The 61,840-nt window shown below is 41.2% G+C and overlaps 1 protein-coding gene and 1 non-coding gene across 2 annotated transcripts; both read right to left on the reverse strand.

The window, feature by feature from the left end:
• Positions 1-5,016: 5,016 nt before the first annotated feature.
• Positions 5,017-60,441, reverse strand: KPNA4 (karyopherin subunit alpha 4). The gene is made up of 17 exons (XM_069083497.1): positions 60,283-60,441; positions 35,773-35,817; positions 34,422-34,511; positions 34,298-34,327; positions 34,160-34,212; positions 32,734-32,829; positions 31,980-32,065; positions 29,074-29,160; positions 20,753-20,922; positions 20,625-20,669; positions 16,372-16,503; positions 14,307-14,435; positions 11,681-11,785; positions 10,861-10,932; positions 9,235-9,397; positions 8,580-8,674; positions 5,017-7,015 (listed from the first exon to the last, which is right to left on the reverse strand). Exons 1-17 carry the CDS (start codon positions 60,349-60,351, stop codon positions 6,917-6,919), a joined length of 1,566 nt encoding a protein of 521 aa, XP_068939598.1. The 5' UTR covers positions 60,352-60,441; the 3' UTR covers positions 5,017-6,916.
• LOC138157918 (small Cajal body-specific RNA 7) lies at positions 12,606-12,928 on the reverse strand. The gene has a single exon (XR_011167501.1). It is a non-coding gene; the product is annotated as a small Cajal body-specific RNA 7 (non-coding RNA).
• Positions 60,442-61,840: the final 1,399 nt, after the last annotated feature.

The raw sequence follows: 61,840 nt of genomic DNA on the forward strand, positions 1-61,840 counted from the left end.
TGCATCTGTGGAGCTGGAAGGAATTCTGGAGACTCGTTTTGCAGTAAAGAACCTGTTGCCTAGAGATTTATCAAAGGCATTAAATACAAGCCAGAATTTTAACTCAGGTCTTCAGATACCAAACTGAGCCCACTCTGCACTGAACCACATCCAGATCCAAATCTTCAATTGTGCCTTAAAACACATTCCATCAGGCAATTCAGGCTAAACAGATGTTCGGCATCAGGTACTAGGCTGGTCCGTGAGGCTTTGAGGATGAAAAGGAGACTGTGTACTCAGGGGGCTTCCACATACTGAGAGAACCAAATGAGCAGGTAATTTAAGGAGAGGAAACTACAGGGGTGGAGAATAACCAAGGGGAGACTTCATGGAAGCTACAGCCCCTGAACTGAACCTTGAAGACAAGGGTATAGGATGGAAAGGTAGGCAGAGTGTACAGGGCTGTTAGCAGTACTGGGGAGGGCCTTAAAAGCCAAGCTGAGGAGGGCTTTCTCCTAGGTTTTAGGGGACCACTAAAGGCTTCTGAGCAGAGGAAGAGTAATGACACGGAGACTGGGTTATAGATGGGAGATCCTAGAAGGGTGGCCAGTAAAGACCTCAGTTGTCCAAACCAGAGAAAGTAGGCAATGAAAACCTGAGTGGGGTGTCTGATGAAAAGGAACTGGACTGGAAAGATGGCCTGAGGTTAAACGGACAGGACTTGATAACTGGTGAGACTCTGAGTTTATGAAACTGAGTAGAGTGGACAGTTTGCCCTCAACTGAAATAAGAGATCTATAAATGGTGGGGAGAGGATCGTTCTGTTTTGTACATGTGTCAAATTTCTTCAGGAAAAGAGGACTCCCAAGGTCAGCTGGGTACAGCAGAACACTAGACTTGTTGCTGTGGTCCCAAGGTTCAAACACACGTCTATGACTCTCGGTCAAGTCCTTCAACCTTCAGGGGCATCACCTATGGCTGCTTCCAGGTCTAAATTTATCATTCTCTTTGGAACAAGAGTTAAGGAGAGCCATTAGGGCCACAGAGATTGTCAGCAGTTAAAGGAACAAAGAAGCCCAATCGATCGTTAGGTTAAGCCAGAGGTCCTCCGAGTCTAGTTAAACTTTACACTTGGATCCAATGGGAACCACTGGAGGATTGGAGGCAGAGTCTGTGATGACAAATGTTCAGAACTCCAATGGTAGGTTAAGTCCATCAAGGAGGCGATCCCAAGACATTTTAGGAGGCTAGCTTTGAATTCGCCACAGTTGGTTAGCACAGACATATTAAAGGGATGACCTGAGATGAAACATGGAGGCCACTACCTGGCAGAGTCATCACCAATAACTTGTTTTCAGAGTTCACACAGAGAATCGGGAAGGGATGGGGGACTGCAGAAATCCCCAGGGAATATCTTAAAAGAATGAAGGCAGCACCTGAAATACCAAAAAGTTGTTAGGACAGGGAGCTTGGTAGACAACAGAAGCCATGGTAGTCAAAAGCAACTATAGATGGGAGAACTTTCCTCAAGCTGTTGGAAAAGCAAACTCTAGTGAGGGTTGCTTCAGAATAGTTGACTTAAGTCTTTCCATACAGCCCTGTGCAGGACACAGTGCCAGCATCCCATTCTAGATGAAGAAAGTGAGGCTTAGAGAAACGGTCACGTTAGTCTATAGCTGAGCTGGGATTTTAACCTAGTTCTCAGGAGGCTGGCTACAAGGTAACTGGTGCTGGCCTTGGAGTCAGGAAAACCAGGGTTCAAATTTCTTGCCAATTATTGGCTACATTACCAAGTCCCAGCTTCTGTATCTCAGTTTGCCCATCTGTAAAAAGGGCTAATGAATGCTTGCAAACCTTCATGGGCTGCTCGAAGTTCAAATGAGCTAATGGATAAAGGGGCTTTGCAAACCTCAAAGCAATGTTATCAGCCTGGTGCTCAAAGTCAAGTGTGAGACAAAGTGGCCTTTGGTAATGAACTGTAAGTAGCAACTATAATGGTTCACTTGAGAAATGGAGATTGAGCAGGTCACAGGGAAACCAGGAAGCATTGGCTGGTGAGGGGAATTCAGGGGTCTTTTGGAAAGACCCCAGGTAATGAGAGCATACTGAAAAGTACAGAAGAAAAAAAAAGACCCAGGAAGCAAAGGTGAATAAGGAGATGGAGAGGCCAGGACTGCAGGCCAGAATTCACATAAGGCAGAAGAGGCAGGACCCCTAGGAAGTTTGGAGTCACAAAAAACGGGGAGCTTGCAGAACCCCTCCCCAACGCGACCCATTCTTTTTGTTCCAAGAATTGCAAAGGCAGCCAGTGAAACCATAAGGGGGAAATGAGGAACTAAGTAGTTTCAACCAATCATGTTGACCATCCAAAGAGAGCTCTCTGGACATAAGGGGCTCAGATTAGAGGAGCTCTGTAGCAGCCTGGGCTGGCCTCCATTTTTTGTGTTCCCTCAAGCAAAAAAAAAAAAAAGGCCTTATGCAGACATGCTGATTTGAACCCAACATCATCTCTTCATGACATCAGCAACAATCCCAATTGTAACTTGTGGGGATGTGACATTCTTTAGTGTCTAAATCCAAAAACTTTTTAACAGAGGATACAGGATACTCCTACTCACATATGAAGCACCCTGAGCTTTGAAAATCTTGGTGAAGACACAACCTAGATCTGTCTGTTCACCTCCAACTTTGCTTGGGCAGAGGCCACGGGGCCTTATTACTTGGTTGAAAGGTGTTCCTGTAACACTGAATAGCTAGCTATCTCTACAATGTAGCAACAGCTTTCTATCCTATATTTAAAATGAGTCAAAACACTAAGAAATAACACACACATTACCAGTGGGGTCACATTTCAAGAACTTTATTGTTCTTAAGAGAAAAATAGATCCCTCACATTTTAAGATTTTCAATGAAATTCTTGAGGTCATGACTTCTAGGCTAATCCAGTGTCTCGGAATTATTGGCTTAATTGGGGATCATACATCATCACCATGGTTTGCTAAGGGGAGAAACCAATCCTTCTTTCCAGGAATTGTCCTGACTGCTATGGGTGCAGGATAGATTAAAAAGGCAAGGTTGCTTGCCCCAGGCCCCCAATATACTTGGCCATTGTGGTCTTGCCCAAATTCTTGACCTCCTACATAGAGGACAGGCCACAGCTCCATTCTTCAGCTGAGCAAATGAAGCATCAGCTCTAACCAGGGCCCAAACCATGACAATTCAGAAGGAATATTCCCTTTATTTGTACAGGATGCCAGCCTGAAGTATTGGCCCTACCATCATTTAGACTGTCTTCCATTACCAAGGAAAGATAAGGAGATTTTAAGTCACAACACTAAAGAAAATGAGATTGTAGTTCAAGGGGTCTATTTGTAACACCCTTCCAAAGATGGTGCCATAAAAAGGAAGTCTAAAAAAGGAAGCATCCCTTATATTAATATCCCAAAAGTAAATACATTTCTGCTAAGCTGAGGTTAGCATGAAATCTTTCATGTTTGAAGGGACTAGAAAAGTCAGAGGAGACATTTCTGAATTCCTCTGGGATGGCATGATCCAAACTAGCAGTCTAGACCCAATTCTGCCATTAATTAGTGGTCACTCCTCTCAAGCTAGTTTCTTCATTCACAAACTCAGCTTTTTCCAGGCTAAAATGGATGCCTGACTTTCCCAGACACTTACAATCAAAGTGTATCATTTCTCTTCTGTGTCCTGCCCCTCTCACCTCCCCCAAAGGATCCCTCTTCCCCCTCCCCCCATGGAGAAGATAGCAGGACAGGCAGGCTAAGGGGAGATCATCAGATATTACTCAGAAGTTCCAAGAACCCTAGCCTAATTACATTACTGTTTTAATGCAAATTCATGCCTATAACTAAGATGTTAACTGGAGTCATAACTGTACTTTCTCTAGTTTTAAGAAAAACCCAAGTGGTAGTACCCAGTTTCCTTTAACCTAAAGCTACTAACAAATGGAAACAAATGGAGTCTTTAATCCCTGGTTTCTTTCTGGGCTGGGCGAAATGTATTCATTCTAACATGGTACCCAAGGGAGAGTCAGTAGCATTGTCTTAAAAATGTAGCTACAAACCAGGCATTTATTTTTCACCTCTCCAACCCCTCCTTGTCTGTCCCCCCAAGAAGGTCAATCCTAATCTAGGGTTATGCACATGACTCCAATTTAGCATTTTTACTGGGGATGGGGATGGAGGGAGAAAAGAAAATTGGTCTTTGCTTATCCATTTTTCCTTCACTGAGAAATAATGAAGTCCTATTTTGGATGAGCCAACTTCCTGGACTACTGGCTAACAGTTAAGTATATAACTGTGTTTAAATACACTATCAGTTAACTATTAACAGATGTTGAGAGAAAATAAACTTGAAAGAGAACAGAGACATTGATCTATTAGGAGTGGGGGGAAAGGGTTCGAAGTCATGAGTTGAAGGGGAAATATGTTTGAAGTATGAAATAGCCCTTACATTTAATGAGATGTTGCATGCTTCAATAACAAAATTTAAGCAATAAGCTCGCTAGTTTTATCTTTGAGTCATATTTACCAAAGGAAGAAAAAACAATGGGGGAAAAAGGGCTTATGGCTTGATGAAATTATTTAAGGCATTTAGCCCATTTCTATGTAAACATCCATTACCAAATCTCATGTAAAAATTCTATTTTTTACAAAACCCATCAGTCAATGACAGACATACCAATGCTGTCAGGGCATGGTTCTAAATAGAGTTAAAGCCATTCTTAAGATCATTCTCATGGAAAGGCTATTTGAAAGGGAGGAGAGTACATATGTTTTCATGTGCAAATTAAATGGCTAATAATATTGTCACATCATGAGGAAATTGTACAACTAAGCTGCTCAAAAGTCAATCTCCTATATTCTTTTGGTTTTGAGGCAGGTCAAATGCCTAGGAGGTAAAAAGGTGAGAGAACCTTAATAAGCTGAATTGTTATGTTGTCATGTCTTATTAATAGAAAGCTCTTCTCCCCGCGCAGGCATACACACACACACATACCACACCCCGTGAAAAACATTGCTTTAAGTTTTAATGTTTATTTCCCCAAGACAGCCTAGCCTGCACTCTACTTGGATAAATTTTACAAGCTAGTTTTCTGCTGCTTCTAGTTTTAAACTTTAACCATGTTCTGATGACAAGGAATGCTGCAAAAATACTCTAGTCCAACAAAGAGTTATGATCACAAAATAATCTTTATCCATTCTACAGTGTTTCAGAATTACCAGTTGATTTTTAAACACAAAGTAGATAACGATGCTAATGGTGGCTAATCTGGTATGTTTCTTATAGCAAACCGCTGTTCATGCAACACGTGTGCTCGAAGGGGAAGGCACAGGGTTTCCTACAATGAGCCACCTTATAAAGAGTTCTTTTTGTACAAATTTATTTGTGTCACATTTAATTTAGTGTGCAGAACCTCAAAACTGAGGTATTATTCCAATTTATAAAAACCACTTGCATGCCTTTTATGCAAGTTTTAGAAATACAAAGTTTTCTCCCTAAAGTGGCTCAAAATAGATTGTTCATGGCTGCCTACATCTAAGATAAAAAGATTCTAAAACAATTGAACAGATTAGGCATATTATTAAAGGTGTTCAAACCATTACTTGATTTGTACATCTATTCACACCTCATCATCGGTCTTTATTTCGGCAGTACATATGCACCAAATTCCATTTTAGAAGTTTCCATATCATTTTCATAGAAAACAAAGTTTGAAAGCAAGTAACATTTAAACACAGCACGGGATTCTACCACAACTGAAAACTTTTTCCTTTTTCTTCTTTACAGGACTCAACAAAATCTAAAACTGAACTAGGCTGTAGATTATTACCACATGCAAAGAGCTTCATGTTATCTTTGAAAATGAAAAGGATGGCTTTAGAAAGCACATTTTACTGTTTCTTACTATTATGGCAACTTGTGTACTGCAACACAGTCTATTTGGAGGGAAATTCTGATTTTTCATGCAAAAGTCTACACAAATTAGTTTTGATGATATGGAAAGCTTTTCATAACATCAAACATTCATCTGGTGCAAATGCACAGGGACTCCTTCCTGAAGTTATCTGACTTGACAAGCAACTAATAAAGCCATACTAGATAAAGTAATTAGGGGAAAAAAAAAGAATGAAAAGAAAAAGAAAAAGAACAAACAGAAAGGAAAGAAAAAAAAAAGGTCCAAGAGAAAGGGAAAGGAAACCCAGGCTGCAGAAGTAAACCAAAGTCTGCTGCTAAACCGGTCTTTTATTTCCATGTCCAGTGTACGCCAACACTTAGGGTCTCCCCCTGATGATTCCCAGGTTTGTCCCCAGCCCCTGAAGGCGAATCAAGCTCGCACGCATCCCCATACAGCACCACAACCACACTCTCGCACACGCGCCCCTCCATAACCGGGGTCTGCTCCCCGAGGGAGGAGCCCTGGGGCTGAAAGATGAGCCGGGCTCCCCACCACGGAGGCCAGAGCCCGCTCAATGTCTTCCATTCACACAGGGCTGCAGTCACAGCAAGACCGGGGCTCTCTCTCCTCGGGCTCGGACGGGCACCCTGTTCTCATTAATGCTTACAAGGCTGGAAGATGGTGATTCTGCACCCCCTGTTGCTCTAGCTCTAGCCCATGTTCCTTCTCAGGCCCAGCACACAGTGACCTGAGCCCTTTTCCTTTGAACGACCTAAATAAGCATCCGTGTGAAGTTTTTCATTACATTTTGCCACTCACTCTCACTCGCACCCACTCGCCACCTTGACTTCATTTGGGCTTTCTGTGATTCCAAATGAAATCTTCACGTTCTCTTTCCCCGATTTAATGCAGCAGCAGATCCCATGAGCCAAGCTTGATGGATCAAACCTTTTTTTTATATATATATATGTATATATATCAGTGCTGCATTGTACCCAACACTTCCACAACATCTCTCTAAAACTGGAACCCTTCCGTCGGTACGTTGGCAGAGGAATTGAAACCAAATGTTCCCCCCTGTATCGCCTCTGGAACAAGGCTAGGGTCTTCATCAATCTAGAAAGGTGGGGGACAGAGAGGAGAGAAAAGGAAAAAAGGTTAAGGCTAGACATTTAAAAGCAAATCTTACAGAGTTTCAGAAAATTTTACATCAAACGAATCCCCTTTAAAGATAATCTATGACACTTGAAGAAGGCAGATAATCTAGCTCAGTGGCTGGTGAATAACCATGAGCTAAGAATGGTTTTTACATAAAAAAAAAAATAAAACTTTGCTTGAAAATGCAAAAACCATTCTTAATTCACTGGGCATTGCCACAACAGGGCCTGGTAGAGTTAGTTTGTCGAACCCTGATCTATCACGACCCAGTTGTCACAACTTTTAATGTTTCTTCCCACTATTGTTGTAGTTTCTTTTATAAATCAAATATTAGTTTGAATCTATTTTTGGGATGCATTCCTCTGATCAAAATCTCTATTTTTAAATGAATACTATCTTTAAACTATTTAATTTTAAAAAGCTGATCCTTCACATTTTGTTGATATAACAGGAATCTGAATATTTCTTTCTGCTAATGCAATGTATTGCAGTGATCCATTTACTCCTCCTTACAGTCTTTTCTGGACTTTTGGAGAAAAGTCAAACTCATGCTATGATTTCATTTAGGATTTCCGTGTTTGTGTTCCTAAGTAACACAGAGCTGTGCTTCTGGTATTTTATTTCTCTTATTTGCCTCATAACATTTCTCAATCTGTTTGAAGCCTGCACACTCTACATGGAATGCTTTGTGCTCTACTCTTGATACTACGGAAGGACAACACTTAGGTCAGATCTATAGCCGTGTATAGTTCTGAGGTAATCTCACTTATCGAGTTCTCTTCTAATTAGAACTCTGTGAATAAAGGTGATTAAGGGATTTCTGTCCAGATCAGCGATTTTTTTGGTGTTGGGAATGGAGTCCCAAGTGAGATAACCCACCTCTCCTAATGCCAAGCCCCAACAAACTGTGGTCTTTGGCACTTAGCAAGTTGGTGTTGTGGGTGCTTAGTGACTTGGCAAAGGTCACAGGTCACCTGAACTAAGGCCAGACTTCACCCACGTCTTCCTCACCTGAAGCTGCCTCTTTATGGCAGCTATAAATATGGATTCTGGCATCCAAGTTATTTTTGAAGGAGACTGTCACAGACTCAAGGGTATAACTGTGGCAAAATGGTTCCTCTTAATTACAGATGAAATGACAGTTCTACAAGCCATCTGATACTTTACAGTTTGCTTGCAGATTTCATGTATGAAGATTACAAGACTAGAGCCATGAGGAAAAACATCTGACATGAGTGCCTGAATCTTTGACTTTGGCAAGTGTTTATACCATTCACTTACAAGTAATATCTTTTTGAAAGGATTTTTAAGAAGTTAAAACATTTGCCTGCTAAGGGTAATTTCAGAATAAAAATGGCCTTATTTTTTGGGATAATCAGTCCTTCAACAACCTCGAGTAAATAGCCAAGTAGCTGGTATTCTGCTTTGCTCTTTTGTTCCATCCAAACAAAACAAAAAAAGCCCCTCAAATTCCTACTCTCGGCTTCCCTCTTCAAAAAAGAAATGAACTTAAAGTTAATACATCATCTGATGAGAAGAACTGATCAATGATCTCATAGGCCAGCTTGTAGATGTCTTCATTTTCGTGATTTTGAAGCTGTTCAATCTTTTCAAGGCCTGCAAAAAACATTTTATTAAGTAAAAGAAACTACAGTAATATTCAAAAGTAATGATTATCAAAGCAATAATTGTATCTACTTTGAAATCCCATGTTTAATTCAGACAAAGGTCCCCCCCAAATTTCATTCTGGTCACAGTTCTACATGTAACTATATTACTTGAAAACTGAATCAAAGAAAAGGAGGTATTTGCCTTCAAATGCTAATCAGCCTATTAATCTTCATTATTTGGACAAAGAAAGCAAAACCACGTATGTTTCCTCCAAAAGACCATTAATTTACTTTTAATATCCACTCTGAGAATATATAATTAGTCCATGATTTCCAACATGTTATTATCTTTAAAGTAATTTCAATTTTGTAACTGCAATCTTATATGTTACCTTATGCAACACAAGACATTAACAAAATTACTTTGTTATTTAATGTTTACAGTGGCAGCGCACACACACGAAGCTTAGATACAGTGTTAAGTTATTTAGACATTCCTCAAGGCAGTAAACTGAAAAATGTTGAAAATGTTACTTAGTGAAATGTTTACCAAAACACTGAACTTACCCCCACACTCTTCTATTAGGTTGGCTATGGTTTCGGCCTCGTCTTCAGCCATTTTTAATATATTACTTAGCCCATCAAGTACCACCTGTACCACCTGAGCATCTTTCACAGTCAGCAAGTTGCAGAAAGGCGGGATAACATTCTGCTGGATAAGGTAGGCCACCTGAGGAAAGAGAGCACAAGGACCACAGAGGCTCAGTGCTGGAGGGGCTTCGCTTCACAGAGGAGGACGGCCGAGGCCACAGAAGGCTCCAGGGAGTCAGCACAGCCTCCCCAGCAGCATCAGGAGTCAGCTCCTCTCTCTCTCCTCCCACTGCACAACAAGGCCTATGTGTGTGACAATGTGACTTTATGCTAAAATATGTCTGGTTTTTAAACTTACACAATTCAATGCAAACCAGTATCTAGCTGGATCAGCAAATTAGAATACGCAGTGATCTAAACTTTAATAAAATACACCAGAGTTCCTATTAATCTCTTTGAAGATATGATGATGAAAAGTAAACTAATACAATTGGAGGACACAAGGATTCCTATAGAAACATGATGAGTGCTTGAAGAAAAAGTACACTAAGAGTAAGATGCAAATAAATCCCAAAATATTTACAGGAGCCTTCATAGCAGCAAAAAACTGGAAACTAAATAGCTGCATGTTAATTAGGCAATGAATGAACAAACTGGGGAATGTGAGGGCTGTTGTATCAAAGAAAACAGGAGCGGGACGGCTTGGAAGAAACGCTTCCCCTAACAGACGGAGCCGAGCACCCAGCACCAAAGCCATACAGTGACCGTGAGGGCTGTTGTATCAGAGAAAACAGGAGCGGGAAGGATTGGAAGAAACGCTTCCCCTAACAGATGGAGCCGAGTACATAGCACCAAAGCCATACAGTGACCATGAGGGCTGTTGTATCAGAGAAAACAGGAGAGGGAAGGATTGGAAGAAATGCTTCCCCTAACAGATGGAGCCGAGCACACAGCACCAAAGCCATGCAATGACGGTAACGCAGCCCTACAGATGACTGACTTCACTCGTCTGCAACGACAAGCACTGGCTTTCTGACCTCCTGCTCCCACTGGTGAGGCAGCTGGCTGTGCGTTGTGGTGAGGCCAACACCGTGAAAAATAGTCCATGTTCTGGGTTTCTTTTTGTTTTTGGCTTAAATGTAACATTTTTTTTTTTTAAAGCATACAAAGCATGAGAATTAAATGAAGGCCCAATTATATAGCAATACATACATTCTCTTCTTTTCTAGGAAAGCTGGTAAAGCTCTGCACAGAATGTCAGTCAGGGTCAAGTATTATACTCCATGTGATAAAAACCAAGTCGAATTCACTGGTGATAAATGTCACTAACCCAACAAAAAATGAAATTCTGACAGAAAAAAATGGCCAGAGGGAAGTGCTGCCTGAGAAAGAAACTTCTTTGAACAACTTAAATAAAGTCTGACACTGGCCTGTTAGAAGCAACAAGCTGAAGCTTCCAAAGGAGGACTGGGTATAAACACTCTGAAACATCTCCTTTCTCTATTCTCTAAGGCGTGTGTGCCTCTCATCCTGGGGTTCTCCTGAGCCCTCCCCGACAGAGGACCAATAATGGGTATGAAAAGCACAGGATGCCCTCCTTACCTGGTCTTTTCTTCCACTGATTGTTAAGTTACTTATGGCCCAAGCAGCTTCTTTCTGAGTTCCAAAATCGCCCTGAAAAAAAGAAGACACTCTGAGACTTTTCAAAACAAATCAGTCCTAGAGGGTCTGCTCTCGTCTGCTTCAAGGAATGACAACTGGCAACAACCTATCATCTCTCTCATTCCAAAAAGTCTAGTGACCTAATGACAGAAGACCAAATTCTGAGCAGGGTGACTGGTTTCCCTCTCTAGGTCCACCAAGTCATCAAAACTGTTGACTTCACCAACTGTGGCATAAAGAAGGAAGGTAAGCATCACAGAGCTCCATACCGGGTGAAAGACTCTCACTAGTGCAAAAATCACCATGTCATTCTGTCACGTATGTTCTTGTGGGCTGCCCCACCACAGCACAAACAATGCATTCAAGAAGGACAAAGACAGAGGATAAAGTATTATGCTCAGAAAATTCAGCATCACAGAGAGAAGAATGCTTTGTTTTTAAAATAGGACAAAAATGCCTACAGGAGCCAGTGAAGCTCAGAAGGAATTTGATAACTCCAACACTCCCAGTGGCATGCACGGTCCTTGAGGGCAGATAAGGTTACGTATAACAAAGTCTATCAGATTTCACTACTACTACATTATTAGTTTCATAGTATATAAACTCAAACCAATTCAGTTACTAAACATGAGGACAGATCCAACAATCACCCCCACAGAATGCTGCCTTGTCTAAAACACGCATGGATCATGATCATGAGGCTGGTGCAATCTATAAATACTATGAAGACAGCACTCTACCCCCCAGAATACTCCCTTACCTTGTCTAACAGGTGTATGATCATGGGCACAAGGCTGGCATCAATCACTGCCTGAACCTGTTGCTGATTTCCCGCAGTGATATTTGAGAGGAACCACACTGCCTCCTAGAAAAAAAAAATCCCTTCAATAACAGATAGGATTAATTTTAAAATATTTAATTATTAACAAAATTAATAACCTTTACAATACTGTCAAAATAACTAAGATAAAATACTCCTATCGTCAATGATGTATAACACTATCTGTGATGGCTTCACAATTGCTTAAAATTTTAACAGATCCTGTCAAAACTGGCCGATAAAAACCAAAACAAAAGATTCAGAACGAAAAGTCAAAACAAACCAAAATCCCACAAGAACTGCAGTGAATGTGTGAGAATTTTAAAAAGTAATTTAAATGATTTAATATAATCACAGTTTTGATTTTAGAGGAACAAAACTTTACATGCTTTTTCAAGATAACTCTCAGTATTAGCCAACAAGTTATTTGGTCCCATTATGCCTCCCAGTCCTGGCTGACAAAGATCTATTTTAAAAGGCCTCATGCCTTCTCTCCTCAGGAACCAGGACCAGGACCAAGACCAGCAGGAACAATAAAAGGGAAGAAAGAAGGAACTTCCTGCTTTACTGTTTTCTCTGACTGGCTATTTTGTTCCTGTTTGTGATTCTTTTTATCATTATCACTCCTACCAAATGGTTTGTATTTTTGACTAAAAATACTAAAAACTAAAACAAACAAATGAATAAAAATACTAAACCATTTAACCCCCCCCCCCAAAAACCACTGCTACTAAAAGCAGAGGGGAAATGTATATACATGTGTGTGTGGGCGCCAGGTCTATTCATTTAACTGATGGCGGTAGGGGGTGAGAAGGGCGAGAACATTTACACAAAATGACGTACATTAATCAAACACTTAGCTCTTATGGATCAGATCACAGGTCCACATTTATGAACCTGTTAGAGACTCTAGGGTGCCAGGCAGGTAAGTGAGCTGCTCCTGAGTTATAATCACTGGCAAAGCTGTAATAAACACTCATGTTTTTCACAGTAGCCTCAGATGCACTCCGATATCTTCATTGTCAGTCAGGGCTCACTTTCCTTAGCCTTTTCACTTACATCCACAAACACACATAGACCTTCCCTCCCCCCCAATTTTAATGTTTACTTAATTTTATAATAAATTTAATAACGCTCAAATCACACACCATTCAAACGCACCCAGTTATCTCTGTTTCATCATTTCCAAGAGAGCTAGTTTTTAAAAATCATTTTATAACTGCTTTTATGTATTTACTTGGCAAATTATTCCTTTAAAAAAAAAAACTCACAGTGGCTAGGTGGCACAGTAAATAGAGCACTGGCCCTGGAGTCAGGAGAACCTGAATTCAAATCTGGCCTCAGACACTTGACACAATTACTATCTGTGTGACTTTGGGCAAGTCACTTAACCCCAATAGCTCTCCAAAAACAAAAACAAAAAATCCCCAAACCCCAAAACCTATGCTATGAGACACCATGACATTTTACCTTCATCTGAAACCTAAACAACTTAAATCAACCTGAATTTCTCCTTACAAAGAATTTGCAAACCTACTCACACTGAGGAGCTTTTCAAGTCTCATTTTGAAAACACATTTCCAATTAAAAGCAAAATTAAACAGTAGATGCCTATATTAAACCAAAATATCTTGATGCAATGATTTATGCTAAAGTTTTTCAACCCCATTGAGAAGTCACAGGTACATGGCTAATTCTTTAACACAACATGTAATCCTCTTAGACTTAACTCAAAGGTTGCCTTTTGAGGAAAAAGGGCCATTAATTATCTGGTCCTTGATAACCCACTGCAAGATGGGGTCATTAATATACATCTGAATAGTAAATTTAGACCACTCTCTGTATAGTTCTGAGGACAATGAACTTAAGAGTCTTATTAATTATAACCAGGATGAATTTCCAACTTGTTTTCTTTTAACGATCAGGAAGTTTTTATTCCCAAACTGAAGCAATTCATGGAACTGTAAAATAAAGATGAGTCCTATCTTCTGCCTAGTTTGAGTTACTAGAAACAAGTCAGAAATCAGGAACCACTAAGGACGATGTCCCACACATTCTAGCATTTCTGACAGTTACTGACTGATTTTACAATTTGCATCCTAGGATATTAGGGTCTGAATCACCTGTAAAACCTTTATGAAATACTTACCCTGGAAAATCAATAAGATTCTCAGATTCAATTTGTCAGTATTTGAGGAAATTATTAAACTTAAACCTCTCTTTAATAAGAAGACATCTTCAGCAACTCTTACCTAAAACTCAGTGGGCTCAGCTAAACTGGCAGTTTTCTTTTAAAGGAGAAAACAAATAAAGGCCTAATTATCCCAAATAGTTGTCATTCAATCTGACAACTGACTTCTATTTTATTCAGTCATAATACCCGAACTGCTTTAGCGTCACAGACTATAGGAGACAAATACCTATGAATGGAGGTGAAGTAAGCCTCGCTGGAAGCAGCAGCAGGAAGGCCATAAGCTACCTGAGGTATGGGAGCTTTATGTCCTGAGGAAGCCCCCTCCCCTCCCCTCCACAGGTCAGAGCCCTGAGACACTCATTATGGACCCACCTTATTGATTTTTTCTTTGGGATGTGTCAGAAGTGCAGGGAAGTGTGAAAGAGCATCACAGTTCAGCACAACCTGCGTCTGTTCATCAGTACCGGTGACGATGTTGCCGACAGCTCGGAGTGCAGCCGTCTGAAAGACACAAACACTCCCTGAATTCTCATGCAAGTAAATATGATCAAATGTGAACAGCTTTCAAAGGTAAAGTGACTGACTGTACACATGGAAAAGATTCCAGATATGATCTCATGCCTAGGAAGGATGGACGAGATCTTGAGAAATCAATCGATAAGCATGTGTCATGTGCCTGCGACGGACCTGGCACTGTGGAGGCTGTGCACGCATTCAGGAGGGGATACAAAGGAAACCACCATTCCTGCCCTCAAGGAGCACAAAGTCCAACAAAAAAGGGGTGCCCACAAGATGTGACAGCGAGCAGAAAGTAACCTTGGAGAAGATTCTGAAAGCTCGGAATCCAGTCTCACTTTTCCTTCACTTTCTAGTCCGATGTATTTCATGTTACAAGGATCTATTGGAATGACAGAGAATCTCAATCTCTCCTTGTCTCAAGTTTTCCTGGTTCCCTATGACTAACCAAAATGTTTAGAGAAGGTATTCTGTCTCCTAATTTCTTATTTAAAAGATTTCAAAATCTGTCATCAAAATTTTTTCTGAAATGTATTTCTAAAATTTAATCCTCCCAGCTTTTATACAGTACACAGAACATATAAAAGGCCTAAGAGAATCAATTCAACTGATTTCCAAAATGCCCCTTCAAGTCTTCATAGAATTCATAAATTCTTTCACACCAAAGCAGAAATACTTTAGGGAGCTCCTAGCTAATTCAGGAATCCAGTCACTCAGTATGCAACACTCACTCAACTGGCTGACTGACATAAAGGAAATCTTATTGCATAGTCCAGTCTATAAGGTTTCAAGACAAAGTACACGCCATACTTCATCACTTAACTTCTCCTGAAACACTCCAGGTCTCCCAAACTCAAAGAACGCTTTACTCTCATCTTAGAAAGGAGAAGTGTGTGAACTATGCTCTGAAAACTGTTCTATTTCTGTCTTCCCTGTTTATTGTTTTAGTCAATCCTTTCCTGTCTACATTTGGATAAAAAAACAAAACAACCCCCCCCCCCCAACACACTTCCAAAACATTGAGAACAGATGTCACTTGTACATCATAATCTTTAGGTGATGCAATAACGTGTCTATCTATATTCCTAGTAACACTGCTTTCTAATCAACTGATTACTAATCCTCCCTCTCTAGGCCACTCTCCACACACTGCTGCCAAAGCGATTCTCCATTGAGAGCAGATATATCCAACGAACTCCAGTGGCTCCCTCATGTCCCCAGCATAAAATACTGACTCCTGTTTAACCTTGAAATCCCTTCACACACTGGTTGCTACGATACTTCCCAGCCTCCCTGGACATTGTTCCCAACCCATGCCACCCCCCAGCCAAACTCTCTTTGTTCCTCACATACACGATGCTCCTTTGCTTATCTCCGTCTTTGCACTGGTCATTCCATATGCCTGAGATGAACACTCCTTGATTCAGCCTGACTCCCTCTCATCCACCTTCTCTGTCCTGACTGGGGCATGTGTCTGTACACAACTTCATCCCCCTCAACTCATATCCCACCCCCCTACTTTGAATGAGCAAGGACTGTTGTCCCCTAGGCATTCCTAGCAGACAGTTCAGAACCAAGGGGCCGGGAGATGGGAACCCCAGCCTCCCCCAAAGATCCCTATCGAGGTAGGGCACAGATGAATACCCTTGTGTACTCTTGGACACAGCTACTCAGAAAGGAACGGGTGGCCAAAGGAAGGCCTGAGGGTTAACATCCAGTAGCACAAGGTCTTCCCTCATTCCTGTCAACAGGTGCAATGAGCAGCAGGGGCCAAGGTGCAAGTGCACTAGGGAGCAAGAGGCCCTGGGCTTTGGCCTATCAGGAAAAGACGGAGCTCCTCTGGAGTTGGGGCTGGGGGTTGGGGTGCTGACCACGAGATGCTACGTGATCCCACCAAGATAGCCCATACTCAGGTCCTTACCTGCACCTTCACTTCCTGGTGGCTGAGCAGAGGGACTAAATGAGGGACAATGCCTGAGTCGATGACCATCTGGATCTGCTCGTTGCCAGCATCAGTCAGGTAGGAGAGGGCCCAGACAGTGTCTACCAGTATCTAGAACAAAAACATCAGGTGCATCAACGACCTGGGAATGTCATATAAGTCCAGAATAAGCCTCCCTTTATTTCACTTCTTACTTCTTTCTCCCCTAAAGCCATATGAGAGGCTTCTTGGTGGAGCAGCGGTGACCCCTAAGTCAATGCCAGCAGAGCAGCCCTAGCTCTGGCAGGGCTGACCCCCCTGGAAAGGCTTCCTGGGGCCAGGGAAGGGTGGTGTCTATCCTGGGAGGACCAGCCTAGCCCTACTGGCTCAGACTTTTCCAGAAGGGGAGATGCAAGGAGGGAAGGGACTGTTTTTGGCCTCAACATCTCAAAAGACATCTAGTAAGGTCTGGAGGGAACTTAATTTGAGCTGGTGAGGAGCCCAGACTGTCAAGTACTTAAAAGAATCCTGGCACGCCACCCAGGTTTCTTTGAATGACAAGATCTCCAGACTTTTGTTTGTTTACAGCTCCTGTGCCCACAGAAGCATTTGGTCTGTCCTGCCTCCATAGCCCCCTCTACCCATTCTTCCTATCCTTATAAGTCACTGGGAATCTTCCTCTCAACCTCACCTTTATAATAAACATCATGAAGTCATGCTTCACTGTGCCTCCTAAAGACCACACTTCCCACACCACACAGCAGTAAGCAGGGAGGTAGGAAACGTCAACACTCCCCACCGCTCAGCAAGGCACTGGGCACACGGGAGGGGCAATATAAATCCGAATTCCCTTGTCAATGCTCAGGGGTAGCAGTAGGTCCCAAGGATGTCTGGGTAAGTGGACGTAAAGACTGTCCTAACAATGGCAGTGGTCCTAGTCATCAGAGGTACAGTCATGGTCTGAGCAAAGCAGTGATGCGTGTTTGCACGGTCAACTTGAGCCGACACTTTCAAGAGATGATGTCCATTGTTAAGAAGGCTTTCCCCAACATCAGAGTTTCCTTCTGAAGGAACCCTCCCTTGCATGACAATGAAAATCTTCCAAACTAGAGATCAAGGCAACATGAGGATCCATCAACCTGCAAGTGTTATTAATGGATAGTTCTTGCACACCAATTACAGGTCCCTTTAAATAGTCTCACTCTAGAAATGAATCATGATGAACATTCTGCATGTTTTTATCTGCACGTCATCTGTAGCCTTAATAACTCCCAAATGGATAAGGCAGCCCAGGGAAAAAAAATTGAGTTGAATGAAAAAAAAAAAAAGAGGGAAGTTACTTGACATAATTCCTCTGGAAATTTTCCAAAGTGAAAAGCATCTAACACGAGAGGAAAGATACTGGCATCAAATGTTAACATTCACGGGCATGTCTGTGTCACAAATACATGCAGGACTGTACTGACATGTATGTATCTACTTCAACTTGCAAAGGACCGAAGATCTTCTCACCTTACACCAACACACGCCCCAAGAGTTCACACAGGGCAAACACCTGCGCAGAGCCAAATCACAAAAATACTATGTAGTTAAAATTTTAGTTACATTTTCCTGTTTATTCTTCAATGTATCTTAACATTCCCAGGCTGAGATAATAAGGAAAGAGGAGCACAGCATACATTTCTGTATATCACTAAATAAGATGAAAATTTTCAAATTGTCGCCTTTTAAGTACTTAGGATTAAAGATTTCTGTAGATGTCAAACTTAAAGAAGCTGAGATTTACTTTTTTAAAAGCACAGCATGAAAAAGCCAGAGAAGCCATGTTCATTTCCACTAAGTTTCAATTTTCCTCATTATTGAAATACCAGATTCTAACTCTCCATGACATCTGACAATACGTGTGGTCTCTTCTCCCTTGGCTTCTCATACAGTGTACTCCCGTTCCCCTATTCCTCAAGGTTCTTTTCTTCTTAGGTGATCTTGTTCACTCCCAAATTCACATTCCATCTTTTTCTCTGTATTCTGGGTCTTTTCTTTGGACCCCACAGCTGATGAGCTTGCAGCCACTGTCCATTCTCTCTTTGTGGCCTCTCATCTACTTTTGCTTAGGCCTTGGGCCTCGTCACTCAGACTCCTGTCTGATCTTCCTGCCATCAACTCGGACAGACTGCAATCCGTTGTTCCACAATGCTGCTTCTATAATAATTTGGAAGCAGGAGGCAGGGTAGTGTATTGGAAAGACTCTGGCCTTGGAGTCAAGAAAACCTGGGTTCAAGCTCTGCTTCTGACTCATTGCTGTGATTACTGGATGAATGACCCAGGGCAAGTTTGCCCCAGCAAACTCTCCAAGACTTCAAGTGGCAGAGCAGGCACCAATCTTTACTGACAGAATTGCCTGAGGGCTTCCTCTACTAACCCAATCACAGTGTAAATTCTAAAAACAAACTACTCTGACCATGCTATTCTTTTTTTTTTTAAAGCAAGTGGGGTTAAGTAACTTGCTCAAGGTCACACAGACAGTTTTTTCGTGTGGGTGTTAAGTATCTGAGGCTGGAACCGATCCTGGGTCCTCCCGACTCCAGGGCTGGTGCTCTTACTCACTGCGCCACCTAGCTGCCCCTGATCATGCTACTCTTATGAATAATCCTTCAATGGTCCCCATCTACCAAAGTAGTAACTCCTGGATTCTGGATTTGAAGGCCCTCTACAATCTGGCTCAAACTTAGCCCACTCCCCAGTATCTCACTGGTCTTTTGAACCAATTGGAACAATATTGGTGTCCTGTCTTCATGTGTACTCTTCCATTTTCAGGCTTTTGCTCACATTACTCCTCCCACTTCAGATGGTCCAATGGAGGGGACCCCTCCTTCCATTCTCAAGCTCCTCACAGCCCTCTAACAGGCCTTATCACACTGACCACTGCATCACAGCTTTGTGCACAGAACAAGGTATGTGTCCTATCAATCTTTGTATGTCTTGAATATAACAGTGACAAGCTGAATGTCCTAAGACATTAAAAACAGTCTCTCTCCTCAAGTGCACTTTACAGTGTTGTTTGAAATAGTTTGCCTAGAAGGGCTTCAGAGATATTTAATTTCTTGATGCAGCCTAATTCTAATACTATGCTCCATATTCCACAGAAACATCATGAATGAGAACGTCACACTAGAACCTTTGGAAGAATGATTTTTAGAAACCAACAGTTCATGTAAACAGAATTGTCACTTGTTACTTCCATGCCTTCGGCCAAGTCCACAACACTTTTCGGGCCTTCAGTTTCCTCATCTGTGACCACATATCTCTTCCATCTGTTCTGAGGAGACAGATACTGTAGTCGACGCCTCCCGCTGTGGAGACTCCAGGTGACCTCTGCTCCCCTCCTCCTCTCCTGCTTCTAGCTCCTGCTTAAGGACTGATTCCAGACTTTTCTCTTCATTTGCCACTTGGTGAGTGCATAAGGGCAGAATGGTCTCTTTTTAAAGGAGTTATATGAGAAGGGCCTAGGTTCCATTCCTGATATATCTCTGCACAAAACTTTATTTTAAGGCTCCAGAGGAAAAAAATTTTTTCTCTATTCCTTAGTATACAATTCAATGCCTTGCTCATAAAAGCTAGTTAATAAATGTTTGCGTTAAACTGAATCTTTAAAAAGTAGGATCAACTCTAGAAAAATAATAATGTGATGTGGATGAGAGAAAAAAAGTGAAATTTCTGCATACACCCATCAAGGAGACATTCCAAATTTATAAAATGTTGAATAATTTTTAAACCATTATTAAAAAAATATTTAAACCATTATTAAAATAATTTTTAATTTAAATTAAATGTGGACACCCTGGATATTTTAAGGACTAATGCCTTAGAAAGACCTATCTTTGAAAGAAAACATATTCACCTACTAAGAAGAAACATGAAATACAAACCTTGCTCAGGTTTTACATAAGACAGACTTAAGAAAAAAAAAGAAACACTTCCACATTCAGACCCAATGCAAAGTATTTTGTTTTTGGCCAAGTTATCACTACTTTGAGCCATGTTATAGGCAGTCCTAATGCATTCATCATGAAGGTAGGTAGAACTGGGGTAAATACTTAATAATACTCCCCACTTATCTGAGAATTGACAAATGGACAATGTACACACTACAAGCTTTGCTTTATAAAAAAAAAGTTTTTGGAACCACTAACAGGCATGTGTACCTGTATGTGATCTGAACAGTCCTGGATAGACACAGTAAAACTTTTACTCACATTCACATCTGTGTGATGAATTAAAACGCAGAGGGCTGGAAGAATCTGAGGAAAGAAATAAAAATTGTAAATGAATATGTATTCAACTGTTTCTAGTTTATTTTTTAAAAGGGGAGGAAAATGTTTACCTCCTGAATGGTTTCCATGGGTGGTGGTGGGTCTTTGTGGCGACATAAGTTGACCATAACCCAAGTAACATTCCTCAAGAATGTTATGGGGATAGATGGACTGATGAAGGAGAGTAAAGGCTTCACAACCCCAAGACTTATGACATAGTCTCTACACTGAGGCCCATCACCTGTGAGATCAATTTTTTACAAAAGATTAATAAAATTTCTATAAAAAGAAATACACAAGAGCAAGTTTCACACTCATGTCATTGGGTTTTCTTCTTTCTTGAGATTTCTTAGAGATTTCTCAAACAAATCAGGTAATGACAGAAAAATGGAAATAGGATTATTTCTTAGAGTAAATAGGATTATTTCTTCACGCAGATCTATGTGAAGACTATACTTCCCCAGATATTCAATAGTTCTGTTTATGAAATCCTTTTCACCAAAACATGAAAAAATGTGTATTTTACTTTGAACAAGAATAAACACCAGTTTCTTTTGCTCTATCAATGAATGACTTTCATTAGCATAGGAAAGGAATTCATGAAAAGTGGAGAAAATAGGGGCGGCTAGGTGGCACAGTGAATAGAGCACCAGCCCTGGAATCAGGAGGACCTGAGCTCAAATCCAACCTCAGACACGTAACACAAAAAAACTAGCCATGTGACCTTGGGCAAGTCACTTAACCCCAATTGCCCTCCAAAAAGCAAAAAAAAAAAAAAAAAAAAAGTGGGGAAAATATGCTAAAATCCTGCTAAAGTACCTCAAACATTTCATGGACACACGTGACCTACTATTAATGGCCTCTAGAAAACGTCTTACAATAATCTTGAACATTTCAATCATGAATTTGTACCCAGAATCTCTAGGTACTAAACAGACCAAATACAATATTTATGCAGAATGGCTGAATTTCCAAGTTTACTCCATATTTTTGTTTTCAGTTCTAGGTGATTCTGGCTATGGATTTCATTCACTGTTTCCAATTTCAGTCTATTCCAACTGTCTCAATGATGAAGGTACTCCCTTCAATAGCTAAGATCAAAATCCATCTGTAACTTCTCATTTGGTACAGTACGTGTCCAAGTCCTTTCATAATCCTTTGCAGAGGCTGATCCAATGAAGTGAAGGTCTTCCCCTTTACAGGCAACAGAGGAATTAAGTGACCCATCCCTTTGTTACGCCCTGTGTGTGCCTCACCTCCTGTCATGATCACACATATTTCTTGCATGCACTTCATCTTTAGGGCCATGCTGGTGGCCTACCTGTACCCCCTGTGTGTCTCCACGTCACACTCTAGGTCACCACAAGGGTGAGTTTTCAGATGTTGTGGCATCGTGTTGCATGAGACGAAGCCACACTGTGTCCCTGGATGAATACTGGTGCTATGAGACTGAGGTTTCAGTAAACAGCATAATCTTGTAATTGTTGAAAGTGCTGTACATTTTCCTAAACATGACTCAGACCGCTATATTCCTTCCTTTAAATTTTGGGCCCAATTTCAGTGCCTGTTCAAGACACATTCCTCCAGCAAAAACAAACAAAAGATGCTTCAACAGTTGCAGTATGTCAGTCAATGAGCATCCATTAGTAAGTACTGAGATAACACTTGATCTAAAGACAGGATATCCTTTTGGGGTTCTATAGCTTTAAGTGGATACTATGGATGACTTAAGGAACTCAGGGTATATATATATACAAGGCATTATACTTTCTCTACTGTATCTCTTAAGGAAAGAACAAATTAGTGAATTCTAAATTTTTTTGGTGAACTCTCATCAGTAAAAAACAGTATACACTAAGCAACACATAGCTGTCTACATAAATCACCTATCTATATATTATATGCATGCATGTTTCACAAAAGTGAATGTGAAGGCATAAAGATGGAATTTAAATAACATTTGTTAAGGACACAAAACTATTATTATAATACAATCTAATAATGGTTTTAATGATACTTTTAGTGAAGGAAATGTGACTGGATATGCTTCATTATTATAAAAAAATTTCTCTCATTCTGGGTGACATTCAGGGCAGGCTTATAAATAGTAGCTTGTTAGTAATCAGTGAATTCAGTTAATTTGATCAACATAGCCAAGCAGATGAATTCCTCTTTTTCAAAGACACTTTTTATGTAAAGATATACAACTGAGGAATGAAATATTATTTCATAATAATAAACACAACAGCTTTTCAAGAGGAGTCATGGCTTCTCTGCCCATAGACAGTTATAATACAGAAAACAAGAGGGGCAGCTAGGTGGCGCAGTGAGTAAAGCACTGGCCCCGGAGTCAGGACCCAAGTTCGGTTGCTGCCTCAGACACTTGACACCCACACAAAAAAACTAGCCGTTTAACCTTGGGCAAGTTACTTAACCCCAACTACCCTCCAAAAAACAAAAAAGAAAAAAAAAAAGGTCAAACTTTGACTCCCTTGGAGGGTATGACCAGTACTGGAATCATAGGCAAGCACAAAGCGGGAGAGAGGATCATATTTAGAACTTTTAAGATTATCTACTCAAACCTCCCTTGTTTTATAGACAAGAAAACGAGGCTCCAAAAGGTCAAGTTACCCGTCCAAGATCCCAATTGGGAGGACAATCCAGGCATTCTAACTACAATCCTGTGCTCTCCTCACTAAATCAGAGGTTAGAAATTACACAGCACATTCACCACTACATAAACCTAAGAAAACATACTTTCTATTTTTTATCTAGTTAATAATAAAAGTAGAAAAACTTAGATGAGTCAGGAGTCATAAAGTGTTTCTGAAACAACATGGAAAACACCTGTCACAGCAATTTGTGAGAAATAACACAGAAGTACAATTATTTTAAATCCATTTACTATTCCAGGGAACTGATGAACCCCTCTGATGTACTCCCTTCAGTAACACACTGAAACTTGCCCAATTCAGTGCAACATCAGTCCAGATCACCCCAAAGCTCCTCAATCCACTCAGGACCTTCCAGCAGATCTCTCAACATAACAGGACAACAATGGAACATGTGGGTTTGTCCACTGGTTCTCTTGTTGTCAGCCCATCTTTCTTCAGATGACATTTTTTAAACTTCTTTGCGTTTCCTTGCTTAGAATGTGTTGTGGTCATTCACTCCCCTATTCCTTGGGCGACCCCTCAACTTTTATTCTTTGGAGCCAGGAGTATGTTCTGTGATTCAGATTTATATGACACTGAAAGAATACTGTAATTAAAAAGTGTGCCTTTGTTTCAAGGAGAAGCTTGGGATTGTTAAACAAAACTGGACTTTTCCAAAGGCAATTTCTGCTTTCCTCTCCTTCAATTCTGGGCCTAATTGTCTACTTGCAATGTCAGAAAACATTCTCCTTTTACTTGTTTTTTTCCTGTGTGAATAGTCTGGGCTAAATTTGTGATTGATTATGGATCTTGTCTGGGGTTCTGCAATGTTCAAGAAATCGATATAATCAGTGCAATGTCACTCACAACAGAATTCTTCTCGAGGATCTCACCATCTATTAAGAACCAGCTCTTCAACTTATACTTTGACTCAGATCTGCTTTGTGAACATCTCTGGCAAGCATGTCTTTCTATTTTATTTCTCACTTGATATTAAGGATCAATGGGTCAAACAAAATTATAATTTTGATATATCTAGAAGTTACACCTCATTCTCTAGAAGTCTATTAAAAATGATGTTTTGTTGGCTCAGTGGATAGTATACAAGATTGGAGTCAGAAAGACCTCAGTTCACCCCTGCCTCAGAAACTTACTCCCTGTGTGACTTTGGGCACATCATTCAAATGCTTTGGGTCTCAGTTTCTTCACCTGTAAAACGACATTTAACTCCTTCTGGTTCTAAATCTATTATTTTCCTTGCCAAAAAAAAAAAAAATAAGAAACACAAATATTGTATTATCTTATAATCTCTGCACTGTTACAAAACGTGCTGGGCAGAGATGTGGCCTCCTGTGGAACATCACCTGTGAAAGTCTATTAGGAGATTCCCCCCCGACTTTTTGCTTTTTGGAGGGGGGAAGGCATGACAATTGGGGTTAAGTGAACTTGTCCAAGGTCATAGAGTTCGTGTTAAGTGTCTGAGTATGGATTTGAACTTGGGTCCTCCTGACTTCAGGGTCGGTGGTCTATTCACTGTGCCACCTAGCAACCTCAGGAGATCCCTTTTAATGCCTCAGCAAGGTTGCTCTCCATACATGTATAGATTATTCTTAAAAAATTTATGTAAGTAGGGAAAAAAGACATCTGTCAAGTTTTGACAAACTGGTAAAGTCTAATTTATACCTCTCTCCAGTATTTTTCTTTTTCAGATACCTTTAAAAATTGATCACCAGTACTTTTCCAGCATAGTCTTTCTCCTCTTTGTATATATCTGAACTAGGACAGGTTTTCCCCCCAATCTTTGTTTTCTTTGGTGATATTTCTACTTAAACAAGAAACAAACAAGACACTTTGACACAGAGTCCAAATGTTTATAGTAAGTTTCAAATGTATAAGAATAAAAGTCATTCCCCAAAAGATAAATGGTCAAAGGATATGAACAGGCAGTTTTCAGAAGAAATCAAAGCTATCTCTAGTCATATGAAAAAATACACTAAGTCACTACTGATTAGAGAAACATAAATAAAAACAACTCTGAGATACCACTTCACACCTATCAGATTGGTTAAATGATAGGAAAGAAAAATGATAAATGTCGGAGGGGATGAAGAAAAATTAGGACACTAAAATTCACTTTTGGGTGAAGTTGTGAACTGGCATGGTCATTCTGGAGAACAATCTAGAACTATGCTTAAATGGCTCTACCCTTTGACCCAGCAATACCACTCTTAGGTCTGTATCCCAAAGAGATGAAAGAAAAAGGAAAAGGATGTATTTGTACAAAAATATTTATAGCAGCTCTTTCTGTGGTGGCAAATGGCAAAGAATTGGAAACTGAGGAGATGCCTATCATTCAAGGAATGGCTGAACAAGTCATGGTATATTATTGTGATGGAGTACTACCGTGTTTCCCCGATAATAAGACACTGTCTTATTATTTTTTTTTGGACAGAAAAACACCAGAGGGCTTATTTTCAGGGGAGGGTTTATTTTCATGAACATTGACAGCAATTTTAATAAACAGGTAAATGTGAACAAAAAAATGTACCTTTTTCAATAAGCAAATCACTAGGGAAGAACAGGATGACGCGCTCACTGCTGCAGCTCTGATTGGATGCAGCTCGTAGTGCGGCGTGCGTTTCACGGGGGGGGGGGGGGGGGGGGGACGGTGCATATAGGGGGTACCGTAATGTAGCATGTGTAGGGCTTATTTTTGGGATAGGTCTTATTATCGGGGAAACATGGTATTTTGCTGTAAAAAATGATGAGCAGGATGGTTTCAGAAAAACCTGGGAAGACTTCTATGAACCGACACAAAGTGAAGTGCGCAAAACTAGAAGAACATTATACACAGTAACAGCAAGCAACATTATATGAGATCAACTGTGAATAACTTAGTTACTCTGATAAATACAAGATCCAAGACAATTCAGAAAGACTCGAAGAAAAATGCTCTCCACCTCCAGAAAGAAAACTTAACAATTCTCAATGTAGACTGAAGCATAATTTTTTTCACTTTATTTTTCTTGCTTTTTTTTTGGCGACATGGCTAATAGGAAAATCTGTTTTGCATGATTTCATATGTATAACTGATATAATACTGCTTGCCTTCTCAATGGGTGGGAAAGGGAGGGAGAATTCAGAATGCAGATTTTTTTTTTAAATTAATGCTAAAAATATGTAATAAATTAACTTCTGCTTAGTTGAGTATCTTACCCAGTCTTCTTTAAAATAGTTTTTCCTTCCACTGTTCCTTGCTTAATGAGGCAATAATATTCACAACATTTCACCATCCTTCTCAGTAATATCTTACAAATGAGTTTATATTATAAAACAGTATATCTCTTAGCTATTCTCTCCTTCATTTGACCAGATAATCAAGTTTTGACCTGACTGTACCATTACTCATAACCAATGCCTTTCCTCCATTTCCCTTTTCCATCTTTTTTCTCATTTTTAGTCTCTCATCTAGCACCACAGATCTAAAGCTGCCAGAGACATCGAAGTCCACCTCCCTCAAACCCCTTGTTTCAGATTTTACACAGCAGGCAATGTCCCAAGTCCCAGAACAGTCCAGTGAGTTCTGAGCCTATACCCCTAAGGACTCCAGAGCTGCTTCTTTATTGGCTGTATAACCTTGTTTCTGTTTTTTTTTTCTATAATTGGTGGTCTCCCAGCACACGAACAGCTGACTCAAGAATGACGGATTCAGTTCATCACCAATGAGTCATTTCCTGTCTTTGAAAAATAATTGATTTCATTTTCCCTAAGAAAATCTTTCTCAGGATTCACTACATCCATGCTTCCCAATTATTTTCTTGAAGAATTTATTCTAAGTACAGAGGTGTGAGGCTTCTAGGGGGCTCAGACTTTGGCCTGTCTTCATTTTTTTTTTTAAATAAAGAAGCATTTATTAGTCACCTGTGCCATGTACTTTGTACAATTTCTAATCTTTTTCTTTCTCTGTGACTGAGGGAGAATGGAGAAGGCATAAGGTTCATATTTTTGTGGCAGTTGTTTTGCAAAAATGTATCAGCACTTAGTAAGATTCCCAAATGCCCCTTAAATGATGTTTCCTGCTGCCTTTGAGGCAGCTAGGGGGCGCCACAGTGCACAAGGTGCTGGTCCTGAAGCCAAAAAGACATGAATATCCCGAATACAAAGCCAGCCTCAGTCTCAACTATAAAATGGGGATGATAGCACCTACTTTCTGGGTTGTAGTGTCAATCAAATGACATCATATTTGTAAAGCGCTTCATAGCCCAATGCCTGGCACAGAATAGGTGCTCTATGAACACTTGTTCTCTTCCCTTTCCCCTTTGGGTGAACGACAAAATCAATGCGTAACTTTTACTGTCTCACAAGAGAGACTTATGAGCTGTCAACCAATGGTTCCAACTCCAAAAGACTTGAGTAGTAATTTACTTTAGTCTCAGAGAAAGCAGAGAGAGACACACATGCTGGGTCCCTCTTGTATCCTTCCACCTAGCTTCGACTTTCTTCTGTGGTATGGCTGTTTCCAGAATAATGCTAAGACTGACAGGATTCAGTTCCTCCAATCCTCAATCAATGGCTGGGGATCTTTCATTGAGAGTATAAACGCTGTCTGATTACAGATTTAAAACTCTGTCCCTCTGTTGTCACAGCCAAGAATTTACCCCTAAGTGGCTGGCCTCTTGGAGACGGGGCTCTCTGAACTCACCTCAGCTGGTCCTCAGAGAGCAGACAGTCGACATGTCGACAGAAATAGACATCAGATTCTAAAATTACCTAAGTCCTCTGGGTATTTGGAAGGGTCATCAGGAATGGAACTGAATACAATCCACTGTTTACGAAGGACCATACAGAGCAAGTGACTTGCCCAAAATCAGACAGCTAGTCAAGGACAGAGCTGCAAACATGCTGCCGTCTGAAATCAACTCTGTATTAGAGGAACTAAGAAACTGCTGTTTGCTTACTTGTGGGAAAAAGGTCAGTTACATATAGCTGAAAACTAAAGAACTTAGTTGTTTTTTTTTTTTTAGAGCAATCAGGGTTAAGTAACTTGCTCAAGGTTACATGGCCAGTTATTTCTGGGTGTGGTGCCGAGTATCTGAGCCCGGATTTGATCCTGGTCATCCCGACACTGGAGCCAGTGCTCTTACTCACTGAGCCACCTGGCCGCCCCTAAGCAATTGAGGTTAAGTAACTTGCTCAAGGTTACATGGCCAGGTGTTGCTGGGTGGGTGCCAAGTGTCTGAGCCCAGGACTCGATCTCCAGGTCTTCTCAACACTGGAGCCGGTGCTCTTACTCGCTGTGCTACCTGGCCGCCCCTCATGTAGTCTTTTAAGAGAGCTACTAATGAGGAAAAACTCTTAAATGACTCAGGTTTACACCCTCTGTTCTTAAACACTCTCTATGGCAGCAGGAACTAATGAACAATTAGTCACAAGGAATAAAAGACAAATGGAGAAGGGATCTGGATTATGCACATACTTAGCTGTATATATAGAAGTACATGGATAATATTTTAAAAATAATTTTCATCTTATTTGCATCCACCAGCTATTTCAAATCAATTTTCATAAGCTAACCCAAAAGCTATTTTTGGTGATATTAGGATATGCAAACTTTTATGCGACAAACCAGCAGAATGCTGTTTTCTCTTCCTTTTGACATGTCTAATAGCATTCAATTTTACTTATATTATAACTAAACTGACAGCTTTTTGGTTGTTAATAAGAAGCTTAATACAGACCTATGATATTTCCCAATGCCCAGACAGCTTGTTCACACACATTTTGATGAGTTGAATGGAGAAGCCTCAGAAAAAGTGGCACAGCATCTAGGAGAGAAAAAAAGCCGTAAGAACTAAAGCTATGAGTGGTTTCTGCATCCCAGTCCAACAAGTTAATCTCTTTCTTCTCCTAGTAACTCAATTCCCAGAAAATAAAATCAATTTTATTTAGTATATACAACTGGAAACATTTCTATTCTGTGACAAATTTTCATTTACAAATTTTATTGTGCAAAATTAAGAGCAAATTATTCAACCTTGAAATTACTTTGTATATGTTTGTGTAAACAAGAAACTGGAATAATAAAATTTTTAATCTACCTAAAGTTGAAGCAGAATCACTTTATATAATTATTAGACTATAAGTTCCTTTATTAGGATAGAAGTTCCTTGAGGGAAAGGACCATGTCATATTTATCATGCATCTCTCCTAGCACTTCAGAAAGTACTTTGTGCACAGTATTTGCTGTTTAAAAAAAAAAAGCTGAATTATTAGGTCTGATTATAAAATAACAAGATGAACTTTCACATGTGGCTTATGGAACCTACTTCAATATTTTTAATTCCATTCTATGTATATGGCTATGTATCAATTGGGGGCAAGTATCCATTCACAAACAAGCAATGTAGTCCTTTTAGCAATGCTTGTTCATTAATCTTAGCTACTGCAGATAACAAAGATTTCTTCTGATATTACTGTAAAATGAATCCACAAATACTTACTGAACATTGCCAAGCATTGTACCAGGTATATATGAGCAAAGCTTTTCCAGCTACCAATGCTGGCAGGTGATGGCCTACAGATGAAGAATGTAATAGATTCTGTAATATACTATGGATCTGTTATTGTATGCTGTACAGTTACAGTCAATAATTTTATTTAACTTTTTGGGGAGAGGGATACCAGAGAGAAAGAGACTTGGAGAAAGCGACCATGTGAAAAATAGAATGTATTAATAAAATATAAAGTAGTTATTTTTTTAAAACAATGTGTAGATTTATGTAAGTGTTTCATGGAACTCCAAACTTTCTTCAGGCAATCAAAAAAAGATCCTTTCTAAAAGTTTTCTTTTTTTCTGTAAATTTGTTATATGAAAAGCAAGCAGTATGGGATGGTGGATAGAGGGTTAGCCCAGGAAAGGAATGGCAGGAAAAAGAAAGGAACACAGATTTATTAAGCACCTACTTTGTATGTTCCAGGCACTCTGCTAAAATCTTTATAAATATTATCCTGTTTGATCAGAATTAGGGTGAAAAGCAGGAGTTAGGAAGACCTGAAATCACTGCTCTCCTATTGACTTGCTAGGTGACTTAGCTTCTCAGTGCTCATGGGAGCTAAGAAGCTGCTTCAGTGAAGTGTTTCCACATGCCACATACACTAAAAACCACAGGTCCCTGCCCAATTTCTGAGGTTAGCCTGAATAATTTCACATATACCTCATCTTAATACTGTCACTCTCCAAAGGCGGTTGAGGGGAACAAAGGATTAGAGGGGAGTGATTACTTGAACATCTGAGTCTTATTCCTCCATTACCATCCTTGAGAGTCTCACTGCCATTTATTAAATGGGAAGGGGAATACTCAAAATTCAAATGATTAAGGGATTTTATAAAACAGAGCCAGTTCTCTTAAATGCCTGTGTATGTTCATATCTACTTAATCTAGCACCTAAGAAAAAGCAATCTGTTTTTGAGCCAGATAAAGCATTCCTACATTCAAAGAATTCTTTAGCTATACCACTGAAAGACGTAAGGGACTTTCCTAGGTTCACATAGTTAGTATGTCAGCCATAGAGTATTTTTTTTTATTTTAAAAAATTTTTTTAAGCAATCAGGGTTAAGTAACTTGCTCGAGGTTACACGGCCAGTTATTTCTGGGTGTGGTGCTGAGTATCTGAGCCCGGATTTGATCCAGGTCATCCCGACACTGGAGCCGGTGCTCTTACTCGCTGAGCCACCCGGCCGCCCCTAGCCATAGAATATTAATAATATTAATAACTAACATTTACATAGAACCTGCTTTGAGACAAGGACTGTGGCAAATGCTATACATATATCATATCATTCGATCCTTACAACACCCTTGGGAGGTAAATGGTATTATTATCTTCATTTTACAGATGAGAAAACCAAGGCAAACAAAGGTTAAATGACTTGCCAAGGGTCGGTCACACAGCTAGTAGCTGAGGCTGGACTTAGCCACTGTACCACCCAGCTGCCACGAATTCCTTACTCATAAAACCTTCTCTCGTGAAACACAGAGAGTGTGGCGTCATGTTCTTCTGCACTTCACATACCAATGAAATCACACATCTACTCCCTACCCCTGTAGTACTCCTGAATCCCAGAATCAGAGAAAAGGAAAACCGCACAATTCAGTTCAGCAAACACTGACAGGAGGACCCTGGTACAAGGCCCCCTGCTGGGTACTGAGCATTTATAAAAAAAGGAAATCAGAAAACCCTAAGCCTCAACATTCAAAGGAAAGGCCCAGGCGTAGGATCTACGTAGCAGGATTTTTTAGGACGTAATTTAATCAACTGACTTTTCTTGGAAGGGCAGCTTTTAGAGGCATTTACAAGGACTTTTAAAAATTGTTTTTGAGATTTCCTCAAAATTAGTAAAGAAACATAACAAAATGCAAACTAAGATTTTTCTTCCAATCAAATCAGAGTCCTCTCTCAAAACTAACAAGTTTAAGACATGTTAACGCTTAGTCTGTGTCAACTACCTGGAAATATTTGTGGAAGGTTCTTTTCTTGAAGTGCAGGTTTACTCTTGAAGGAAAATAACTATTTCTTTAGCTTTTTTAACATTTGACTTTTAAAAATAACAAGGCATGCAACTGTCAAATAATAATCAACTTACTGGACTGAACTACGGCCTGTGTTTGTTCAGAGGTTCCAGAAGCAATGTTTGTCAAAGCCCATGCAGCTTCAAACTGTAAAGAAGGACTATAAGAAACAAAAGTTTTACCAGCTTGAATTTTTTATTATTGGACCAAACCCAATTCAGATTCAATTCTCTGTATATAATCTCTTATTATTCTAAGAGTTCTATCTCTAGATCGTGCCAAGATTTGTCACCCTAACAGCTTGTAGTAAACACAACTTTGTTCTTTGTGGTAACAAGTCTGATATTTTTCTACTGAAGTTATTTCTATCTTTTCTCTTTTATTTCTGCTATTAACACAGTGGACAAAGCCTGTAGCAAATTGGTGGAACTGCAAGAAGTGCTTTCGAGGCTGAAGCCAGAGAAGGGAAGGCGGTAATTTTGTGGTCTGAAGTCAAGGTTGTGACTATTAAAAGTCTCTTCTCCAAATAAGCAGCTCACAATTTAAATTTTTTTTCTTTTGTTTATCCTTTTCATTAAGGTAGCAACTTATTTTGACCCAGCATATAAATCCCTTCTAATGGACAATTATGCTATTTTACCATGTAGGTTCCCTTCAGACTAAAAGAGTGGTTATAAATAGTACACTTTGAATTTACCATTTATTAATAAAAATAAAGAGGACTTTGTGTCTTCATTTAAATCAGTACTCAGTATTATTAACTTGTTTTTTTTGAAATCTGAGTTTTCTTCCTATTTAGAGTACAAGAAAAATTTTAAAAGCACTTACTTGTCGTCTCTTTCAAGACAATGGACTAAAATAGGCAATATTCCAGATTTTATTAAGTCATCAATTGGTGGATTGCGATCACTGGACAAAAGCTTTCTATGAAAAGACAGACAAGGAAAAACTCTTTAGATTTAATGACATACAGTGAAATTTTAAAAAATCTGTATAGATACATGGTATAAATATTCCCATATGTGTGAAGTTTTGATAACTAGTTTACTCAAACATGTTATTTTAAAGATCTAGCAGCTTCTACATTAAGGGATCAAAGGGCTTGGAATATGATATTCTAGAGCTCAAAGGAACTAGGATTAAAACCAAAAATCACCTACCTGGCAAAACTGAGTACAAACAGGTTATTTTAGAAAACTAACAATTGCTTCTATAAAAATTTTTGAAATTCCAAGGCAAACTGCCTCAAACAAACAAACAAACCCCCAATCCATTTTCATCATGTGACTTTTCTGATTAAAAACCTCTGCCTCTCCATTTCCTATGGCATTGTTGAGATTACTCTGTTTGGCTTTTGGGGTGCTCTATTTACAGCTCAAATCTGTTATTAACATGCATCCTCTACCTAGTCTAGTGAAGCTGCCCCATTAATATGGCAAACACTAATTCTTATGTGTCTACATCAGTCTAGATTCTCACTGTCCCTATTTTAAGAAGTCTTCACTGAGTATTTTGGCCTTCATTTTCTGTCTTCCTACTCTATATCAGGCCATTCAGTCGAAAAAACATTTAGGGTTAGGTGCTAAGCACTAGGGACACAAACAGAAAAGGCTAGAGAGTCTCTGGAAATTGGAGGAAGGAAGGAAGGAAATGGAAAAGGGGACAGAAAAGTTCAAAATTCTGAGTGTGATGCAGAGGGCTGAGGACAACCTACTTTTCCAAGTTTAGCAACATTCCTTATGCATTCTACATTCTAGCCAAATTAGTCTCCTTGCTGTACCCATGCACCATCTTCCACATTTTAAAGGCCTTTAAATTCCAAACTAAAGAGTTTCTATCTGAGCCTATTGGCAAGAAGGAGCAGTCAAAGATTATGTAGCGTTGGAACGACTGGCCAAACCTGTGCTTTACAAAGAATATTTATGTAGTTGTGGCAGGTGGATTTGTAGGCCTATAGCCTTGAGATTAGTGGAAAAACTGAATTTTCTACAAATCTTTTTCTTCTTTTTGTGCTACAGTCTTATGCAGTTAACCTTCTTTAAAAGTTTTTATTTTGTACATATATCACATTAAAACTTAAGTGCAGGAGGAATGCTACCAACTTTAAACCTATTAATTATAAAAATTACTAAAGAAATATTTGTTGAATGATCTCAGCCTGAAACTTCTCATCTGATTGAACTATGTACTGTGAATTTTCAAGAGGTTAACTCTTACAAATATAAGTTACAAAGGCTACCAATGTAAAACTTACCTAGCAGCCTGAACAGCACTTAGCTGGATTCCTTGGTTATCACTTGAAGCATTCTATGATAAAATAACAAATGTTTTATAATATAGTAACAGCATTTATTCATGGAAAAAAAGTGACTAGAGGAAAAAAAAAACTTACTTGCACAATTGCTTCTAAGGAGGTATTTTGCTGGAAAACAAATATCACACAAAGTAGTAAGTAAAATGTCATTTGAAATTATATAGTTCTTTTTATCCACAGTCTTAAACATAAGGAAACTTACCACTCTGTAATCACCATCTATATCAGAATCTTCACAGATATCTTCATGTGGTACATTTCTTCTTTTTAAGAGATGTTCATCTCTTTTGTTCTAAAAAAAAAAAAAAAAGGAATTTTGTTTAAAATCTAACACTTGGGGTCAGAATATATAAAAATTTATGCCTACATTAACTAAGACATTAAATCCCTTGTAAAAGAAAATTCATAAAAGACAAAACAGAAACTCTGACAAATCAAACTAATGTGAACTCCAAAGTGATCAAATTAATAAAGAAAAACACCATGAAACCATCCAAGAGTTTAAAAAACTATGTTTGTGTTTCATATTTAAAATAGGAAAGATGGTCTTAAAATACTGTACCAGACACGACAGATACAGGGATTGGGATTGGAGCTATGCTTTTACTGACACTGGGAACCCTTAGATCAGGAAGCTCGCTGTAGTGACAAAGGCGGCAGGCACCTTCTCTGCAGCCTATGGTCTTACTGAGCCGCCCAGAACTGAGAGCCTGGGGTCACACAACCAGCACATGGCAGAGACAGGTCTGAACCAGGTCTTCTTGACTCTGTTCTCCATAATTCACTCTCCAGGCTCATTAACCGGTGCTTATTTCATGCATCTCCCTCAGAGATGGCTGGAGGTCAGACATACTGAACCATTCCATGTCAAGATACACTTTTTCTAAGAAGCAATTAAAGGCCATTTTAATAGTATCATCATTTAACCTAGGACATGCATGCACAAATGACTCAATGACAACATAAACTTTAAAAGAAAGTTATCAGTAATTTGTCTTGTTAACATGCCCATTATTTTCTGCCCTAAATTCAATGCATTACCTCTGTCACTTTTACATATGTACCATATTCATGATAATCCTGAACTATTCATGATAATCCTGAACAGCTTAGGGAAAGGCACTGTCGAGGCACAGCACTGGTCTTGGAGTCTGAGAGGGCTGTCGGGCAGTAAGAGGGAAGGGACTGCCTGGCACACATCAGTCTCTTCCTGGCTCAGAGGCTGGCACTCTACCCACTCTAACCTCTCATTAAAAGTGAATAAACTTAGATATGTAATGTTATAATCATTGCATAAAAAATGTGTCTACAACCTTACCAAAGCAATATTTGTTAAACTGCAGCACCTTAAGGACCAGGGGACTTTGCTGACTTGCAGCTGAAACCTTCCCTGTGGGATGTCTCCTCCATTAGAATGGAAACTGCCTGTAAGCAGAGACTGTCTGACTTTCCTAACTGTATCCCCTGCACTTAGCACAGCACTCATTAATGCTTCATTCATTCATTTCAGTCAGTCAAATTGGATCTGGAGGCATGATTTTATTCAGACTCACCTTCCTTAACTCAACAACAACTTCATTTCGCTGTCGTCTCATAGTCTGTTAAAAAGAAGAAAAAAAAACAATTATGACTACAACTTCAGAATATTTTATAATGTTTCTTTCCCCAAGGTTCAAGTGACCTTCACTGTTCTTCTGACAGAGAAAGAGATGACAATTTTTAAAGCCATCAATAAAAATGTTGGTTGTGCCATGGATTCAAGCCTCTTAGAACTGAGTCCATACAGAATTACCCGTGAAAGTGCCAGAACTATTAAAGCCCTACTTTAAAGGTCTGTGGTGATCTCCTTAATGTGGACACTGCCGACAGAGAGAATGCACTTGCTTCTGTCCACCCCGGTATGCTGTCCTAATGAGGAGTCATAACTGAAGAGGCCTGTGTCTGCGGTTGGATTGTCTCCCCAAAGTATGGGATTCACAGACACAGCCAAAAGCCCAGGGCAAGAGGACGTCTATGCTTTGGTCTATGAACTTTCAATTATTAAACTCTCTCAATGAAAAATGAGACTCAGGCTCTGCCACTCTGAAGAGAGAGTTCCCTGGGACACTGAGAAGTTCAGTGACTTGTCCAAAGTCACACAGCCAGGAGGTGTCAGAGATAGGATGCAAACCTAGTTCTTTTACTCCAAAGCTGGTTTTCTCTATCCAGATGTCATATGATATTAAAGCATTACTCAATATATGTGACTTGTGTCCATCATTGACAATAGAAGTTTTCAGTAAAAATTATTCTACTAATGTTTCTCCTTTGTACAAAATGAGACTGAAGAATTTTTTCTAAATAAATATAACATTTTGATACATATAAATCAACTATTATGGAAAGCAACTTTTTATAAATATTTCTGACAAAGATCCTTTATTTTCTTTAGTAAAAGAACATTAATTTACTGATACCATGAATAGAGGATAGTCTGAGGCATTACTTGCAAAGAAAACTTATTTATGCAGTGATTCAGAAGATATAATACTTTATGCTGGCTTCACATATTTGGTGGTAATATCCCATAGTCCCACCAGACTGGGGCCTTATTACATTAAAGGGGACTTTTATATAAGAAGTAAAATTCCTCTTGCTATCCCACTTTTCCAGAGTCTGAGCAAGCTTCTTCCCTTCTTTGGGGAAAAAAAAAAAAAGATAAAAGACATAAATAAAGTAGACGGAAAGGGGCTGAGGTTAGAGAGAAAGTTTATGCAATAAAAATCAATTTGACCAAGTCACTAGATTCAGGGCGAAAGGGACTTTGGAGGTCATCTGCCTCATTTAACAAATGACAACACTGAGAGAAGGTGACTTGCCAGAATCTGAACTCAAGTCCTCTGGCTCCCAATCTAGAGCCTTTCCCCATTTCTGGCACATCTCTCTTCACAATCTTTTACTGTCCCTGGTGGTAGCACAATGCTTCCCCAAGTCTTCCAGTCTAGAATGATTATCTCCAGTTTGGCTAGTGACCTGAAGTACTATCATCAAGAGTAACAAGGAGATATGGCGGCTAGGTGGTGCAGTGAAGAGAGCACGGCCCTGGAGTCAGGAGGACCGGAGTTCAAATATGGCCTCTGATACTTAACACTTACTAGCCATGTGACCTTGGGTAAGTCATTTAACCCCAACTGCCCAGCCTTCAAAAAGAAAAAAAACAAGGAGCTTCCTGTAATCGTCACCAACTTCTCTGGGGTGTCACCTCCTTGCTGAGGCCTGTTCTGTGGAACCAGCACCTCCAACTGTAAACCCAGAACCCTGCACCACATGGCCTCCAAATGGAGTTTAACACCAATATACTCATAGTTGGTTAGCAACAAGGTAAAGATAGGCAGAAGGGAAAACGGTGAAAACACGGTTTTAGGGCAAAGATTTGCAGCCTACTCAAAAGTGTCGCATCACAAATACTTTCAGAAGAGCGCCCCTATTTGGCAAGCATTTTATCACCACAAAAAATAAAACTGACTACATGTATTGAAAGGAAACCAGTCATTTCAGAATCAACTGTTTGTATGTAGCCAGATCCCTGACTAATTAAAGCAAAAGAGAAAAATCAATTCCAAATTAAAAGACAGCACAAAAATGCAAAGACTTCAGCTAATTATAACAGCTGTAACCTATACTATGTGAACAAGCAATGCTAAAAACAATGGTAAGAGCATATAAGGAAGGGAGATTGTGGACTGCCCCCATTTCTTATAGTTTAATAAGCAACTGCCCCAAGGGGCAAGCCAAAAGAACAAGACAGCAACATGTGATCTCTTTGCCAAGTGGCAAGGAGACCAGCTGGGTGAGGCAGCTGGTAGGAGCACTGGGCCCGGAGTAAGGAAGACCTAAATTCGAATTCTACCTCAGACACTGTCTTACTAGTTGGGTAGCCCTGGTAAATCATCCAACCTTTCTCAGCTTCAGTTTCTCCATTTTGCAAGCTGTGAAGAGCTATATAAATGCTGGCTGTTTTAACTCACAAAAAGGGGAGAATAAAATGAGTCTGCAGAGCATGAAGCCCAATTTAGGGTCAAATCATCCCAAGTGTATTTAAAGATATATTTTTTTCAGATGACAGGTAGCACAGCATGGTGTGTACTTGGAATAAGGAAAATCTGGATTTAAACACTTCCTCTGATTAGCTGGGTGATGACAGTTAAGTCAATGGGGACACGATCCACACCAATGACCTCCCAGGATGGCTGAGAATCTTAGCCAGCAACCTCTAAGAGGTATTCTGCAAACTTTAAAGCACTCTCTTTCAAGTGTTGCTATGAAGCCAGAAAGACAACAAAGAGTTACATTTTGGGATCAGAAGTCAGATTGCAAGTGGCTTAAAAATGAGTAGGAGGCAAAGAAATGGAGGCACTCAGTCTGGACAACATCGCTATGAGTCTGACTATGAAAACCTACACTGTCCCTGCCCTCGAGGACCTACAGGGAAGGTACAACATATACAAAATTCAGTCTGAGAGAAGGTAATATGAGAACAGAAAGTGCCCTGGAAACAATATCTAAACTTTATATATCGCTCTAAGGCTGCAAAGTACTTCACATACACTACCTTATTTGAACCCCATCACAACACAAGATCAGTACAACAGGCATTACTCTCTCTCTCCAGGCGGTAATCTGGCCAAACCAGCCCCCTCTGTTCCTCGTCTCCTGCCTGCCTTCTGTCTCAGAGAATCCCTCTCTTCCTCAAGCATCATCTTTTACATGGTCTTTTCTGATCTCACCTGCCTATGCCTTCCCTTCCAAAAGACCTTGTATTGACTCCCTTTATATTTATGCTGTCTATTTTTTTAAGGGGAAGAGAGATGATCCCATGCTTTGTACCTGTGGCCCCGGTGGCTACCATGGTAGACATGTATGGCCACGTTTTGGGGGTTCCACCTCTCTGAGTCCTTAGGCTCGGCTCCCTCCTAGATTTCCCTGCTCTCAGGCCTTCTCCCCACCTCCTACCTTGTCAGTGCTGTCTGCTGCGCCTCAAACTTCTTGTGCACTGTATTTGTGTATGGGTTATTCTGCCCTAGGAAACGGCGAGCCTGTTTGGAGGCAGTCATCTATATCTGGAGCCTCATACATCAGTGCCACAAATGGCAAGACCTTAATGTTTTTGGAATGGAAATGAAGACTATTGTTTATAAGCAAGGAATTATCCAACAGTCAGAGAGCATCACTAACACTGATCTGGGAGAAGTCGTAGTTCTATAAATATGTTCACTGTCCCAGGCTCTTGCACTGGTTTTTGGAACTTAAGGTTTTCCCAGAAAACACAGACCAGTGAGTAACATAAGGCTTCTGGCTTAACCTGAGATACTAAGAAGCATAAGGAGAGAGGGCACAGGAATAGGGGTTAAGAACAAAGATGTTGGGGCGGCTAGGTGGCGCAGTCAATAGAGCACTGGCCCTGGAGTCAGGAGGCCCTGAGTTCAAATCCAGCCTCAGACACTTAACACAAAAAAAATAGCCGTGTGACCTTGGGCAAGTCACTTAACCCCAATTGTCCCCCAAAAAGCAAAAAAAAAAAAAAAAAAAAAAAAAAAAGAATAAAGATGTCTACATCTCAGCCACTAGAGAGACAAAAACACAGGTGAGATGTCTATCTGTAAGTCTGTGCAAGACTCAACCAGCAAAGGGATGGCTGGCCCTTAGATGAGATACTCTTCAGACATGGCCAGAGGAGAAAAGGGATCAATGACTGGGAAAGCTGTACCTATTACCTGGCATCTGGATTATGACAAGGTCTCCTAGTCCAGTGCAGGAACATACAGGTCCTATCCCGTAAAAGAAGGCAGCTCAGTGACGCTGACAAGCACAAGGGGTTTTATGTAGAGTCAAAGTCTAAAAGAGATGTATCTGACTGGTTTCCTATTTGTTATGTCACAGAGAAAGAGGCACTGATAAGTGAGGTTACACAAGGCATGTAAACTTTCCAGGACATAAAATTCCAGAAAAAAAAAAAGGGGGTATCATGCAATAGAGGTCATGTTTAAAAGAGACAGCCTGCTGTCATTATTTTTCTCACCCTCAAAAAAAACTTTCTTGCTTCTGTCAAAAACACCACCATTATTCTAATCTTCCAGGTTTGTAACATGCTTTTTTATCCCTCACCTCACCTTGATCTCCAATCACTTGCCAAACGTTGCCATTTCCTTCCCTATCACAGCACTTGCATGTGACTCCTCTCCTAACTTAACCACCAACTGCTAAATTTAAGCCTCATCAATCCGAACCCTGGCCTTTCCAATGGCCTGGTTGCTCCCTGCAAACAACTGCCAAAATCATGTTCCTCAAGCACACATCTGACCACATCATCCCCCTACTTAGTGGCTTCTCATTGCCTCTAGGATCAACTATAAACTCTCGTGCTTGGTTCTGAAAGCCCTTCACAACCTGGTTCCAACTTATCTTTCACTGTTATTACACATAACTCCTCTTCCCACATTCTACAGTTCTGCTGAATCAGCCTTCCCTGTGTTCCTCAAACACAGCATTTTAACTCCCCTCTCTTCCCCATGAGGCCACCCAACCCTCATGTCTGGAAGGCACTCCAACTCCACCTCACAAAATCTCTCACTTCTTTCAAGGATGCAACTCAAGCCCCACCTTCAACAGGAAACCCTTCCTGACCCCAACTAGCAGTGCTCTCCCTCCCACTTATTCTCTAGTCCCATATTCTGCATTTACTTATGTTGCATATACAAATTTCTGCAAGCTCCTTTTGTCTTTTGACTATTTTTGTATTCCCAATGCTTTATAAACTCTTACTGACTGACATGGGTCAGAACCTTAATCCCTGTGGGACCTCACTATGCCTCAGTTTCCTCACTGGTAAAATAAGGAGGTTGATAAGAGGGCTTCTGAGGTTCCTTCCAGCTGCAGTCTAGGACCCTATGAATTTAGAGATGTCCAAGCTGTCTCTCCTCACAGGCTCTTGGCTCCATCTTTTTGTTTTTGCATCCCTAGCACAGTGCCTGGCACAGAGTAAGCACCTAATAACTGTTTGTTGAGTGATGCCAAGAAAAGTTAGTCCTGGAGAACCACTGAGGTTTTTTCAACTATAGGAGTTACCAAGAGTCTTTTACCTCCAACACTTGTCCTTCAGTCCACACGAGGCTTCAAATACAGCATCTCACAAGACTCAAGAGGTATCTCTTTCTACAACTTTCCTGGCCATCTGGTCTCTTCTTGAAGGCCTTTAATAATGAGGAATTTATTGCCTCCCAAAACAGCCCATTCCACTTTGAAAGGGCTGTAATTGTTAGGCGGTTTTTTTTTTATTAGATCAAGGCAAAATCTCTCTCTATAAATTGTACAAATGTTTCTGCAAGCTCTCAGGGGCCAAGCAAAAAGGTCTCATCTCTTTTCCAAGGGATAGCTCCTCAAATACTTGACGACCATCAAGTGCCCTAGAAGTTTCCCTTTTCAAGGATAAACTTGCCCAATTCTTTCATGGTTTTAGGTCCACTAATTATCCTGATCACCCTCCTCTTGATCAATTCCATCAATGGCTTTCTTCAACTGTGGTTTCTAGAATGGAATACAATATTCCAGATGTGTCTGAATCAGGGCAAATACAGTGGGGCTATACTTGACCTAATTCTGGAGAAGGGTCCGTTCTTGGGTTGCCATATCACACTGAATTTACACAGAGCTTGGAGGCTGCTAAAACCCTCAGGTTGCTTTCACATGAAATGCTTTAAGTTATAACAAAGGTCAGCTGCGTAAGTCTAGGACCTCTTCTACCCTATCAAATTTCAGAGTAACAATCAGGGATTTTATGTGCTTTGTCTGGAGTGTATTGTGTCAAAAAAAAAAAAAAACAACACATTTTTCTCAAATTTAAAAAAAAGGAAGCCTAGAACATTTATAGTTTATTTTAGTAGTTGGAGCCCATTCTTTTAGTCCGTCTAGATCTTTTTTAGATCCTAGCTCTAAAGTCATTCAATACACTGGCTATCCTTCACCCTGAGATAAACTGAGCTACCTCCGAGTTAAATTCACGCACAACATCAAGACCACCCTGGACTCCTCTGACCCTCATGCCTGCAGACAAGATTATACGTGAATTATGTGGCTTGACTAGGACATGGTAGTCTTGATTAGTTGGTCTCTCTCCTTCCCTTTTAAACTGATTTCTAATAGTTGCTGATCTCATTTTATGTGAAACCCCTTAGACTGCCAATATGGGGAAGACTACAGACCCTGTCTCAGATGTCTTTAAATGCATGAAATACACAGGATCACCCGCCACCCCCTTCCCCCCCAGATCCAATTGTGTTGAATAGTTATCAAAATATTGAAAGTTCCTGATCCAGCCATTCTGGAGAGCAATCTGGAACTATGTCCAAAGGGCTATAAATAAGTGCATACCCTTTGACCCAGCAACGCCACTTCTAGGGTTATATCCCAAAGAGATCAGAGAAGTGGGAGGAGGACCCATAAGTACAGAAATATTTATAGCAGCTCTTTTTGTGGTGGCAAAGAACTGGAAATCAAGGGGATGTCCATCAATTGGGTGATGGCTGAACAAGCTGTGGTATATAAATGTAATGGAATACTACTGTGCTATAAGAAATGAGGAGCAGATGAACTTCATAATAACCTGGAGAGACTTATATAAACTGATGCTGAGTAGAATAGCAGAACCAGGAGAAGTCTGTACACAATCACAGACACAACATATGTGTGACAACTAACTTCAACAGACTGGTCTCCTCTCAGCAATGTAAGGTTATAAGACAACTCCAAAAGACTCATGATTGAAAGAGAGGTCCACATCCAGAGAAAGAGATGTGGAGTCTGAATGCAGATTGAAACAAACTACTTTCTGTGTTTCTTTTTCTTGTTTTGTTTCCTCTTTCCCACCGATTATTCCATCCATTTTAATCCATCTATACAACCTGACTAGTGATTAATGTGAAGATATTTATAAATCCTATATTTGAGTGCATGCCGCCATGGCTGGGGGCGGAGGGAAAGGAGAGGGAGGGGGAGAAAATTTGAAACTCAAGGGACTGTGGGACTGAATGTTGTAAACTAAAAGTAAATAAACAAACCAATTTAATTAAAATATATATATATATAGTAAGTTCCAAGTTCATGGACCCCTGAAAGTCTATAGACCTCAAGTTAAAAACACATTCACCAAGGTCCAACTCTATATAATTGCTTTCACACATCTCACATCTTTCCATTTTGCCCACAAGGAAAGATTTTGTCAAGTATTACTGAAATGCAGATAAACTCATTAACAGTGATCTATTGCTTGGTAACTATGTAAAAAAACAGAATGTTAACCCAGGATGACTAGTCCTTGCTTCACAGCAATATATGCTTCCCTTTCTAAATGCTCCCAAATAAGCTATGCCATTAATAATTCATTCTAAAAATCTGACAGCAGTCAGAGTTCTAGAGTGGGAAAAGTCTACTTTTTGAAGACCATTTACTCACTTTCACTCTTACTGTCCCCCTCCCATGCTTCATGATTCTTCCAATAACCATTGACAAAAGCAGCATAGCAAGCACCTCCACAAATTTTCAGTATCCTAGGATTCCGATTTCTAGGTATAGTGACTTGAGGTAGTCTCTATATCACACTCACCTTATCTAGGATATTAATTCACTATTGGCTATTCACTTTCTATAGTCTAAAAGAACAGTCATTTTGGTAAAGAATATCAAATAAAAAATGAGTTGATTTCAACTGTTTTCTTCAAAGAACATCTTTTTCCCTTCTTTTAAGTTATCTTAAGTTATCTATGGTGTTTCTGTGCTCAATTATCACAAACTCTAAGATGATTCAGTCACTTCTTCCCAAGGTTCCCATTTCTACTTCAGCCACCATTCCTCATTGTGCAGGACTAGGTCTAGAATAGGGGTGCCTTTCTTCTTCCACCTTCTGAAGAACAAAATTATCAGCAAAGTAACCAAGAAGAAAACTCTTGCTTTTAGCTCCTTCTGCCACCCCCATACACTTATACTGCATTATTTTAGACTCAAAGACATCAAAGTTTAATTCACCTTCTTGTACTATAATTCCTCTTCCTTAATGCCCATATTCTGCACATTTGAGGTCATAATTATGATTATTGACCTTCTATAGAGATGTATTCCTCTATGAATTAATGGGTCCATACTCCACACATTCTTCCCTTTTATGTTGTACCCGGCTCATTTTTGTGGTACCCAACTTGGCAAAGGACATAAGGCATCACGGCCTTCCTCTATTTTCAATATAAACTCTTCTGATAAGACTGTATTAACAGTTCAATGTCAACATGGCATGAAGTCTCCACTGGGAGTACCCTAAGGATCTGTACTTGGCCCTGTGCTATTCAATGTTTTTATCAATAACTCAGATAAAAGCACAGAAAGGCTCATCAAATCTGCGGGTGACACAATGTGGCTCAGGATGGTGCATACTGGTTAACTGAGTTAGGATCAGAAAAGACCCTGACAGTCTCTAGAGCGTTGGAAAGAACTGAATAAACCTAGATTCCAAAGGATAAATGTAAAGTCTTACACTTGGTCATAAAAGAATCAGTTGTGCCAGGATAAAGTGAAAGGGGCATGGCTAGACAGCAGTTCTAAGAAAGATCTGGGGCTTCATTCAGCAGACTGTGTTCTTGATGAATCAGTAGCATACCACAGCAGCTCAAAAAGCCAATGCCCTTTGGGCACCAATAAGAGGAATCTGCATTCCAGGAAGAAGGGGTGACAGTATCACAGTTCTAGTTGTCAGACCTCAATGTGTTCAGTTCTGGGCACCAAGGCCGGACGACAATGAGAAAAAAGGACTACATGAGAATAAAGGACGACAATGAAACTGCAGAGTCTGTAGGAAGGCGACGAAGGGCCCTTGAGGCCATGCCATGAGTGGTTGAAGAAACTGGGCATGTTTAGCCCAGAAGAGAAGACTCAGGAGGGACACAATAGCTGTCACCAAGTATTCCAAGGGCCAGGATATGCAGGAGAGGCTGTTCTTGTTCTGTTCAGGCCCAAAGGATCTGTCTTTCTCGGCTGCATCAAAAGCGAGGAGTGGAGTTCAAGTGAAGATAATTCAGGCTTAAATCAATGTCAGGAAAATCTTCTTAGCAGCTAATGCTGTCCACCAGAATGGGATAAAGAAATGATGGGCTCCTTTTTCTTGGAGGTTTTCCATCAGGGACTGGTCACCCATGTCAGGTTGGTTATAGGAGGGATCCCTTTTACATATGGGTTGGACTAGATGACTGTTAAGGCTCCTTCCAACTCCCAAATCCTTTAATAAAGCTATGCCAAGAGACCAATGATACTGAGTTCTGAAGAATTATTTTATAGTCATAGTACCTGCAAAATCAAATAGTATTTTTTCTGGTGGTTATATAACCTGACCAGCATAAGTTAACTTTACAGAAGAAAAAAGTTTAAAAACTAGGAATATTATAATACATTAAGGAAAGTGCAACTTTTAAATAAATGAAGCAGCACTCAAACTGCAGGTGTAAGAACTGGTGGACCACAAAGTTACTGCAAGGGGTCTAGCAATCACTACAAACATTAAAGACTAAAATATTTATCTTTCTCTGTATTATGACTCATAAGAAACAAACATACTAAAGTAAAACTAGACAATGTCTTGTAAATATGTATATGTAAATGTCATTAATACAAATTCATTTATAAGTATCACTAAGTGCATAATAGCTTTTTATAGTCACTTATTTTCCTCCAACAATGGATACCAATAGTATAACTACCATCATGTAAGGAGAATATAAGGCGGGAAAATCTACAGATCTTTCTGATGTTAAAAATTAGTCCTTATACCAGAAAAGGATGGAAAACGCTGAAATAATGTATGTGTTTATTCTAGAAAAGGGGATAAATACTTTTGAGTGGAAAGAATGAAGGAAGGTATAGGGTGGCAGAAAGAGCTACTTTTTCTCATTTGTTGGGAAAGACTTAATAAAGTGGGTGAATTCCAGAATCTATTTTAATGACAAGCAAAATAGGGAATGCCTTCTACATATTAAATGCAACCAAATCTTGTCATTTTTACCTCAAAGCCTATCTTGTATTCAACCCCTTCATTCCACTCACATACCACCATCCTGGTGTATATGCAGACCATCATCACTCACATCTGAAGTGATGCCAGTCTGCTGGTTGGACTCCCTGACTCAATCTTCTTACCACTTCAACCCATCTGCTCAGCTGACAAATGATTTTCCTACAGTGCAGATCTGATGCCCCCCTGCCCCACACCCCCCTTCCTCCAGTGCTTCCCTATTACCTCCAGGATCAAACAAAAAAATCCTGTTTGGCTTTTAAAGTCCTTCCTACCTTTCCAATCTTCTTACTATACTCCACTCCATTTATTCTCCCGACCCACAAATCTTGACTTTTTGCTGTTCCTCTATCTCCCAACTATATAAGCCTTTTCAATGTTCTAATGCCTGGAACTTTCTCTCACCTCACTTCTGCCTCTGGGCTTCCTTCAAGACTCAATTCAAATCCCACCTTCTGTAGGAGGCCTGTCTTAAAAAGCCCCACGGCTAGAACCTTCCTTCTGACATTACCTTCTATGTAGTTAGTATACAGCTTACAGCTGTTTTCTTGGTATCCCCAGTGCTTAGCACAGTGGAGGGCAAACAGTACTTGATAAATAAATGCTTGTTGCCTAACTTTATTGATAGAGAGCCGGAGACAAGAGCTGACTACTGGGGTCATTTACTGAAGTACAGATAGTATACAAGGAAGGTTGGGGTGGTCATGAGGCTGTTTTAACTGTCTAGATGAAAGAAGGCCATAGTTCTATTTCAATGTATATATAATTAACAAAAAAAAAGTGATCTTTTCCCCTTCATCTACAAAATTATTATCAGGTTTATGCTTTCATATACAATATAATACCATTGCTTCAGGAAAAAGGAACCCACTAAAAATAATTTCCTATTATGGGAAAGAGATTGGACCTGTGATTTCACAGGTATGGGGGGAATCCCCAGAGAGGAAGCTCCCTTTACCAAGGCAGGCCAGCATCTTCATAGTAAAACCCTTAAAAACACATCTTTTTGCTACATAGTTATATTTAAGTAAGCTATTTCCCTTTTATCTATAAAGGTTTATTTTCAAAACCATCCCACTGGCAGAAGTCTAAAATGCACACATTTTTTATACAATTTTTGAAGATAATTTTCTTAACTTCAACTTGTGCTTTCTAAAACATTGAAATAGACTATTCAAATTTGCACTTTGAATTTAAATTTAAATATCAAGGCAGTGAAGCAGAGGTGGACAGGAAACTGAGTTTGGAGTCAGGAAAGACTCTTCCTAAATCTGCTATGTTACATAATAAAGCAATCATGTTATTGATTTAACCCCCCCCCCCCCAAGCTTTTATTACCTGCCTGATACAGGGCTGGAAGAAGAAAATGTCTGCTTGCTCACTTATAACGTGCATTCACATCCCAGCTTTGCTCTCTACTTCCCTGGGTGGCCTTGGGCAAGACTCAGCCCTTTCACAAAAGAGGTATGGGGATCTGAACTAAGAGGCCTTTAGATCTCCCTGACAGCTCAACAGATGATTCCCTTAAAATTTGAAAGTGCTAAAATGTTCTTGATCATATCAAAAGAGCAACTATTAGAGAACAAGCCAGTTTAACTCCAGAACAAGAATGATATAAAGCAAAATTTATACACACACGCAAAATGCTTGAAAGATCAGTAAAGTGCTTTACAAATATTATCACATTTGATCCTTAAGACAACCCTCCGGAGGTAGGCATAATTATCGTTCTCAATTTTATAGGAGGAAACTGTGACCCAAGGAGATTATATAACATGCCCAGTATCACACATCTATTAAGTGTTTGGGACAGGATTTGAATTCAGGTCTTCCTAACTCTAGATCTGATTCAAATAGGGTATAATGCCCATACCTGTGGGTACTCTGCCCAAAGGAATGTAAATTCTGACCACAGAAACCCGTAAGATATCTTGGGGTTTATAAGCTAGATTTCTTTCTTAAAAAACCATGCCTTAAACCCAAATCACTCTGGCTGTCTGAGGTTGGCCAATAAGAACTCCCAGGCCAAGCCCCACCTGGTCACTGCTGGGGCCCAGATGGCTCAGAGTGAATATAAACAGCAACTGTTTTGGTTCTGACCAGAAATCCTGAGGGTCCTTCCCGTCCCAGATTGATTTTTTTTTTTTACTGGGTAAGAGACTATTCTTTGCCTTATTTCTTACTTAATCATTGAATGGGTATTGTCTCAGTCAAACAGAGACCTGGGAAAGACCTTAGCTTAAAAAGGTCAAAGTCTCCCACTGCATCCAGGGCCATCTCCAATCATTCAGATCTATATCTTGCCACTGGACCCAGATGGCTCTTGAGAATGTGAGGCTGGTGACTTTGCACAGCCCTCTCCTCACCTAAATCCAATTCAGTTATAAATCACGGCATCACCTTCTGAAAGTCATGGTCCTCTTTGAGAACAAAGGACAAATAACAATCACTCTTGATCCAATGCTCTGTCCAAGACGCCACGCCACCTGGCTGCTTCTCATGAAAGATCTAAGAATCCCTAAGTTTCCAATCAAATTAAATCACCAACACCAACACTTTATACACTTTCTTTATATAATACTTTGATATAGCTAATTTCCACCAGATCAATAGGTACCAGGCGGTTTTCTGGATACTGAGTTCTGGCAATGTTTCCTTTGCCATCTTTCTTATTCAGAGCCTCCCAACATTTACCATTCCTTGACTATCTGGGAAATGCTGGTAAGGAAATTCTTAGCACCTACTGTACATCATATATATTCTACTTGAGGACTGGGAGAGGAAGGGGAGATGGGGTTAAAGAAGCCAAAATCATAATGACTCAATCAATCAATAAACAAGTTTCAAAGCACATACTGGATATTTCCCACACTGAGAATAATCCATTCACCAGCTCCAAACATTCTCTTGAATGGCTCTACTATTCACTTAAAATCCATCCCATATTTTACAGACATCTAAAGTGCTTTCACCACTCTGGTGTAGGCACATGTCATTCCACACCTGGAATACTGAAATAACCTTCTGGTTAGTTTCCCTGCCACAAGACTCTCCCAGTTTCCATCCACCCTCCAGTCAGTTGCCAAAATGACTTTCCTACAAAGTGCTGGTCTGATCATGTCATGCCCCTAATCAATAAACAATAAATCAATGGTTCCCTAATACCTCCAGGATCAAATATAAAATCTCAACCTGTGTCCTTCCCACCTTCCCAGTCTGGTAACACGTTACCTTCTTCCACATACTCTACAACCCAGGGGCGCTGGCCACAATCTTGCAGATCTTCCCACTCTGCCTTTTCACTGGTTATTCCTCATGACCTCTCTCTCTTTACCTCACTTTCTTGATTCCTTCAAGAAACCTTTTAGCTCAAATACTACCTTCTTCAAGAGGCCTCTCCCAGTCCTCCCTCCCTCTTCCCAACAATAGTGCCTTCCCCCTAAGATTACCTTCCATCTACTCCGTGTACATCTTGATTAGGGAAAGGAATAAACATTTATATAATGTCTACTATGTGCCAGGTACTTTGCTAAGTGTTTTACAAATATTATCACACTAATTACACGGTTCTCTGCATATTGGTCTCCCCCATGCCAATGCAGTTGCTTGAAAGCAAGGACAATGTTTTTCCTTTCTTTATAGGGTCAAGGAATTAACACTCAGCGCCTGACACATAGTAAGTGGTTAATAAATGCTTAGTGACTGACTACTAGCTGGAAGAAAGCTGAATGAGCTGAAAGCGTGTCCAGACATGTCTGAACAAAAGTGTGATGATATTTTAAAGCTCTTCCCTTGACTGGTACACACCATAAAGAACACAGTGTTTCCCAATGTTAGCTTTTCCTGACACTGATAGCTCCCTTCACTAGCACTGATTTACTCCACACTGAATTTTTACATATTAAGAAGCTACTTCATAACTGTTCTCATGGTCACAGAACACACCCCTAACTTAAGGCAAATGCACCAAACTGGCCACGAGGGTACTAGGAACGTACTCTCAGAAAGCAGATGCCCAAGAGTTGATGGGCAGGCAAGCTGTTTATCTTTGGATATGAGGTTAAGTAGCCCAGTATATTTTTTGAGGCAGTTTCATGTATGTAATTCTTGGTTTTGCTAACTAGATTGTAAGATTATTGTCAAGAGAGAAAAAGCATCACTGGGGCCAAGGGCAGAAGCAGCAATAGGCACGATCAGCACATTTTCATACGAAACATCATCCTTGTAGCTTCACAAAACCCCAGGAAGGTAGGTGAGGCAAATATTTATTATATCCATTAGTATCAATGTCACGTGACACAACTGAGGTCATGGAGCTATTAAGTGTGCCTGCATAGATTCCAAATCCAACCTATTTCCACAATACGGCTAGGAGGAATGGAGGGGGTGTGGGGGTAGAGAGAGGTACTGCTGAGGAAGGCTGACTGCTCCACAATGGCTATGGAGATGAGCATCTCAAATAACAATGATTTACCCAAAGCTACAACAATCAGTAGCAAAGTTAACTAGAAGAAAATCAAAGATTATCTGCAGGTCATTTAAAAGTTTGTATTTACCATTGCCAATCTCTTCAAGGTTAGCACTTCAGCAACTCTGAGCCTGGCAGTCAGCCCCAGCTCCCAGTGCTTGAGTCTTCTCATAGCACTGGATGTGTCTGGGACTGCTGACAGCCCTGTACCTCCAGCTGAGGGAAATGAAGGGAAGGCATGGCCAGGTGAGCACCAGAGCTTGAAGAAGAATCAGTGATGAGATGATTCTGAAAAGACTATAGATTAGACCTTAGAGTCAGTCTAGTCCAATGCCTTCTAGTTTAACATTTGATGATATGGAGGTCCAGAGTAGTTAAGTGACTGGCTTAAATTAACAAAGAGAAATGAACAGAGCACCGGCCCTGGAGTCAGGAAGACCTGAGTTCAAATCCAGCCTCAGACACTTAACACAAAAACTAGCCATGTGAACAAACAAACAAAAAAAGCAAATTAACAAAGGAAGCAAGAGAGTTAGGATTTGAACTTAGGTACTGATTCTGAACCCTTCTACTACAATACTAGTGAACCCACAACAAGCACCCCTTTAATGGAAACTTTTCTATTTATATAGGACTACAATTGTTGTTTTGGAGGTAGGACAGAGACTAGGATATTATTCAACAAGTTTTATCCTCCAGTCTAGTAGGAGTTAAGGCCCCTAGCTCTGAAACTCTAGCCTTCCCTGTCTTGGCTTCATTTTGGTAGCTGGGTGGCACAGTGCGCACAGGGCTAAAACTGGAGTCAGGAAGACCTGAGTTCAAATCCAGTCTCAGACACTTATTGGCTATGTGATGCTAGACAAGTCATTTAAATTGGTTTTTGTTGGGATTTTTTTTCCGTCTTTTTGGAGGGGGGAAGGCAGAGTAATTGGAGTTAAGTGACTTGCCCAAGGTCACACTGCTAGTAAGTGTTAAGTGTCTGAGGCTGCATTTGAACTCAAGTCCTTCTGACTCCAGGGTCCAATCTATTCACTGAGCCACGTAGCTGCCCCATCATTTAAAGTGCCTCAGTTTCCTCTTCTGTAAAATGGGGATAAAAATATACCTCCCTCCCAGGTTATGAGGATCAAAAGAGATAGTATTTGTAAACTACGTTTTAAGTGCTACGTAAATACTAGCTATGATTATTAATAAATATCATTGTCATCTCCTGCCATATTCTCCCACTGCTGCTGCTGTTGTAATGTCCCTCTTTGGAACTCTCCCCTTGGAGCTAAGCTGTCCTGACAAGGGAGAACCCAATTCTGTCCAACCTGCTCCTGGCTTACCTCCTCCCTGGCCATCTTTCTGCTGGACTGCCCTATGGGCACCTCCTCTTGCTCTGGAAACAGTGATCAAAATACCACCACCACCACTTTCAGAAAGAGCATGTCAAAAGACTGCCCTAGCTCTGGCTTCAATCACCAACCCTGGAACTGTTCAGACCAAAAGGCCTTCCTTAGCCATCACTCCCCTATGCATGCTGTCTCTCCCTATTAGAAGAGAAGCTCCTTGAGGGCAGGGATGGTTTCTATGCCTGACTATATCTGACAGCATTTAGCATAGTGCCTGGCACAAAGTAAACACTTAGTGCTTTTATTTTTTGTTCAGGTAGAGGAAGAAAAGGGGAAAATATAGCATCACCCGGAAGAACTCAGAAGCTATTTAATTCAATCCCACTGACATATTCAATGTATAGGAAACTCCCTCCAAATTAACTAGGATACGGTCAGCTACCATCCCTTAGACAGTTGGATAGTAAATAAGAAAAGCTCTCACCTTTAAAAACTAACGATTAAGATTCAGAATGCTTCAAAGTACATATCTTCGAATGTTTCCTGAAAAGGTAACCCATTCAATCCAATCCAATGACCATTTACTAAGTGCCTATGATGTCTAAGGCTCTGAGTCAGATACTAGGAATACAAATTCCAGTCGTTAGGTGGAGGAAATCAAGAGAGAAAGTGCTAGCACTAGGGGAAATGAGGAAAGGCTTCTTGCAGAAGTAGGCCAGGAAACCAGGAGGTGGAGTTGAGGAAGAGAGCTTTCCAGACATGGGGGACAGCCAGTGAAAATGCAGTTAGACAATGGTGTGCTGAAGTAACTTGCACAAAGGGTAGCAAGAAGATCCCTGTCATTGGATTGCAGAGTATGAGGAAAGATGCAAAGGTAAGATTATAAAGGAATGCTGAGCTTTACAAGCAAAACAGTTTACATTTGCTCCTGGAGGTAACAGTGAGCTTCTAGAGTTCAATGAATAAGGAGGTAACCCAGTCACATCAGAGTTTTAGGAAGAAGACTCTGATAGCTAAATGGAGAATGAACGGAGAAAGAGAGACACTTGAGGCAGGGAGACCAATTACAAGATTACTGCAATACTCTAGGCATGAAGTTTTGAGAGCCTACAGAAGGCTTGCAGTGTCAAAGGACAGAAAGCAGCACATGAGATACTAGAAAAGGAGAAAAAGCAGGACCTGGCAACAAATTACATGGGAGGAAAGGGAGGGAAAGCATGCATGGTTCACATCTGGGTAAACTCTGACAGGAAGAGGGGGCAAGGAGGGTTCAGTTTTAGACTTGTTAAGCTGATGGTGTCTACTGACACACAATTCCAGAGTTCCAAGGGACAGTTGGAGATGGAGACTCTCTAGTCAAGAGAGGCTAGGGCCTGGATAAACCATCTGTGTGTTCAGGGATGACAATGGACTCCATGCGAGTGGAAAGAAGAGGACCCAGGGTTAGTGGGCATGACCTCTATGAAGATTCAGGGAAGGAACAGTCATGTAGGAGAACTAGGAGAGAGGACAGTGATCAAGGGTGCCAAAGGTCAGAAGAGGCAAGGAGGATGAAAACTGAGAAAAGGTGGGTAGGATCCTGATGGTTCAAGTTAGAGGCAGATTTGTCCTTCAGGACTATTAGCTTGGCAGCTTGATGAAAGAAGGACAGATTGGAGAGAAGGGAGATTAGATAAAGACGAGGCTATTATTAAACTAGTCTAGTCATTAAACACTTGACAAATATTTATGAACTACCTACTGTGGCCCAGTGAAAAGGCTGGATTCAGAGTCTAAGGAGCTAGGTTCAAATCCTAGCTCTGTTAAATCACTATGTTACCCTGGATAAGTCATCTCTCCTTTGTGTCTTAGTTTTCTCATCTATAAAAAGAGAGGGTCAGACCCCAGAACATAAATAAGCCCTCCCATCTGTAAATCCATTTTTCACATGCAAGGTTCTAAGGATACCGATCTTGGTCCTCAAACAGCTTATAATCCATTGGGAGAAAAAATATATGTACACAATAGATACAAAATGCAAGGTCAACTAAGAGCTAAAAGGATCAGTGCAAGCTTTTGGAAGGAAGTGGCCTGAGTAGAGCTTTGAAAAAAGGATAGGGACTCTAAATGGTAATGGCGAGAAGGGAGTGAATGCCAGGCATTGGGGAACAGCCTGTGCAAAAGGATGGAGGCAGGAAGTGTCCCTCTGTCTTGGGGAAATATCAAGTGGGTCAGCATGCCTACAGTACGCGAAGGAGAGAAATGAGCAGCAAGTCTAGAAAGGGATGCTAGAGCCAAAATGTAAAAGGCTTTTGAAAGCCTGACTTTTATTTTAGAGGTAAGAAGAAGTGTATATTACAAATATCAATTTGGCAGGTACATGGGGGATAGCCATGTGAGGGGAAAGCCTAGAGAAGGCAGCTGCCTTCTAGTCCAGCAGAAAGTTGATAAGAACCTACCAATGGACTTAAATGGAAAAAAAAGAGGGTTTCACTAACTCAGATAGTCAATACTGACTCATATCATCTGAGATCATCCTCATGTTTTGAAATCATAAAGTACTGAAGCAAAGTTTAAACTATTAAACAAAATCTAATCTTTGGTTCTAGAAATTTTAACCTGGAGACTTTTGGGGTGGAGGTAGAAACGTGCATCTACCTGAGAGCCCTGAAAGCTTGCTCTCCTCCAGACATGGACTTGAGTGATCGGCTTGGCGATCCCAGGCCACTTAAACTGTGTCTCAGTCTTCCTGACTGAAAAAAGGGGGAGCATCCACCTCCCAGAACTGTTGTGAAAATATCTGTAAAGTGCTTAGCACAGCGCCTGGCACACAGTGAGTGCTATATAAATGCTTATTTCTTTGTCTCAGTAGAAAAATGGGCACAAAGAATACTACAACTACAGTGACTTTCTGAGTATAGTGTAGTGTCCACTCTTATTAATAGGCATGTACATTCAACTACTATTCCAGGTAAGGTTATAAAAATAACACCCTTGAAAATACAACTACAGGGACGGCTAGGTGGCACAGTGAATAGAGCACTGGCCTTGGAGTCAGGAGGACCTGAGTTCAAATTCGGCCTCAGACACTTAACACAAAAACTAGCCTTGTGACCTTGGTTGGGCAAGTCACTTAACCCCAAATGCCCTCCAAAAAGAAAAAAAAAAAGAAAATACAAATACAGACTATATTACAAACCTCTAACAAGTGTTAATCCTATTTTGCAACCCTAGCATTATAAGCTTCCACTATGCTTCTAAAACCACTGGCTATTGTAACTGTAACCATCCCCTTCCCATACAAAATATGAGAAGAGGCGAGGTAAAAGCAAGAAGGCCAAATGTACATTTCTGATCCCAAAGAAAAGAACAAACCAAAACGCGACTCTGCCACAGCGGCTGCTGTCCTGGGGCAGCAGCAGCTTACAAGTGTGACACAGAAGGTCAGCCTGGGGCAAAATAGATGAGCTCCCTCATAAGATGTAAGTGCTCGAGCAGAGAGCACACAATCACAGATTCCCACTGCACAAACATGATGCTAAAGAAATCTAAGGAAAACTTCTGTTAGGTGACTAGAAAAGGAATGCTGAAAAGCTGAACAAGTATCAGTAAGTGAGTTAGAGAACAATTGTTTCCTCATTATAATGATGCCCAAATGAGGCATATGTTGCTTTTTAGGCCGCTTAATAATAAAAATTTAAGAACTCACTTATAATAAGATGATATGTCAAAGTATAACAAAATGAAGACACAAGAGGAGGGTTAACTGACACGTGACTTAATTTTGTACTAAAAGTGAATGATAGGGGTGGCTAGGTGGTGCAATGAATAGATCACCGGCCCTGGAGTCAGGAGGACCTGAGTTCAAATCCGACCTCAGACACTTAACACAAAAACTAGCCGTGTGACCTTGGGCAAGTCACTTAACCCCCAATTGACCTCCAAAAACCAAAAAAAAAAACAAAACCAACCAAAAAACAGAAAATCAACTAAAAATGAATGATGAAGAAAGAGAAAGCAGGAATTCACAGGAAACAAAGTATCCCTGACATGTCAGCAGAGAACGTTTACTGCATTTACATGCCTAGTATCCTATCAGTGTGGAGACTGAACTAGAGCTCAGGTTAGAGAAGCTCACACATTGTCTGGAAACAGAACAAATACATGTGCAGTCAAATAACACTAAATATTACACATATAAAAAAAGGAAGCTGCATTCTCTCTCAGTCCCCTAGGTGACAGATTTTCACCCGAGTCCTACAGATAGGAAATAGGTACAAGTCCCATCTATGTGCTACCACTCAAATTAAAGCCTGCCAAAACACAAAGATGGAAGAAATTATCAGTACAAAAGGGCAAGTTTATCTGACTGGAACCACAGAGATAAAGGGAGGGATGACCACTTAGTGGAAAAACTATAAAGCAAGAAAGGGAGGAAGCTTGGACTTCCAAGCTCCCCCTCTGAAACCTACTGGCCCCAGGGCTGTGGACTAGTCACTTAGTCACTATCACCAGGGCTCAAGCCAACTTTCAAAAAAAGCTGCAGAAAGAAGGTACTGGCTTGCATCGGTTTAGTTTCTAACCCCCCCCCCCAACCCCCCGGGGTTCGCTGTATGTACAGGTCCAGTCTTTACCCTACTTAAATTTTGGGTCCCAATATAAAGATTACTTTAAATGACAAGTTAAGGTGAGAAGGCCAATCATGAATAACCCCTGTGATTTATTAGCTAAGTCCCAGGGATAACAGAATCATAGATGTAGAGTTGGAAGAGTCATTGGAGATCAAGTCCAATACTGTCATTTTGTAAGTGTCAAACCAGGCAGTCAGTGGTAAAAACAGGATTTGAACCCAGATCTTCCGACTCCAAACCAACACACTGTCCACTTCTTCCCAACAATAATGGTGCATTGAGGCATGCAGAGGTTAAGTGACTTGCCTAATAGATTTTAGAGGCATTTGAACCCAGGTCTTCTTTATTCCAAGCCGTCCACATCTCTTCTATGTGATATTTAACTACAAAGGTGCATTCTGTACATTCACATGTGTAGAAAGCACAAACACTATACAGCAACTTTTCTCCAAGATGAAAATATTGCTTTCAGTAACATTATGCCTTTTCTCACTTTTAATAAATGACTAAGACAAGTCAGTGAGTAATGATTTAAAAAAAAAAAGGCTCAAAGTTGCTTTAGTATTTTACCATTTAACCTGTATTTATCACTATAACCCTTCTCACTACTTTGGAGAACTTTTAAAAGAGATTAGTACAAATGAAAACTAGCTTTTAAAAATTTCATTTAAGGAAAATGAGTAACATCTTCATGTTTCTAAGTGTAACTATGTTCTGAAACTCATGTGTTAACATGAATTACAGGTAAAGTAAAATATTAATTCATGGTAAAGTACAGAAAGTTAATTCTCAACTATATTTCTTATCAACTAGAATTAAACATTAGCACTACTCAGTCATATGACATACTTTCTACTTAAAGACATATAAATACTTTATGTGGTTACATGCCTGATCTATTGTATGAAAAATAATACAGTAATTATTTTAAGTATTGAACATATGCTTTAAGATTTGTGACAAGTTCATCTCTAAAATTTAACAAGACCTAAGAGCTTAACAATTACTCTATATAGAATTTAGTGACAGGTCACATCCACCACCCATACAACTAAGTATCTGGTCAACTCAGTTTAAAAAGCTCTATATCTTTTTCATGATTTGTGCACAGATGATTTCAAATATTCATGACAACTTAGCTTTTTAAAAAAATTATATAAGTATTTTTGTATAACATGTCCATGGCCATAATTAGGGGGCAAACAAGTAAAAAAAAAGTAACACTAGAATTTTTAAAAGATCATAGAAAATATTACAACATTATTTTATGTTTAGAGTAAGTTATTTTAGGTTCTGCCTTTTGTAAAAGAAACCTAATCAGTTTCAAATCCTATTTAAGGATTGAGAATAAATGACTTATATTGCCCTTTAAATTTTGCAAACACTTGACACATCCACAATCTCATTTAAGCCTTACAACAAACTTGTGAGGTGAAGACTAGAGACATTGCTATCCCTTTTTCTTACAAATGAAGAAAAATAAAGACCTAGAAAGGTGAAGTGATTTGGCCATGATCACATGGAAGGCTGGATTCCCAGATCTTGTGGAATCCAACTTTAACAGTCTTCCCACTTTTTCATGCTTCGTATTTATTTGTTCTTCAGTTTGTCTTAATTTTACTATTTTCAGAACTATTTAAGTAAAAAATCATGGGAAAAAAAACATTTTAAATGAACTCCTACAAGAAAATTCTACTATGTTAAAAGCATAAGTCAGGTAAGCTTTCAGTCTAAACTACTTTCCCCTAGGAAAATTGTTCTAGAAGCCTGGGCACCCTCCACTTCCTTTGTTGCCTTGTATCCCTCTCTATGGTTACTGTCTGCAACTGAACAGTGATACTGTCATACACTAAAAGAAAAAAAAATGAAATCTTTGCTGTTTCTGTCACCTGAAGTTCCCTGAAAATTATTTTGAATGGGATCCAAGTTAAGAGAAGGGGAAGCTTAACAGATACTACTAGTTAACTCAAACAGAAAACTATGATCTCAGACAAGTCATTAGGTTGCACTTACAATGTCCTTTAACTTTTAATAATTGGAAAATGAGTACTTTTTGGTCTGTTTCCAGGGCTTCAATGTAACTTAGGTAATGTAACAGAGAAAAACAATGAAGCAAAGTAGTGGAGTACTTTGAATCCTATTAGAACCCTTCAGGGGTGGGGGCTCCTCCGAAACCCCACCGATGAATTCTGAAAGTGAGGAAATGTCACGAAGATTACAAGGTAGCCTCCTAACATTAACCTATTAATCTTCACAGCGTTCAAGAAGCAGAAGTCAGGTTCCTCCAGCCTCAGATGGAAAATACCACAGGCTAATTATTTGCCAAGGTGTAACACACAGACTTCAGAGATACAACTTGAGGATTCTTGACTTCATGCATTGCATACCACTAATGAAATGCTGAAAAAAATTTGAGTTTATGCCTCCCATGCCACATATTTCTTTTCTAAGTTTCTGGAATACAGGCGATGGAGGGGTTAGGGCAGCTTTTCCACTAATAAGAAGAGTCACTTAACAATAAAAAAAATAACTTTACAAAGTTTTTTCTTAAAAAGAAACATAATTTATGCTTTATTTAAAAAACCTATTAGGGCGGCATCTGTCCAGGCACGTACTAAGCGGTACAACAGAACCCATCCATGCAGGGAGGCTGCTCCGACCCCGCGTCCTGGCCCATCCAAGGCCTCGGTTCCCACCCGCTCCCTACTACCGGTCCGGTGCGACTTTAAGTCACACCTACTCTGTGTGAAAGGTCAGCCCGATGGAACAAAAGTGAGTGAGGGGCTGGGGGCCTCGGCTGCGCCGCTCCAATCGGGAAGGAGACCCTGCCCACGCCCCGCCGCTGTGCGATGGCCACCTCGCTGGCCCGGAGGGTCGGGACCTGCCCTGCCATGAACCGGCTCAGTAAGGGGCCTCGTCCGGCCCCCACCGACCTTTAAAACCCACTTAAAGCTCTGCGCCCGCGGGGGTCTGGCACCCCGGCCAAGCCCGTGCGCGGGGCGGCTACGGGCCCCGGGCCCTCGCTCGCGGGCGGAGGCCGCTACGAGCCTCCCGAGGCCTGGGGGCCGCGCACGTGCGGACGGCTGCGGAGCTCCGGCCGCGGCCCGCCCGTGACAGCTCCGCCTCGGGCCCACGTACTGTTAAAGAGCGGGGAGGCCGCGGCCCGGGCCGGGGCCGAGGCCCGCGCTCCACGAGGGGCCTGCGGCTGCCTCTCCGGCCCTCGCGCCGGGCAACGAAAGCGGCGACCGGGGCTGGGGCGGGGCGGGGGCCTAGGCCGGGCCTCCCTGCCGGCGGCTGCGGCGCAGGCCCCGACTTCCAGGCACGTTAGCCGCCGCGTCACGAGGGGGCCCGCCCCCCCCCTCCCGCGCCATTCGCCGCCGGCCCGGCCTGAGGCGCCCCGGCCCGGCCGCCGGTGCCCGCGGCGCGCACGCGCACTCCCTCTGGCACACTCACCTCACACTCACGCTCTCACACACCCGCCCCGAGGCTCCCCTCACGCCGGCCCGGCCCGGCCGGGCCCGCGCTCCCGCCCGGCCGCCCCTCGGGCCCGACGGCGCCGCACTCACCTCCAGGTCGCGGCCTTTGTTCTTGAAATTCTTGAGCCGTTGGTTGTCCAGTTTCTCGTTGTCCGCCATGGCCGGGCCGGCGCCTGCTTCCCCCGCCCGAGCCCCGCGGGATCCGCCCCAACCCCCGCGCAGCCCCTCCCAGGGCCGCCTTGGCTGCCGCCCTCGCTGCTGCCGCCGCCCGCCTCCGCCTGCAGCTCCGGTCGAGAGGACCCGTGCGGGGCCGGGCCGCGGCAACGGCGGCCGAACGTTTGCGCGGCTGCGGCTGCGCCGGCTGGGGCTCCCGCTGCTGCCGCCGCCGCCGCCGCCGCCGCCGCTACCGCTCCTGCTGCTGCTGCCTGCCGGCGAAGAGGGGGAGGCAGCCTCGATCTGAGGGCCCCGGCGCCGCGGCCACGCCCCCCGCGCCAGAGCCGCGCGTTCATTGGGCGGCCGGGCCTGGGCGTCGGGCGAATCAGCGACGCCGAGGGAGGCGGAGGGGCGGGAAGGAGGGAAAGGGGAAGGGGAAGCCAAGGGCGGGGCCGGCCCAGGAGGGGGAGGAGGGGGGCGGCCGGCGGGAGAGGCGCGGGAAAGGGAAGGGCGGGGGAGGGGAGGGGGGGGGGGGCGGGAGTCTTCCCCGGGCACTCCGACGCCGGCTACCTCTTTCACTTTCTCTGCTCTCGGCCGGGCTTTCCCTCTGCTCGGAGATTCCGCGCTCCTCCCTCCCACCGCGCGCTCACTTCGGTGCTCCTTTACCCCCCCCCCCTCCTTCCCCCCCTCCTCCCTCCTCCCCCCCTTCCTTCCCTCCCCCCCCCCCTTTCCCATCTTCTCCCCCCTCCCCTCCTCTCAAGCCTTCCTTTCCCTCTCTTCCCTCTCTTCTTTTCTCTCTTCTCTCTAGTTTTTCCTCTCCCCTGTTCTTTTCTCTCCTCCTCCTTTTCTTTCCTCCCTCCCCTCCTCTCCTCCCTGTCTCCTTCTTTCCTTTCTCCCCCTCTCCTGTGTTCTCCTCTTCCTCCTTTCTCTCCCTCCTCCTCTGTCTAGCCTTTCCTCTCCCCTTCCCTCTCTTGTCTCCTTCTTTTCTCTCCTCCCTCCCCTTCTTCTGTCTCCTCTCTGCCTCCCTTCTCTCCCCCTCTCCTGTCTTCTCTTCCTCCTTTCTCTCCCCCCTCCTCTGTCTAGCCTTTCCTCTCCCCTTCTCTCTCTTGTCTCCTTTTCTCTTCTCCCTCATCCTCCTCTCTCCTCCCTCCCCTTCTTCTGTCTGCTCTCTCCTCCCTCCCCTCCTCTCTCCTTCCTGTCTCCTTTCCTTTCTCCCCCTCTCCTGTCTTCTCCTCTTCCTCCTTTCTCTCCCCCTCTTCTCTGTCTAGCCTTTCTTCTCCCCTTTTCTCTCTTCTCTCCTCCTTTTCTTTCCTCCCTCCCCTCCTCCCTCCTTCCTTCCTTTCTCCCCCTCTCCTGTCTTCTCCTCTTCCTCCTTTCTCTCCCCCTCTTCTCTGTCTAGCCTTTCCTATCCCCTTCTCTCTCTTCTCTCCTCCTTTTCTTTCCTCCCTCCCCTCCTCCCTCCCCTCCTCTCTCCTTCCTGTCTCCTTCTTTCCTT

Source organism: Petaurus breviceps, unplaced genomic scaffold (genome assembly GCF_028583685.1).
Source record: "Petaurus breviceps papuanus isolate PSGF00001 unplaced genomic scaffold, PetGlider_PUasm1.0 173, whole genome shotgun sequence".
Classification (NCBI taxonomy): domain Eukaryota; kingdom Metazoa; phylum Chordata; class Mammalia; order Diprotodontia; family Petauridae; genus Petaurus; species Petaurus breviceps.

What these genes read in the sequence shown, in the direction of transcription:
- KPNA4 (XM_069083497.1), bottom strand. Translation starts at nt 60,351, where the DNA reads ATGGCGGACAACGAGAAACTGGACAACCAACGGCTCAAGAATTTCAAG. An exon ending in GGCATTGGGAAATATCATAG is followed by an intron (nt 20,923 to 29,073) that starts GTCTGTATTAAG and finishes TTGATCTCACAG; the next exon opens with GTGATGGGCCTCAGTGTAGA. An exon ending in ACCAGGAAGTGAAGGTGCAG is followed by an intron (nt 14,436 to 16,371) that starts GTAAGGACCTGA and finishes TGTGTCTTTCAG; the next exon opens with ACGGCTGCACTCCGAGCTGT.